Source organism: Apteryx rowi, unplaced genomic scaffold (genome assembly GCF_003343035.1).
Source record: "Apteryx rowi isolate R43461 unplaced genomic scaffold, aptRow1 scaffold_93, whole genome shotgun sequence".
Classification (NCBI taxonomy): domain Eukaryota; kingdom Metazoa; phylum Chordata; class Aves; order Apterygiformes; family Apterygidae; genus Apteryx; species Apteryx rowi.
This window is the reverse complement of record NW_020451238.1, coordinates 772,116-835,119: the sequence shown is the minus strand read 5'-3', so window position 1 is coordinate 835,119 and position 63,004 is coordinate 772,116. Positions and strand designations below refer to the sequence as shown.

At 38.1% G+C, this 63,004-nt stretch overlaps 2 protein-coding genes and 1 long non-coding RNA gene across 7 annotated transcripts in view; 1 reads left to right on the top strand and 2 right to left on the bottom strand.

Annotated features, from left to right (window-relative positions):
• Window positions 1–4,506: 4,506 nt before the first annotated feature.
• Window positions 4,507–29,126, bottom strand: YPEL1 (yippee like 1). Of its 2 annotated transcripts, none has more exons than XM_026091860.1 (5): window positions 28,712–29,126; window positions 24,060–24,342; window positions 12,647–12,690; window positions 11,045–11,153; window positions 4,507–8,966 (listed from the first exon to the last, which is right to left on the bottom strand). In XM_026091860.1, the coding sequence occupies exons 2-5, from the start codon at window positions 24,174–24,176 to the stop codon at window positions 8,877–8,879; spliced, it is 360 nt and encodes a 119-aa protein (XP_025947645.1). In that variant the 5' UTR covers window positions 24,177–24,342; window positions 28,712–29,126; the 3' UTR covers window positions 4,507–8,876. The 2 variants fall into 2 exon arrangements, with proteins under 2 accessions (XP_025947645.1, XP_025947646.1); XM_026091861.1 differs by lacking the exon at window positions 28,712–29,126 and adding an exon at window positions 27,223–27,356.
• Window positions 27,460–38,533, top strand: LOC112978380. Of its 2 annotated transcripts, none has more exons than XR_003257878.1 (4): window positions 27,460–27,604; window positions 28,139–28,264; window positions 33,074–33,175; window positions 37,988–38,533. It is a non-coding gene; the product is annotated as an uncharacterized LOC112978380 (long non-coding RNA). The 2 variants fall into 2 exon arrangements; XR_003257879.1 differs by lacking the exon at window positions 37,988–38,533 and adding an exon at window positions 33,582–34,182.
• Window positions 38,534–51,825: 13,292 nt separating this feature from the next.
• The window catches only part of MAPK1 (mitogen-activated protein kinase 1), a 38,938-nt gene continuing 27,759 nt past the window's right edge, over window positions 51,826–63,004 (bottom strand). Inside the window, exons 6-9 of one of the 3 annotated variants that reach the window (XR_003257877.1) lie at window positions 62,669–62,800; window positions 60,216–60,325; window positions 56,897–58,678; window positions 51,826–55,983 (exon numbers count right to left, since the gene is read on the bottom strand). Coding sequence is in view for 2 of the 3 variants with exons in the window: in XM_026091858.1 (XP_025947643.1) it covers window positions 58,562–58,678; window positions 60,216–60,325; window positions 62,669–62,800 (359 nt within the window). In the remaining variant the exon portion in view is untranslated. The remainder of the gene's footprint in view (window positions 55,984–56,896; window positions 58,679–60,215; window positions 60,326–62,668; window positions 62,801–63,004) is intronic. The other 2 variants (XM_026091858.1, XM_026091859.1) reach the window with 2 other exon arrangements.

The window sequence follows — 63,004 nt, the reverse complement described above, 5'->3', positions numbered from 1 at the left end:
ATACCTTAATTGCTCTGACAAGGAGAAGCGGCGCTGTCGTCTTCAGCGTGCAGTGGATGAAGGTGTCTGCGCAGGTGAGCTCTTGATCCCAGCGACAGAGGTGCTGGGGCGACTTCAAGAGCTCCCGCGCGTGCTCAGGAACGGATGCAGCCAAGCGCGGATATGCTCTCACTTGTAATCAGCACAGCTGTTACTATAATTTTAACAGTCTGCCTTACATAATAAGCTGCAAGGATACCAGCTTTTACATATACATTATACAGACGTGCACAGAACAGAATGGTTAACTAAATAAACAGCAATCTGATTGATGTTAAATTCACCAAAGTTTTGCATAAATAGCACTTGGAACACACGAGCAAGACAATTTTGTCAGAAGTTCGTACAACACCGCTGGACTATTTTGCTCCTAAATGTGGGGAACTCGCTTATCTTTCCTCAGGTGTAAAGCCGATCATTTCTAATCATGTTATAAAGGTGTTCTGAAGGTTAAGTAACATTTGCAAAGCTCCTTGCAGGTAAGCAGTGAGCCAGGCTGTGATGGAGTTTGCCTATGTGTATATGTATGTGTATGTGTATATATATATACACACACACACACACACACACACACACGTGTGTGTGTGTGTGTGTGTGTGTATGTATGTGTGTGTATATGTATGTGTGTGTGTGTATATATGTACACACACACACACACACACACACACACACACAGAGCTGTCAGGATGCAAACTCCATTCTGAATAAAGGGCAGCCCGGCCCTGCCACTGCCTTTTCTTGAGCTAGAAATCTCTGAGGTCTATTTGGGGAAGAAGGGAAGTTAGGATAGTTACTATAAAAAAATCCAGAAATCAGAGCATGCAAAAACTGTGCATTATTTCATTAAAGACTGATAAACCTATATTGCCTATTTTCTATAATGCTCTTTACTAAGTAAAATTTTGGGGTAATCAATCAGGTTTATACACAACACAAGCGAGCCTAAGCTGGTATCACGCCCTTAGAGCACCTCAGACCCGCAGCTCGAATCTGATTCAGCGATCCTGTATAAATGAACAAGCCCAAAGCTCGCTTTAGCTCGGCCTTCACCGCAGAAGAGCCATCGGCTGCACGGCTGAGCAGAGCTGCTCCACGGCCGGGAGCTGCTCTGCCCGGTGCGGCTCACGGGCAGCCGCTGGCCGGGCGGAGAGGTGCTGGTGGCCGCCGCGGTGCTGGTGGCCGCCGCGGTGCTGGTGGCCTCCCTTCGCCTTGGACCTGCCAGGGGGGGACAGCCAAGTGATGGGCAAGAGGGAAGAGATGGAAATGGTGAAGAGCCCTCCTGGACAGAATAACCTGATTGGAGCCCTTTTCGGTGGTTAAAGTACGGAAACTTCAGTTGCGACTGTCTTCCTATTTAGGCTAACTAGAATTTGCAGCGAGACCTACGAAGGTCCAGCTACAGCTTAACCTTACAACGAAGGTGTTTGTGCGTGCGAAGGAAAGAGCCCTCACCCGAGACAAATGTCCGTTTCATTAAATTTAACAAGGGCAAAAACTTCTAGTGGAAGATTCCCGACTTTTAGCTGAGGCATCTGCCTGCCTCTSTCTGTCTAACCATAAGTCAGAGATCTGCCACGTCTTCGCTAATTGACGTGGAACAACACTAGAATTCACATTTCCAAAATTCATCTAGTAATCTAATTGCTGACAGTTGGTGTTTTTACAGTCCCTTTGCTGCATCAAAATTTAATGGGCTGTTACTGTGAACATCTTGAATATGAAAGATACTTCTGTGTTAGTTGAATCTTTATTTCTTTGATGATTTCCTTGTCAAAAATGACTTTTTTATTCAACTAATTTGTCATACATCCCTCCTAAAATGCCATTTTAATCCTTACACTTTTTTTTCTGAAGTGGAAAGATCCTTTTTTCATCTCTTAAGAGAGTAAAGCCAAGAAAAGATTTTAAAAAATAAATAAAAGGAGGCTATTTGACATGACAGCTTATATATGAATAAAAGAAAGGGTATGAGGCTACCTTCCATTTTTCTCAAACTGGAAATATTATTTTTGATCTCATACATAGCACATCCCCAACCCTTTGTGAGATGAGAAATGAGGGATTATTGAAGAGACACCGATTAAACCTGCACGGTATGCCTTCATAGGGAGCAGGAGATGTTACTCAACCTTGGCCATGCAAAGGGACCATATTTGATGCACTAGTGCCAATATTCAGTAATTGCTGAATATTCAAGTAAGTCAAATAAAAAACAGACTCCCCTAAAAAAACCCTGCATCAGTCCTTGCCCCTGATTTCATTTACTTTGAAGTGTTCAAATTCAAACAACTAGTGTTTTGTATCTAAATTCTATGCACCCTACTGATGACTGTGACTTCTTATGCTAAAAAATAATCAGATTATTACAGCTGCACAACATGGTCTGTTTGGGGGCTAAGATTGTCTATGAACATTTCATTTCATTAACACTTTAATTACACTTCAATATTACCTACCATACAACTACATCTTGTACTAGCAAACAACTATCTACCACTGTGAAGCATTTTCTTGAAAAGAGTTAATTTGTTTGACTAGCATCATGTGATTAAGGACAGTCCTACACCCTGTGTTATATAGGAAAGTAAATTAAATCACTGCAATAGTCCCTGGCTACAACATAAAGGATCTTTTAGATATTTTTACTATCAGTAAACAGAGCTTTTAGGGGAATTTTTTTAAACTGAGACATTAGTTTCAATCTATGAAGTCTTTCAAATTAATCAAGTTCCACTTTACCTTTCTTCTTGTAATTACAACCATTAAGATCAGTATGACTATCCTCGGTTTGATTTTCAGGAGAAAACATTGTTTTGCTTGGCTTAAGAATTTAATGAACCATCAATGAGTAGCAGAGCCTGGATTTTCTGAAGGGGGAATGTGGGGTAGGGATAGGCGTGATCTCTGTGACTTACTCCAGGGAGAGGCAGGGGGGAGGAGACTCTCAGAGCACACAGTCCCCTCTTGGGTCCATTTCAAAACACATGAAAGACAGAAAGACAACCAGGAATCATCCCTACCCTTTAAATGAGGGCAGACCATGTCTGACCAACCTGATTGCTTCGGTGAGGAATCAACTGCCTAAAGTGGTTGGTGCGATGTATTTTAGCTTTTGTAAGAGCATCGATACCATCTTCCACAGCATGTTACAGCTGGACGAACAGACCATTAGGTGCACCAAAAATTGGTTAGGCTTTCAGGCTCCATGTCCAGTGGGCAGCTAGTAGGAAGCAGAGTACCTTAATGCTCAATAGTGGGGCTTATATTGTTCAAAAACCTCAATGATACAGATGAGACAGGTGGACCCTCAAAGTTTCAGACAATTCTAAATTAGGAAGGGTGGTTTATGTATAAAAGACTAGAGCTTCAATCCACAGAGCCGTTGAGAAACTTGAGGATTCAGCTAACAGAAACGTCAAAGTTGAGAGAAGTGCAAAATTCTGCACCCAGGGTTGAAAAACCTCAGGTCTTGCATACATGCTCAGATGGCACAGGGACCCAGCCGCACAGCAGCCCTGCTGAAAAGGACCTGCGGGTAACAGTGGGTGCCAGGTTGAACAGGAGCCAGTGTCCTCTCATCATAAATGAGGCAAAGTGCACACTGGAGCTATGTTAGGAGAGAGACCAGCAGATCAACAAAATTGTTCCCCTCTTACTTTATTTTCCCTTCCTGGTCCAGCTGACTATCAGAACTTGCTGTTTTGCATAGGGATTTTCCACTGGAGAATCCAAGAGCCACTATCATGTCATGCAGCTACAGACAGCAGGTGATGTACTGGCTGACTTCTAGGACAAGAAAGTTGGTGTTTGTATGTTGGTGGGGTCCTTCATAATTAGGAATGCAGCACACTTTGTGCCTCTTGCAGCTACACAGATTGAATAAAATTGAGTCAATACTAACTCTGCTATGATCTGAGCTCTTGAATGGAGAAGACTACTTTCCATCAGATCTTTGTTACTGAGTCAGGGTGGGGACTTAATGCCCCTGACATGTGAAAAGACTGTTAATCTGATTAGAGGAACTACAAAAGTTCCTCCCCATGAAAGCAGAAACAGAGTGAGTGCCTGTGCTCAGACTGCTGCTCTGGTCTCAGGATGACCAAAATAATCCAACAGAAAACATGCTCACACTTCCTAAAAATATTTGCTGCAAGTTAGTTTTGGGGTGYGCACAGACTGACCATCTCTTTAAAAGCACTTTATTTGCTGAAGTTTTATCAAATAGCTCAAAATGGCAAAGAGCTTTATAAAGTAGAAACTYGTTTTAACTATATGTATTTTGGAAAGATTAGTAAAAGGACAAACAAATGCTTAAGCAACATTCTTAATCACATGAAGTCAAATTCAGCCCACATACAGAAGTTCTTAAGAGCAGCTAAGAGCACTGGCTTTTCTCTCTGGCCTTATGAGAGAAAAAAAAGCATGAAAATAATTTAAATCAGCATGAAAAGACAGCACAAAGATAAGTAACAACAAAACAATTAAAAGCTTTTATTGTGATACCTCAAATAGATACAATATAGTGAAACAACAAATGATGTACAGTATTGCTAGGACAAAACAGCAACACAGCCATGTCACCTGTAAAAGAAAGCATTGTAAAGAGTTTAAGAAACAATGAGGCACAACTCAATTGCTATTTATGACTCATGCTTAGGCCTTAAACCATTTGTAACAGTCCTTTTAAAAGAAACCTCTGAAACGTCTGTTCCTTTTGCAGTAAGTGTTTATACTGCTGGTTGGCTTACACGAGTGCTAAACGAAGTACAATAAAGTGTCCGAAAAGTTTAACAACAATTTGACAGCTTCTTCCACTCATCTCCATTATCAAAGAATGGAGATGTTAGAAATTTGGTCTGTGACTCTCCAGGTATTCCCGTTTAGGCAGAACTGCTGTTGCAAACTGACTGCTGAGATGAGCATGCAGAAAAACCTTCAAAAGCATTATTTGGAGAGAAGCATGAGTCCAAACATGGTACGTAGTACTAATTAACTCATTAACTTTATATACCAATAAGAAATACAGATGATCATTTGGTTATGGACATCCTGATAACTCTTTGTCAGGACTTGAGACCAAATTTTAATTCAAATCAATTTCATTATTTCCCCTCTCCCACAGACTGCTAAAACTGCAGGCATGCAAGGCACGCCACTCAGATTGACAGTTAAACTAGACCTTGCTATCGGGACCTTAAGACTGAGTTATAACAGACCTCATTAATACAGTTCATCCTTGTATACTTACAAGGAATGAGAAAAATTCATACGCTGGCCATTTTTATTGGCAGATGAAGTTACTGAGGTCAGGTTGATGTGTCAGCAATCAATCCCTCCCTAAATTCTGCAGCTATTTCTCAGTAAGTTTTGCAACTTAACAGGATTTTTATAGATGGCAGCATTGCTCTTCATTAGTTAAAAAGGTGTTTAGAGTGATCAGCCAAAGAAATAATTCTAGTGTTTTGGAGGCACACTCAATTCTGGAACACCTATGTTACAGCCACTATTTTGGACCTAGACAGAGAATATGTCAGAATATGTCAGATTACAAAAGTCACATCAAGTTATGTTCAATTACTTCAGAACAGGCGCGGCTGTAGAGGTTCAGAGGAAAAAACCTTTCAATACAYGTACATTTTTGCTAGCAAATTCCTATGCATCCCAATGAACATTTCTTCTAAGCCAGCTCATAGTCAGTTCATTTGGTCCAAGAAAGAGCCAGCAAGAAACAAAGGTTCACAAAAGCTTTTTGTTACAGTTTGTAAAAAACAAAATACAAAATAAATGTTAAGACCAACAATAAAAATAACCAGTACAAGTAACAAAAGTGCTCAAGTTGGAGGGGAAGTAAACTTGCCCAGAGCAAACACATACAAACTTTAAATATAATCTTTAATATATTACAAAAATTGGTTAGAGGGAAAATGCTTTAGTAAAATTCTTTTTCAAGTAAGTTTATTTTTCTTTCAAATGACTGCTGGAGGGTCCAGTGACCAGACTGACCTCTTCACATCAGCCAGCAGCCATTGCTATCTGGATTCTACTTTCACCAAAACCAATAACAAGAACTCTCTAAATCTTCACAAGGGGAGAAAAATAATCATTGATGCTGCCAAGCAATACAGGAAAAAAATTCACATATTCCCTCAATAGAATGAGCCTAAAGAATTGTTACATGGTAGCATGTAATAGCAATTCTGTATTAGTTCCACTCCTTACTCCTTCTAAGCTTCCACTCTTAGAAGATCAATGAGAATATTGCTTTGTTTGGTTCTCTTAAAAGCCATAAATATCATACATTAACTCCTTATGCCAGTAGTCTGAAGTTCTACGTGCTAAGCACTTGATGAAGTCCCAACCTTTGGCATCAAAGTTAATTAAGGTTTTGGTGAAAATGTCCAGTTTTTAATATAAATAATGCACTGAAAAAAGAGGTTGAATTTCTAAATAAGAATCAGACTGTTACAGGCAGCATTAACTTACTAACAAGATAGCCAAAACCACAGATTTATAGAGAAAAATCTTTAATATTTTACATATTCTAATTAATTTCAACTCTCTATTGAAAAGCAGCTATTACTTTTGTCTTCAGTCCAGTGTACTGCTTCAACAAGTCTGTAGCCAGGAAATATGAAAAGCCCAAAGATGCACAAACTTCATATAAGCCTGTTTAAGTATTAACATTACAACTGGACTTTGAAGCCAACACAAACTTTTTGCTGATAGTACTGTTAGTGCTTTCCTTGTCGGCAACACACATTACCACAGAGGAAAATAAAATCCCAAGGATTCCAGGTCAGAAAAGATTAAGAGACAGGCAACACGAAAGCCCGTCTTGCATCAATGACGTTGTTAAAAAGGAGACTTTGGAGCCTGATCTTATTTGTAAGCAGAAAGTAGTAACATGTCAGCCACAAAGTCTAAACTGAACACAACTGTACCACATCAGGTCTTTGGACTGAAACCCAACAGCTTTAACTACTTCTCTCATTTTCAGATTTTTATTTCCTAGACATAGACGACGACAACAACATCTTGAATGCAGTTCAGCCAGCCTGCACCATAGATGAACGCTGACGCTGGCAGAACTCCCTCCCTCTCTCTCCACAAAGATGCTGGAAAGCTGGTTTTAAAGATCTGTATTGCCCCTACCCATTGGCGTAAGTTTTAATGTATGACAAAATTTCTAAAGTGCAGTAGAGTTCAGAAAGCCTATCAGAGATTCCCATAAGCATAACAGCAGCAGCAACAGCACCAGTGACTAAGCTTCACAGGTGCCATATTAGAATTGTTATTGAAAGAAAATGATTTTGTATTGCAAGGCTTCCACAGTATTCAGTTATAGTACATATGTAGTGTTAAAGGTTTTCCACAAGCATTAAAAGGATTAAAATACAAAACGTCTTCAGAGACTGTTTAATTTGAAAATAAAGTTAGCAAATTTATGCAGAGCATTTCTTTCAAAGGTTTGAGAATGTGCATACACTGCTACTAACAGTTAATATTGTGCATACACTTCCTAGAAGTTTCTCTCCTTAGTCATTCCAGTTAAGAAACAGTGGGAGAACAAAAGAAGGGGGGTTTCATATAATTTTTTTTTTTTTATAAAAATGTACTTGGGGGTGATTTAGCCAGCAAACCAAGAAACCCCTTCCCCCCCCCCCCCGCCCTTGTTTTAAAAACTACCTTGCTTTTCTATTTATGAAAAAAAATGAATCAAACTTCTCTGCTCTCTTATTAACCCTCCTTTTTTCTACAGATACTATATTAATTTTCATCTCAAAGGCTCTGGCCATTTCTCACAAAAATAAACAATTTTGTTCAAATACAGCAAAAGCAGAATACTTCAACAAGTTTTCTTGATATCAACCTCTTTGTCCAGTGCATTGGGGCTATATAGCTACATGGAACCAGCCATAAAACTTTACCGATGCACAAGTCCCTGTTACTGGCAAAGGTACAGTACCAATTTTTTTTTTTTTTTAATACACTGACTAATTTTTTCTCCAAAGTAGAAGATGCATATAGTTTTGTGCCATTTGATCTTGCAAGCTATATTTTTATAGAGTCCTTCCTYATCCAGCAAACTCCTTAGGTAATGTTTTGGTCTTAACTGAACATATTCTACAGCATTATTGATTTAAAATCCATCTAAGATATTTCATTACGATACCAAGCCATTAGCATATCCCTTCCTAAAAAAAACTTAAGATCTGCTAATTTCAGTCAGTGCAATTGCAATGTTTTTAAAGTGAGCACTGTACCTTTAACCAACTCACCTACAAGATGTACACAGGTTGTGGTACACTCAAATTTAAAAAAAGAAATGAATAATTACAATACTGCATCCCTTTCACTGCCAAATACATCAGAAATTGCTACATATAAAAAAGCACCCCATCCCATACATTCTTTAGGACTGCTCAGATATAGAACTTCTACAGGACTGGAGTGTAGGTGTTTAGGCAAGAAGCATGCACAGCAGAAGGTAGCATTAAAGGCATAGGTCAGAGACAGATGCTAACCAGTAAAATCTGTTTTCAATTAGTGAACTGTTTCTCTAGAGTTTGAGAGAGTTTAGAAAAAGGTCATCCAAAATGTTCCAAAACAACCGTTCACACAATAATACACATACAAAAAGAGGGAACTTACACAAGGAGAAAAGGCAAACATGGCCTGAAATAGCCACTTACACTACACTACTCATTTGTGAGGTTTCAGAGTTCAGTGATATTCTCAGGGCCACTTTAGCCAAGACCTTCCTTTACTTTGCGTTAGTCTTTTATAAAGCATGTTCCACAGAATATTGTCCAAACTGAAGGAAAAAAGGTTATGATTCACTCCCAGCCATTGTCTTTTATCATGTGGGCAAGTTCAATGATAAATTTTCCTTCTTTGTATTTCTGACTGCTCTCAAAAGCATGTTCCTGGAAAGAAAAAAAAAAGATACTGAAATAAGTTGGGAAAGCTAAGTATTTTAAATATCAAACTTACATTATAAATAAAAACTAGATACACTGGCATCTACATTTTTTCAAAGCTGTTGGAGTTCTGCGTGTTTTCTTCTCCCTCCTGTGTGAAGTGAGCTTTCTGGATATATGATTTTTGTCTTTTGCATTACGCATAGTCCACAATATCAAATACAAAAATTATATATGCATTATTATATATAATTCACTTAAATATTTTTATAACTACCCCAGGCAGTCTTTAGAGTACCCAACAACATACTTAGGATAATTAAGTGAGAGTCACATTTCTCTGGAAAACAATAATTAACTTGGTACTTTTCTTCTGATTCAAGGTCTATGCATCAGTCTGTTTATAAACTATGAAATACAGATTTACTGAGACAAATCTTCCCTAGAGAAATTCTGACTTTGGCTGTATTTCTCACGCTTCCTTTGTATTTATTTCAACAGATTTTAACTGTACATCTTAAAGCCACAATGTGATGCCAGTTATTAGCAAGTAACAACCAAAATACTGAATATCTTTATCCCTCCTCTTCCATCATTACTAAAAGCATAGATTTCAGAATACAGCCAGATTAAAAACACTAAGACATTCTTGCATGGTATAAATAGGGCTGACAAATCACTGAACCCTCAGAACAACTACACAGTTTCTTCCATTCTGTGACTCAACAGAGAGCACCTATCTCACCACCTGTCCCCGACTAAGCAAATGAGAAGCTTCCTCCTTAGGCTGCTTTACAATTTCTTTCAGAGATCTGTCTAAACAAATACAGTTCCTCTGACATCTTGATAGAGAAATCCATGGTGATCTCGTACCAAACCATACACCACAAGAAATGGGCCAGCAAGTCCCAAAGGGAGAGGTAAGAATAGTAGATCTTTTCTAGCCGTTGGCAGCCTGTTGTACATGAGGTCACAATGATGTCAAAACTACAAGTGCTCTCAGGGCACTAAGCAGAGACGGGACTTTTTTCATGCTGTCTCCTATACTGCACTTAGCAGTAAATTAGGGTTTTGCTAGAGACAAGACAGCCTAGAAAATTTACTGCTTTTTGTATTGAAAATAAAATACTACAGTATACTTATTTAACCTCTTACATAGAAGTAAACAAGCAAAAACCACTTGTAACTTCAATCCTTCACTTTCTTCAAAGCGTTTCACCATTGCACCAATGAAGACTTTTGCTATCAAAACAGGAAACCTTCCAGTTAACATCCTGTATTGGTTATACTGAATCAGGGGTGGGGGAAGGAAAGAGAGGAAGAAGAGGTTTGAGGAGGAAGTAGAAGTAAGTTTCTCATAACCAGAATCAACAGATCTACTGGGTAGCACATCTTGTTTTAGATCTTTCCATGTTCTATCACTTTTTTAATCAAAGGATGGGAAATACAGCATTTAATTTCATTATTCCCAAAAATAAGGAAAATGAGGGAAACCTTCTTGGAAGCTCTCCTCTATATTCAGAGGGAATGCATTAGGTCTCTTTCTTTCTAGAAGATCTGAAACTGTACTGAACCAGTGAAAATCCTGTGCACAACATCCAGAATCTAACACCTCCAAGTGTCAAACTTGCAACACAGTGGTATGGACAACTTCTCAAACCACAGAGCCAAATTCACATTAGTTGTAAGCAGGGAAAAAGTGCTCAATACCATTTATCATAATTTGCATTTTTGGTATATGAACCAACTTGCAAAACCAAGAAAATTAAAACCCATCCGGACAGTTTTGTCCATCCAGTTCAGTGTATGTGGTTGGTAACATTCCAAAAAGGTACTATAGAAGTATTAGATAGCTGTAATAGCACATACAGCTCATGCTAGCTTTACTATCCTCTATGTAAAGTTAGATCTGCTACAGCATTCCAGCAGATTTAATGGAAGCAAAACTATGCCACTACTTACTGTCCAATAGATGGAAAAGCACTAGACCTAACATCAACTGAACTACCAGTAACACCTAGCCTACTTAGATAATTGTGCTTCAACACACGAACACTTATCAAAGAGTTAGGTATATTGCTTACATATTTCCATCCAAGAGTGGTTTTACAGTTTTCACAATAGATATCTGCTACAGCATGTAAACCTGTCAGGAGGACTCTCTCCTCTGCTGGACCACAGCCCACATTTACCCTGCAAAAAAGGAGAAATGATTCAACATTAACCACATGAGAATGCTTTCTTTTTTACTTGTCACCCACCTTTCCTCTGGAGGACAAAAACTAGTTTAAAAAGTGTTTATACACATAAATACATATAAAAATATATAAAAAATTATACATCTACCTATCTTATTCAACACTTTAAAAATAACTTCTATTCTTGTACTGACCTGAAGGACAGGAAGAAAAAGTTTGACTGCTGATTTTCATTTTTCAAGTGATTAGTCTACATTACTCTGTTAGTGAGGCTTACTCTCTCCCATCAAGCCGGAGATGTTAAGTATTTAAACTTTCAGAGAACAGAACACTAAGCAATAATTGGATACCTCTTCAGTTTCAGGCTTCTCTTCAAAAGAAATTTGTGACCTCTAGAATGGAAGTCTGTACCAGTATATCAGCACCAGGAGCTTAATTTAGAACCAACTCCAAAATAGCAGCAAGGAAAAAGCCTCATAAGTATTTCTTTGCTACAGATCAGCAGACAATGCTATGATGAACAAATAGGAAATATAAAAACAAACTATCCCATGAAATATTGTGTCAAAATAATTTTTCCTGACTAAGAGCCTATACAGGGAAGATCAGACAAGACTAAACAAAGTTTGTCATGTAACACTGTCTACAAAGTGTTGCCATTTTTGCTGTTGTATTACCAGATTCTCAGTACTACAACTATACTAGAAGTCCCAAGTGTCTACTGAGCAACTCCATATAAAAGGGATTTCAAGGATTTGCAATCAAATCCTTTACAGTTCTAGTTCCATTATCCTGGTCTATAATAGACCAAGTCACTTAACTGCATTTCTTTTTCCAAATATGGTAACACAATAAACTGGTTAAAAGTAAAGACAAAAATGCAATTCCACATATCAGAAACTTAAAATACATCCATTAGCAAATTCAAAGAAAGAGCCTTGTATGGCACATGCCTAAAACTGCAAATATTAGGCTTGATTAGATCAGAGACCTTTAGCCTCTAGGTTTGCAATAGTTAAGGTCATTTAAAAAGTACTAATTATAACGTAACATTAACCTGTAAATGTAACTATCTCATTGAAAAAATTCTCCTTTAGACTACAGCAAAGTTGTCTAAAGCAGGTTTAGAGTCATGCGACATACTTTGACTTCTAGAATATATCAGAATGGCAATTCCTGCTCAAGACAGTTAGCATTACATACACAAAAGGAATTTTACAGTAACACCTTCCCCCAAACTTTCAGCTGTTAACAGAATTGCTTTAAAAAATAAGACAACCTGTTACACGTGTAGGGTATTTAAAATCAACTCAGAGGCTTTTTAATAACTATTGCTGGTGAGTATAGACATAGCTTAAAAGAACAAGGCAAAGTGCAGCTGCTAATTCCCACTGTTTTCCACTTATGAAGCATACTAAAAAATTATACTATGTAGGTAGCATACATAACTGTAATAACATATTTACATAGAATTAAAGAGGTACTTACACAGAATTAAAGAGGTAGGCTCGTCCCTGGCTTCCCTGAAAGGACTGCATGAAAAAGAGTGTACTTGTTAAGAAAAGTTCCAGAAGGGTATGTTATTAAGCATATAAACTTAACACAAATATAACAAATTTCAGTTCAACTACTGGAAGTTTAAGAGTTTATTTGTATTATTTATAGGAAGGCCTCATTGGCATCAGTTTTCACCATGTTATACTTTAGCAACTGTTTTAAGTTGTTAAATATTCTTGCTCAAAATAACTGACATCCATAAGGCAAACAAAACATTCTCTTTCCCTACTCCTCTCAAAGATATCAGCTCTAATTTTCCTAGGACATCTTTTGTGCTAATTAAAATAATCTGCTCTTAAAAATCAGCTCAAAGGAATTATTTCCAACTTCTTTCCTCTCCCCTTGCACCCCAAAGAATTTATTTCAATTTCATTGCATTATTTGAGGTAAGAGCAGCAACATTCTGGACTGAGCATAAAACCAGAACTCTCTATTCAGGGAACCTTTCTGATCAATTTATAAGCTCAGCTTGATTTTAATAAAATGACTGTTATCATCAAGTGTCTAAGCACAGCCATATGTTTTCAAATCTCTCACATTCTTGCTAGATTACAGACAAAGGAAGACTGTTTGACTTTGTTGGCTGCATCTAAATTAATGTTTTAGTCCAGAGCAGTAGCACAGTTTTGAAGCAAAAGCCCTAATCAACCCCACTTACTGCAGGTTGCTTTGGTTTGCAGAGCAGTTTTAGTGCATGTGAACTACATCTTTGTTGCTTCTGTATCAAACTAAACCAGAAGTTTTTCTGCCCTGCACACTAGAAACTCCAAACGCTAATGAAGTCACAGGGGCCTCAATCTGACTAGTCCTTCAGACAGCTTTGAGTCACAAACGCACTGGCAACGTTTGTGGGCAGACTAGATCCAGGCCTAGGTGAAACACTCAAAAAGCATGCAACACACCACTGCTTTGATCTACTGCTTTGTTCCTTCTGTATCAAGTTACTTGTTAGCTTCGACATGGCCATTATTTGCCATTCAAACCAGATCACATTTAAGTGGACCTTTTCTTCTCTCTCTGCAGTAGTGTACCCACAGAGACCTCTAAACTTCCTTCCTTGTTATTTCAGTTTCCTGAGCTAACCTAGTTTCAAAGAACATTAATCATTTTCTCCATGCTGAAGAGAAAAGTGCAATTGCTTTAAGAATCCCTGAAGTTCTAGTATTGAAGATCAGAGACCAGCTTTTCTGAAATACACATTAGATCAACATGGAATGTTTTTTTGAGGGGGAAAAAAAAAATCTCACCTTGAGTATTTTTGAATGGTTTTAGTAACATTAGGCATGGAACCACAGGGAGAAGTACCCTCCCACAATGGATTCTTTTTCTGACATATATTTGGAGTTATATAATCTAAAGTCACATGGCACCAAAATAGATGTTTTGCCAGTCTAACAATTAGCAACTTAACACCAATATGACTGTCATATCTACTTAATTAGAACACAGTTTGCAAAAAAAGGCTGTCAGAGGGAAACATGGCTATAAATTAACACTTTGTTCAGTACTAACTAGGTGATATACTGCACCAAAGAATGTTAAAAGAAAAACATGACTATAGACTACTGTAAGCACCACCAGTGGCAGAGTAATTGCCTACAGCCTTTAGCTACTCATAAAATCTCACCTTAAGCAGAACTTCTCATCTTAACAGCTTACAGTATTACTATTTTAGTTTCATTCTATCAACCATTTAAAAGAATTAAAGTTATTTTGCTCACAGAATATATTTCCCCATCTACAGCAAAGAGAAAAGGTACAGTCTCCATTATCCAGCATTACAAGTCTTTCTTTTTACATAGCAAGGAAGAGGATAAGCTATGCAGCACAGTGAAAGCTAAGACTCGGGCTACTACTGACCCTGAAAGGAGAGATCCAGTTGAGTACAGTCTTAGCAGCTATGCCAGAATGTAACCCCTATACCTTCCTCAACCTACCTGAAAAAATCTAATTCAGTTCTTGTGAGATACTTAAAAACACATCACAACACTAGCAGAATGGTACAGAAACTACAGTCAGTAGTTTCTATGGAATAAGTGGTGCTTTCTAAATTTGAGTCCTTGTCTCAATACAGAAACAGAGAATATTTAATAAAGATGAAGACAAGAACTGTTTGGATACACTCTCAAACAAACATTAACAAATAAGTTCCCAGTTTGAATCAATTTCAAATGAATTTAGACAACTGCAGTTGCCTAACCGCTCCTCCCACCCCCCCCCCAAAAAAAAAGCACAGAGAAAACACTTTAAAGGTCCTTTTATTCAAGAATGCTAGACTTTAGTGCCATGTATGTGAAATTGAGAAAACCTTCCAAAGCAGTCTATAATAACTATCAGCACTAGTTGCCTAACAGGATTTCACTTGGAGATTTCTCTTGAGAGACGCTTAAACTGAAGGACAACTACACATTTATCAATGAACATTATCTTTAATTAAGTTATTGTAAAAATTCTTACATTAAACAAGTTGCAAACCATGTTTTAAAACCTTGTTTTAAAAGCTTTATTTTGCAAATTACTTTAAGCTGCAACAAGAAATTCACTCTCCTGTTAAATTAAACCACATGCTTCATCTCTTATAACAGTAACTAGTTCCTTTATTTACATGCAATTACACACATCAATGGCATATGTTGATTTTTTTGTCCAGTCCTACACAATCACATTAGAAAAATTGTTCCAATGCAAGTTTTTCTTGAAGATGAAAGTGTACTCAATATTCCATATGAAGTCTCACAAGACTTTGACCATAAGCATTGCCACTTCCCTCTCTATTGGGAATAGATSCTCCGATGATCGCTAGGACTGCATTTGCCTTTTTCCATGGCCATATGAGAGATATTACTTCCATTACTTTAACTCTCTGGATGATATGTGGAGCAGGGAGGGAAGAAAAAGCAACAACCTTCCTCTGTGACAGTGGTTTTAGAGAAAAGTATTTGCAAATACCCCACCCTGAAAAACTCTTCTACTCCTACCTTCTCTAGCTTCCTGGTTGTAGAGTGTAGCTGATTCATTTGGTAGCACATCTCTCACCTATATATATATATATATATTTTATTTTTATATATATATATATATATATGTTTACAGGGTAAATGTTATATTTACATGCCATAGAACAACTATTTCTTTGCCCAGCTGAGAAGAGTGAGCTCCTCCACATTTACATCACTCACAGATAACTTGACAGCAATCCATGACAACTTGTGTTATCGTGCTCTGGAATACAGAACTTGGGTCTGCTCAACTCAGGGAGTTTTCCTTTAAAAATCAGCGTCAAACCACAACATCAATGTACCATTAGAGCATTCAGYGGTCTGCAATCCATCATGCAGAACTTTTGTACGCTGTCTGAAGTGAAAGCCCTGTAAAGATAATCTTTATATTCCTGGGCCTTTTAATTTTTCTTATGAATTTCTTAACCTCTCAGCGCTTGGCTGCCACAGTTTCTTGTTCACATGAATAGCTAGAGATGTCTTTTTCCCCTCAGAAAATTGTATTCAAACAACACAAAAAGATAGACATTGTCACATATGCACATTTTCGACCACAGAACACCAAGTAACAGGTAGACTTCCATCAACCAACAGGTACAAGAAAGATCTATCGTCAGAGCTCTACTTACTGATGCAGCCCATGAGTAGACACGAACAGAAAACAACTCATTTTGGCACTTGAACTGCTTGCTAAGCTTGTAACTCAGTTATAAGCAGAGTATTTTGTATTATTGAATAACAATTTGATACTGAACATTTGTTTTTACAATCACTAGGTTTCTCACACTCTGTATTGTATGATTTGGTTAGGCTGATATGAATTTTAAGAGGCTGACAGGTTAAACTCCTTGTGTGTCAACTCCTCAAAGAGAATGAAAGAGRAAAGAGTATTTTAAATAGCAGGGCCAAGAACTAACAGCCATGACTGTTCAAAACAGTCTCAAGACAAACTGTACTTCCACAGAATAAGCATTACCTATGCAAATGCAAACTTTTAATTAGTAAAATTTATTCAGCACTTCCAAGACTAAGCACTATACATAAGCCGTTATAATTAAAACATAGCATTATATTGTACATATTGTTGTAACTGTGAATCCTCAATACGCATTTAACCCAGCAGAAGCATGAGAAGATAGAGGGAAGGGTGACCAAGGGTCATCAGTTATGACTCACAGTAACCAGGGTTTTCACTTAGAAGGTCAGCAATCTACCAGTTAAACTAATATTCTCAACTGGAATATAAACATCCTTTAAGACTGTTTTTGATGGTCCTCAATAATATTGCATTGGTTTATGAGTAAACTTTTTCCCTAGAAAATCCACATCTTTGACTAACTACCCACTTCTATAGGCAGCAGATCTACAAAGATCCTTAAGTTTTTCTTGTTTCAGCACATTTGAAAGTGTCTAGAATTAGACTGCTTATGTAGGCAAAATTGTTAAGTGTGCTTAGGAACTATACTGAGGTCCACTATAACAGTAGTTTGGTATTACTTGTTCTTTTAAAGTCATCTGACAAAACTAATCATATTTTATAGTAAAGGAACTTTCAAGTTACATGGTCAAGTGAGACATTTAAAGCATAGTTCATATCTAATTCTGCAGGTATATACCAGTGTTTACTTCCTGTAAAACCAGGATTACCTTTTTTAACCAAGGAAAAAAGGAAATGTCAGGTAAGCAGAATATATATTTACTGCCTTAAGACATACATGGGTGGGGGAAGGGAAGATACTAAAAAGCTTATAATGTAATTAGTTATTCCCCACAGATGGGATGCATTAGAGATAGGATGGGTGACTACAGAGCATGAGCCACAGGAAAGGTTTAGAGAAACTGCCAGCTTAGCACATATTAAAGGTATGACAGGCATTATTACGAGTCAGAATGGCATTAACAGTATCATACCTAAGCACAGCTTGCAAGCTATTCATTACAACGAAAAATAATTTTAAAGAACAATGAAAGAAGTCTATGGTTTTTGTTTTCATTTGCTAGTTTCCTTCACAAATTAAAATAGATCAACTTGAATTAGTATTCTGAACAAATATGCAATTCAAAGAAATACGTCTCAGTGATACTTTCAGACAACAGTATGCTTAGGGGCAATATCTTACAGTTAAATCAGAAACACATCCAAGCCCTCTGATGCCTGAAATTATCTTCTGAATAAAATGTGCCAAGAGATCTTTGCTGCCTCTAATGCTTCAAGATCAGCGAAATAAATTCAAAAAACTAAATTTGACATAAGCAACAGCCAATGAAATTTATCAGGAAAAAGTTAAGATTTATCCCATCTGTTGTTATTACACTCAAGATCTTTTGCAAGCCTGCTAGATCCAACTGCTTTAYACAGGAAAGAACTAGAGATAGTGTTGCTCAGCTGCTTGTTAAGCAAGTTCTAGATGATTCCAAGACAAATCAATATCAGAAAAAATTTTTGAAAATACATTTTCATTCATTTTTCTACTGATTTGAATAAGAAGAGTCATAACATTCAATATATAGAGAGCAGCCCTAAAAAAACCTAAAAACTGCATGTCTGCAGGTTTGGCAAGTGATATTTCTACAAGTGAAGACTTTGTCAGGCAGAACAAGTTATCTTGGAGTTATACAGCATCTTGAATGCATTTCAGAAATAATTATGTCAAAACACCCAAAGAACAGAACTTGCACTTTCCAGCTCCTTGAGGCTCTCAAATCTCTTAATGGATACTTTCCAAAGATTACTTCTCTTCCAAAAACTAGAATCTTCCCCTGACAGAAAAGAGAAAAAGAAAACAACAAAAACACACAACCCAAAAACTAGGAGCTTAAGAACAGAAAGTCACCAGAACATTTATGAAATTAGACACATTTTCAAGTTTTCCAGTAGGGGGACAAAAATGGCCTTCAAGCACACAATAGGCCCAATTATCTTTCCAAGTATTCTTTATACCATAAAACAAAAGCTAGATGACCAAACTAGATCAAGTTAAGAACAGCACATTCACTTAAAGACAATAAACCCATGAGTTAAACAACAGCAGACAACAAAAACAGAGTTGCTAAATAAGGCTAAAATTGGGCATCTGCTTAAGCCAAAGACTTTTTCTTCACATCAAGAATAAGAGCAAGTGTACTAAATGCCTTGGGGAATTAAACTTAATCACCAAGATTGCTGTTTTATCCACAAGGTGCAAGGGTTTCCCAGCAAAGTCAATGACAGTTACACAAACCCTGCAGCAGAACTTGCTCCTGAAATTATTTACACACCTAGTCTTGTCTGTGGCTTGCATACACTTTTTCCTCTGGTCAGATTGTCTTCTGTATCATTCATTGCAAAGCCTGTATTTACACAGATGTCTATATACATAATCCAGATTTTCTTCCATCCCTAGCATTAAGGCACACTGTAAGATGATTCAATAGTCTTTCAAGCAGATCCACCTTCAGTAACAGAGTATTATCTATTGCAATATATCCATTAGCTTCTATGGTTTCTATTAGGTTTTTGTAATTTATTGGCTCTTGCCTGAATTTCTGCACAATTATTGGAAATCAGCATTCTTTTGCTTCTCCTTAAGATTTCTAATGGGTTCAAAAAGAATGAAAGATTCTAATATTCCAAGAATTAAATGAACCAGTTCAGAAAAACTAGCTTGAGCTTTCACATCCATTACCAGTTAATTCAGTATAGTACATTAAACAGCAGATTAATTTAATCTACTACTGAAATTAATGAGACAGATCAGGACTACAGCTAGATGGAAAGTCAAAGACACCCAGTTAGCTGTGTGACTGCTCACTCAGGAGTGGATTAGAACCTATGCTCTTAAAGCAACACTTTGCTAGCTATCATTGCACATTCTCTACCATTTACAATCAAGTCAGAAGAAACCTTTTTTAATTATGCTTTTCAAAAAACTTGTTTTAGAATTGCTTTAAAAGCCACATACATGCACCATTTTGCACAGGCCACATAAGTGGCAACCTCCCCCAAACTTCAAGTAGTCTTGGAGAAGTATATATAGTCATAGTAAGATATGATTCTAGAAAAATCCATTTGCTTCTTTGAAAGAGAAAGCTGCAGGTTCTTCCCCACTCTTCAGAATCCCCCAAGTACTAGAGACTACTGTATTCCTTGCAATACTCTTGCAAGGAAAGAACTCAATGTTTAACATTCACTGTAAAGTCTTTGCTAAAGACGCAAATGATCCAGCACTTAGGTCTGCTAACACCACAAGTCACTAGTGTTTAATGGGTATTTAAACATCACCTCAACATTCCACTTATTTCAATTAAACAGTCATCTACATTGCTATTCTTTATTATTATACATAATCCTTCAAATCAGTGTTTTCCCAAGAAGGCACAAGTTACTTACTGGTGACAACTGTTCATACATGCGTGCATATGTTTAACTGCATGGACTGTTCATGTACATCTTTGCTCTTGACCACCTCCTGGTTCAGGACTCCTACTCCCTTTCCCAAGTGCCCCCAGACACAGAAAACATCCAAWGTTATAGAGGAAAAAATATCTAGTTAACATACCCTCTACCAATCATTAGCATCCAAGTGGGTTTCAACACTAAGCAGCAAAATTACAAATGAAAAATGATTTCACTTGTGCTGGCACCACATTTTATAATGCCTTAGTAGCCTGCATTCTTTTTTCGAAGCCACTTCTAAGATTCTTGGTTGCCATTTTATTATCAGCACGACAAAGTTTACAGGTAGAGGAAAAGAAAGAGCTTCATGATTAATTCTAAGGCAAGAAAGATACTATGCTGTTCACACAGAACAGAAACAAAATGAAAAGGTGAATCATGTGCACTGCCTTCCTTGCCAGACAATTGGCATCAATGGTTCTCAAAAGCAAGAGAGTTACAGTTTATATTGAATTCTAGTAGACTGAAGTCTAGTAGATTAAAGACCAGAATCAGAGGGGAGATTGACAAGAGAATGTAGCACTCTTTGCCTTCCTATGACAGACCAACATTTAAGAGAAACACCACCCATTTCATTGCATAACTTATCTTTTCATTTTGAAGTTGGACACATTAGTGTCAAATATAACAAATGCTTATGCCTGAAAGTACATTAGAAAGCTATTTGTAGCTGCTTTAATTTGAGGATCTACAATGTATTCAAGCTCTTTCCAGCCAGGCAGAAAAAGAAAGCCATGCATCTGGGAAACCTCAAGAAAACCCCAACCAAAACACAACATACAAATGCAGCATTTATAGCTAAGTATCAAATACTATTTGCCTTGTTTCTGCTGAAAAATTTGTAGAGCTAGGGGTTCTGGAGTGGGATTCTGGAGTAGGTAGTTGAAAACAAAAAAGACTTTGTAGCCAAAAATTATACTTTGTAAGTATCTGCCAGAGCTTCAGTTTTAAACTAAGCCCTAACCATGGAGGCAGGGAGGGGAGATTAGACTGAGCAGTCTGATTCTCTGCTTTATCAATAAATCCAAGACAGCACAGGAACTATGCAGCACAACATAGAAAACAGAGCATGACACTTGACATACCCCAACAATATAAAGATAAACTAGATAGGGGGATTTAAAAATCATTGTTTTTGAAGATTTTAGATCATATACAGTCAACTTGCTACATTTCAAACAGTTTCAAGTATTTTTGCTGCAGCTGGGTAGTTAAATATGGTAACTCCATTTCAGAGCTAGTKCATATAGAGTATCTACATCACTAACTTACCTTCACTGCTACCTTAAAGTGATGTGCATCAATAAAGCACTTAGTGGACTACGTACTCCAAAAGGGTATTTAGAGACTTCGGGGAAAAAGGTTCACATGAAGAGACAATTCTGACCTATGTTCATCTGTTAGTAGTCTTGGAACTCTAACAGTGATTTCTATACATACAGGCTGTCTAGGATACTATATAAGCTTTCAATTTCTAGATTAAGAAGTATTTTTATTTTAAATAGAGGAACACTTGTTTTCTCCCACCTTTCCCTCACTAGGAAAAGCAGTGTGCTGTTAATCTTATGATCCAGCTTTACTTAACTTTATTGATTTGCAGTTGCTTCCATTAAAAGAACTTTTCCAATGTAGGAATACACGAAGTTTAAAGGGTGTTTTTTTTTTTTAAACCTATATTCCAAAACCAAGTACAACAGATAAGCAGTTTTTTTAATTTTACAAACATCCAAAAAGATACACCTCACATTTAAGTGCATTTCTCAATCTYACACGCAGATTTAGACAATAAAGGCAAAAAATCTTAAGTTCATAGAACACTGACCAGCTGTCAAATGAGCATATGGTCAACCTGCAAACAAACACTATCTTGCTTTATAGTAAGTCCTCACTGGAAATTATGGGAGCCAGAATTAAAGCAGAAACATACCCAAAGCCTTTCCCAGTAGCATTACAAATCACTTACAAATAAATATTGACGTTTGCTAGACATTTAAGGAATTCTCCATGCGTTCTGTAGCCTTTCAACTGAAAAAAAAAATCTGTTTTTTGAATCCATTTGAAGTTATTTTTATTTTTAAAGCTGTAATATGAACATGTAATTCACTTTAAAGACATATTCAAAAGATTCTTCTGATCAAGACTGCTGAGACCTTTGAGCATGCTGGCCCATGCAGGAACTGTAGCAGTTTAGTTGTACAGCATGYGAAGTTAATTGAAAGAAGAGTTGCATACTAAGTACGTGTGCATGAATTGTATCTTCTTGATAAATTTATACAACTTTTAATAAACACCACTAGCAAAACTTTTTGCATTCTTTCTGTATGCAGKATCAATTTCTACAACCTGAAGTTCAGGAAAAATGCAACTCCTCCCACTAGTTTTAAGCCCAAACCACGTAGTGAATAATGAAGTTGTGTTTCCTTGTAATTTAAAATCAAATGTTGCCAGAAAGGTCATCCCTAATATTGAGATTTTTAAATTAAGATGAAAACAAATGAAATTCAAATGCATTCACATTACTATCTGAAAGTTTCTCTCATTTTTGATTAAATTAATATGAACAGTCACTATAAAGAAAGCAACAAGCATTTTTTATTTTAATACAAATAAAGTCTTCCCTCTTAATGTCTTCACATCATTTTATATATGTARCCAGTTAAGTGTTTTGCATTTAATGAGTTAGTTTCCAATTCCATGCCGTAAGAGTACCTCATACATATGCTAAATTGAGGGAAAGAATTGTTTGGGGGAAGGGAGCAAAGGAAGAACAGAAGAAAGAGTAAGCAAGCTATAAGATGATACCTACAAGTAATACAGCCACAAACTGACTGAAACAGCAAAACTGGTGACAAAAAGGTATCTGAAGATCTAAATAAAGATCAGAAAGGTTAGTAACAAGAAAAACTGGGGGGGGAAGCACATTGTTTCCTGATAACCCTCTGGAGGACAAATGAGCAGGTATGCTTTCTCCTTGCCCAAGGAAAACCTGAACTCAGAAGCAGCAGCTTCCTCACTCTCTTCAGCATTCAAGAAACGCATTACCTCAGTACTGCTGCTGAAGACACAAGCAAGCAGAAGCAACAGCCAGCAATGAAGGCAGTTATAGAAAGGGTTTAGCACTAGCATTTTTATTCAGCAAAATAAGTTTACAGAAAACATTTTCAGAGACAAGAAAAGAGTTTGAGAAATGGTTGAAGTATTTTCTCCGGGTCACCATTAAGAGCAAATCCATCAGGAGCTTATTTTGAAGCAAAGAATGAACCAGTCTGTCAAGTATTTATCCCAAGCTTCAAGTTTTCCTACATATTTCATACATCACAAATCTTGGTTTCTTCCAACAACAGGTAAGAAGGACAGGCCTAGCCTGTTTCAAGGATCCACACTTCCTCTAAGTTTAGACAGTTCAACTATTCTGAATCTCTCTCACACTAATCATTATTTACTTTTGCTGTAAAATGGTTCTCCAAGAATGCATTGACAGACTTCACAATATCAGCAGGGCATTCTGGAAACAGTTTTGTGACCTTTCATCAAATAAAGTCAAGAGTAATCTTTACCTGGAAAAACCATTACCAGAATGATTTCCCCACCTTAAGCTCCAAATTTTCTTCAGATAGTTTTCCTTAGCAGACTTCCAAGATATGACATCTCTCACATATTACCTAGCCGGCAATAGATGGAGGTTGTGAATATGGGGAATATATTAAATCAGCCTTTATATGGCACATTCAGGAGTTCCCAGAAGATACCCATTCCTCAGTGCACAATACCTATGACCCAAGAATGAACCCAGAGAAGATGCTTTGCAAAGTATGCATCAGATTTGCAACCCTTATCTATTGGGAGCACTGATACAATGACAACCATTTTGTTTAAAAAAATAATTCATGAGGTCTCTAAAACCACTTGCCTTAGAGATCAATTCATCATGATTGGCTAGATGGGCTCTGCAGTGGATACAGCTGTAGGTTCGATGACAGTTCGGCAGGTAAGCCTGGAACGTTTTTGACTTTGTCATTTTTACCATCTCTGCTGCTGGCTCCTCACTCAGCTCAGGGCTGGCACTTGAAGAATTACAACTTTGCTGAACACGCTGACAAAAGAAACACTGGAAAATGCAAGCAAAAGCCGTCGTTGTTCTGGAGTGTGTGTGGCACTTTCCACACAGACGACAGAAGAGAAACAGTCACAACCTGTAGGTGAACAGAGCAGAACAGTTAGCAGCTTTACAGCAAAGCCAGGATTAACTTGTTATTCAACTGTTTTAGATGCAAAATGAAGTGTTTAGAGCACAGCGGTCTGCCTATACTATGGTCATCTTGCTTCTGTGAAGCTGCTTGGTTCAAGTTCTGTTTCCCAAAGAAACAAGCAGTTCTGTTCTATTAGCAGATTCAAGTCAATCACATTTCTAATGAAGGAGATTCAAACAATTCCCTATGAAACAAGCACATTAAGGAGTATTCCTTAAGACACCTATACACAAAGTACTACACTGAAGAGAACTGCTTAACAGCTACAGCAGAAAGGCAGGGCATTAGAGAGTGTTAATTGTCTTTGAAATTCCACTGGTCAGTTCCAATATGGCAAGTGACAAGGCATCTTGGGAAACAYTTTCTGACCAACAATAACCAAACATCAATATTTACACCTCAGTTTTCAGCAAAAGATCTTGCTATATCACATTTGTCTTTAAGTCAAATAAGCGGCAAGATGCTGCTACCCAATTCAAATATCAGGATATCCTCCTCCCCCTCTTTCAAGCTCAGCTGAATTACACCTTTAAGTGAAGACCTTTTAACTAGTGTCCTGATCAGAGCTAATTAGATACTTCTTCACTCTACCAAAATARTCTTAATGGTTGCTACTGAAATCACAGTCAGGCAGTAAAAGCTAAATCCTATACAGAGAATACACAACTGCATTCTTAATCCTCAAAGAGCCTTTAAGAGACACTACATGCATAAACAAAACCAGCCACATCTTCCAGCTATGTTGGAAAACCAACCCTGTAAAGTTCACCTGCCTGAAAATTATAGATTCTCAGTATTTATACTAAATATCTACTGATCTGTTAAAGGCCACCAGTTACCATGCTACATGCATCAAACTAATGAGCAATCCAAACATGAAGACTGCACAGTCATTTATGTCATCAGCTATCAGGTGACTGAGAGTAGGTCAATAGCACAAGCACTGAAATGAGAGCCAATATAAAGAATTTACAGTGTCCTGATCCAGCTATTAAAGTGAGCAGGCAAAACACTTATCACAGTTGTTAACTGTATACAGTGCAGCAGTAAACTCTTTTCTAGCAATTGGATACAAGTAATACAGAGAACAGATAATGAAAGCCGCATAATTTAAAAATTAGTTGTTTCTAGGAAAAAGTCATTGTGCTTCAAAAGAAGGCTTGAGAAAGTTGTCTGTATGGCATGCCTAATGCAAGGGACAAATGCACCAAATTTCAAAATGGGTTTTTGAATCTTCAGCTTACAGGGGGAATAGCAGGGGGAAAAGACTCAGATTAAGAATTTCTTAAAGAGAATTGTAAAGGCAGTGATGAGCCACACAAGACATGTGGCAGAATATATGCAATCCAAAAGTAAAGCAGCAAGGGGAATAAGTCAAAAGTGACTGGGCTTTTTGCAAGTCAGTGAAAAGGAAAACACAGATCTGATAACATTAATATGTTTGAAATATTAACCCAATTAACATGGACAGCAGAACTCAATGATTAATATAGTCACATAAACACGTTACATTATTATAATTCTGTTATTGCCTCAAGATAAAGTACTATAAGTGCAAAGGGAATAGCGATTCCAGTGTTTGGGAAAGCAACTTACTTTTGTAGAACAGCTAGATATTAAGCTACATTTATTAAGGGGGGGCAGAAGACAAAGATGACATGAAAAAGCCCAATCTTGGAAGTTAAACATGAGATTCCCCTTTAAATCCCCTGCTTGAACACTTGTTAGAAATAAATACAGATCCTGTTTAGGTTTGAAAGCTCTGGGTCCAGTACAAACCTCACTGTCCAGACTTCAGCTAGATTTAGAAACATCACAAGTTAAAAGAAATCAGGGTTTCAAAATGAAAAACACCATGACTTTGGATCAGACCCTTTATAACTGTAACTGAAACAGGAGAGCAGTTTGTGCAAGTCTGGCAAGTTAAATGTAAGAGGAAAAAATTCTTCAAGGCATTCTGAGATGTCCCTTTTAATGCATATATTTTTGAGTCAAACTGGTCTTTTACAGACTTGATATATTGACTCGTTCAGCTACAGGAGTTAGAGCAAAACCTTCCACAGCTCTTGACAAAACTATTTGCTTTTCCTTTGTTCAAGGAGAGGGTGATTCTAAGTGTTTGTTATACATTGTAATGAAGAAAATACACACAACTTGTTTCTTTATGATGTTAAAAGTCAAGCTTCAAAACACAAAGCACTTTAAACTTGCAATCAGAGCTCTAGTAAAGCTGAGCAAGTCCAATTTCACTTCTGTCTGACAGTTACAAGCAGTAGCTGTTTCTGTAGGTCCTGTTCAGGATTYTGTGGAAAGCAGGGTATCTGGCAAGATCTGAGGCAGCTGCTTATTTATACTCAGACAATAACATAGTTTATGCTTTAGTCATGGAAGTCACAGCTAGTTTTCCTGAAGATCTAAGGAATTCTAAAGAGACTGCATAATTAAGTGTAAGAACAAGTGTACAAGCTGCTGTCTAACCATTTCTAAATTAGTGTCCAGATACCGTTTTGGATACTTAGATTTGTACCTATTAGTCTAGAAGAAACACAAACTTTTGGGAAGTACTAATAACTGTATTCACTGTAAACCTGCAAAGCCACAAGAAGACCTGAACAAATCATTTCAGCTTTCTCATAATGGTTTTAAAACCACGTCATAAGCACTACATACTATGTGGGTCCCCCCCCTCCCCCACCGCAGCCATAAAACAGATCAACTTCAAAATAACCCATTTGTTTTTAAAACACCTTCTGTAGAAGTATTCTCATTTCCAATCAGGGAGCTATCGAACTGAGGAGAAAAAAATAAAATAAAACCACACACACTTCAGGATCAGCAAGAAACTCTCGTAGACCTTCGGAGAACGCGTTTCCTAACATATTAGGAGGGACAAATCAGAAGCCGAAGGTCCTTTTTCAGCAGATAACAGCGACGGGTTCCAGCCGGGTGCTCGCAGCCCGCTCCAACGCGCGAGGGCCTCCCGGCCTCGCCGGGGCCTCCCCGCGGCATGACGTCACGGGGCGGCGCAGCCAATGGCGCGGCAGGGGCCGGCCCGCGCGGCTCCCGGATGTGTAAACAAACAGCGCGGGGAGCGTGGCGGGGAGGTGCGGGCGGTCCGCGCCCGCGCAGCCCGCGCCGCCGCTGCGACCCGCGAGTTTTCCCGGCCCTTAAGAAACACACAGGCAAATCAGAACTGTTAGTGAAGGTAAGCAAGCTTGCATAATTCAGTCCGTTGAATGAATCAGGTACCGAGCACCTGCCAAAAAAGCAACTCCCTGGTCTGCAAGGGGGTTTTCACACCGCTGCTCGTAGATCGCCGTACGAATCACACCAGCTGATAGAGGGAAAACAAAAACAAACAAACCACCAAAACCACATCCTCCCTCATGCTCCCTGGCTCAAAAAAAATAGATCACACAAGCAAGAGTCTTCGTCTAGCTCCAGAAAGCTAGACAAAGCCTATATACACACTCGCAATAAGCTATGATTTGATTACTTTAGGAAAATCCTAACAAAGTTAGTCTAATTGTGAGACGAGCATACTGGAGCATCATTTTCGCTTTAGATAGTAGAAGTACAAGTAACAGCAACAAAACGCAAAGAGAAAGCTACCGGCAAAGGCCGATCTTAGTCTCCCCACTGAAAGGGGCACGCTGTTCAGCACACGTTTAAGCACTCTTCCCGTGMGCCAGGGCACAAAGGCGGTGACGCCGTGCCTTTCCTCTCCCACTTGCAACAGTATCTGCAGGACAACGGCTTGCTTTCACCAAAACGCCGGGAAGCAGCTGGGAAAAGCGCCGTGCGCGGCCGCCCAAATACAGACTAACTCTTCCAGCTCCCTCACTCCGTCCCCGGCAAAATCCAGGTAGGGATCCGCCACAGCACTCGCCGGGCCCTCACACAGGCGCCCCGGGGGAAGGGGGCCCCGGCCGCAAGAGGGAGGGAGAAGGGGGAACCCATCGATCTCCGTCAAGCTGAGCTCAGCCTCGGCCCCCCCCCAATTATGTAAACCATCACAGTCCGCCCTGTAATAAGGAGGCTACAAGCAAGCAGGCAGCGCTGCCGTCATTTCCAGGCGCTATAAATAGAGCCCAAGCCCTCCTCCCGCCAGCAAAGTTGCCTTCGCGGCCCCCCGCCCTATGCACGCAGGAAACCGCGGCACCCCGCCGACCAGGGGGTGCGACACGGGGCTCCCCCCGGAGCAGCACTCCTCCCTGCTTCTCCCATCACCTCTGTTCCCCCCCCCAAAAAAAAAAAACCCACACACAACAGCGGGAGAGGGGCCGGCTCCCTACGTGCACCGGGTACTCACCGCTGCGCCGGCTCCGCTCCGCAGCCCGGACTCCGTGCAGTGGCGCACCTCCAGACCCCTCTCCCTCAGGGGGCAAGGGCGGAGGGGGGGGGCAAAAAAAAAAAGTCCTCACACGGCCGCCAGCGCAAGAGGGACGGTGCTCGGGGAGGGCGCTAGCAGCACCAGCCGCTCATCCTCAGGCCGGGACCGGCCCCGGGTGCATTCAACGAGGGAACAGCGAAAAAAATAAAGGGGGGGGGCTTTCTTCGCTTCGAAAATGCCTTCTTAGCGGCGGCAGCCAGAAGCCACGGGTCATAAGCGGAGCCGGGGGCTGGGCGCGTATCTCCTCCCCTCAGGGCCGAGAGGCGGCCGAGGCATCCTGCCGCGCCGCTGCGCGCCCGCCGCCGCCTTTGTTTTGTTTTCCTCGGGCTCGCTGGCTGCGGCGGCCGTTAAACCTGCTCCGAGCGTCGGCGGCAGCCAATCACCGCGCGCGCGCGCGCCCTGGCGCCCGCCCCGCCTCCCCGGCCCCGCCCCCAGGGGCGGGGGAAGGAGCGACGGCCGTTGCCGAGGGCGSGCGGCGTTCCGTTCCTCCCCCCCCCCAACACGCCTTTGTGAAGGAGGAGCGCGGGGGCGGAGCGCGCGCGCGCCGCGGCTTTGTTCCCCCCCCCGCCAACCGCTCTCCGCGGACCGTTGCGCGGGGAGCGGGCGCGCGGTCTCAGGCGCGTGCAGCCCCTCCCCTTCCCTCCCCCCCCCCTCCCGGGCGCGCGGCGCCTCTGCCTTCAGAGCGGCGAGGCGGGAAGCGGCGCCCGCCCGCGCCTTCCCCGCGCCGCCTCCGTTGAGGCGAGGCACGGCACGGCGCGGCCGCCCGCTGGGAGGGCAGGGGGAGCGGGCGGCGAGGCCTACCTCCGGGGGCACCAGGAAGCCCGGCCACAGCCGACTCTCAGGGAAGAAAAGCCGCACAAAGGGGGGAAATAAAACGTTCGCGAGGTAAACTCTGCGGCCACAGCAGCCGGCGGCGTTTAGACACCCTTCTCAGTTACAGGTTTCAGCCCTGGGTATTTTCAGAGTGGTTTTAAAGTGAAAGTGGTGTAATACGCAGTATAAGATTGCACAGGCTTTCGTCTGACGCCAAAACGTATTAATCTTTCTTATTTCTTTGCTGAGAGTAAGTAAAAATGACACAGGTCTGTTAAAAGTTCAGTGCTGTTGAAAAATCATTAAGAAATAATGCCCTGTTGGAGATTGAAGATAAGTAAAAATGGGTCACTGAGAGCACTTTTGCATCTTGAAAGGGAGTTTCGGGAAGAGCCTCTTGCTTATGAAGAAAAAACATGGAAGTTTTAAGGTATAAAAATGTAATATTGAAGACTTAGGACACTGGAACATGAAAGTAGACTCATACATATTCTGAAGCATCCATGGTCTTTAAGCACTGATCTTGTTTTCCTTTGAAAAATAAATAAAAGCTTGCCCCTAATATATTTTGGCTTTACTCCCCTATTTCCACAGGCAAAGAACATAGAGATAGGAACTGTGAGCAGAAGACTGAGAAAGTGCTCATTTGTACCTTGGAGAAGGGCTCTTTTGTTGTGCTACATAGTACAGCATCAATAAAAATATTTCTTCACTTCTTTCTTGTCAGTACTGACGTATATCTTTTTCAAATCCTTATAATCTTTTTTTTTTTTTTTGACCCAAGGGGCTTTGGTTCTTTGCAGAATCAATCTTATTAGAGAAATAGAATCCATTACAATTCAGCTAGTGGCTGTAATCAGTAAAGCATGTGCTAGATTTTATTCTGCATATCAAATTTTTAATATACATATAATTCATGTAGCTGTGCATTCTTTTTGTTATAAGCTTCCACCTTCTTAATGGTAAATTAATGGCTATTTTTGAGTAATAGTAAAAAAAAAAAGTCACATTTGCACAAGGAAACCAACATCTGTGAGAGTATTTCCAGTAGGGTTTTTACCCTACTGAATTTTCCCATCATTTCTCTGTCTCCATTGTTGGTAACTGTAGTGTTGTAGAAAGGACAAAGGTGGAATCCATCTGACTTCAGAGTGCACCAAATCAAGCTTCCTAATCTAGTTGCCACAGGTGAGTTAGACAAAACGGAATGGAGAAAGAGGCAGGGATGCAGCGTAATTTAGCAAAGAAATTACATTGTATCTGATAAAGTCCAGAAAGTACATAAATCCTGTGTTTCTTTTTAAATAAATTTCATCTAGTTAAAAATTATCCCATGAACGGCTTTTACAGATTTTTAACAAGCTATTTCTTATACTTCATTTTGAAGGGCCTATTACTAATCTCTGTTGACAAGATAGATTTCTTAGTCCATTCTTGTTTCTCTAGCGAAAGGATACCTGACTAGATGGACAGCTGTTGTCATCTAGTATGGCTGATCCTATACATTACTCCTTCAGCCAGGTGCCAAAGAAGTTTTGGTACAGTTGTCTAAAGAATACTCCTGCATGTATTGTTCAGAAGCAACTTCCTAAGCCTTTTAATAACAGTTAGCATTTACATTGTATTTTATGGGTTTTAAGGACTGTACCACAGTATGTTTACCATAGTTCCAACTTTTGCCCTCTTCTTGCAGCTTGGGAAAGAGGCATATTGAGCACTTAGCAGAAAGTCGCACAATAAGAACAGTATTGATCTCTGAAGGTGGTCCTCTCCAACCCTCATTCGCTGCAAGCCAGTGGGTGAACTGGAAGGTGTTGAGAGCGTGGTTTAAGTGCTTCTGTCATCCATAGGTTGAGACGCTTTGCCATTAAAAAGGCTTATTGCGATGAATGGCTTTTACTGGGGCGGGGAGGTCTTCTCGCTCATTCTCACACCTAATTATAAGGACTAGAAGGGGAGTAGTCAGTCCACATAAGCCATGACTGACACCTCATTGGTTTACTGAAACCARTGGCAAAGCTCCCATCACAATACACAGCCCCTGAGCTTCAAAGGCAATGATCTCACATGTGAACAGTCCCCTCCAGTGACCATAACTTCAAAGGGTCCTGATTTTGAAATGAGACAAGTACCTCTCCCACTCTCAAAGTCTTGCTGACGCTCTGGTTCAACAGTGATTCAAAGGAAGGCGTGCAAATATTGAATCACTAGCACTGTTGTATGTGCTTTTCTACAGATGTGAATGCAAGTATCTGGTTTCTCTCTCCTATTTACCTCAAGACATGCTGTGATCCTGGTTTAGGTGTTAGGAACTGAGCAGATTACACAGAAACAGGAATCACATGAGGAATAAAAAATAGCAGCAGTCCAGTCCTGAATATAGAAGTAGCTCTCCTTTTGAGTGATGACATGATGGACAAGGAGGAGAAGAAAGTGTCAGTCATTCAGTGGGGACAGCAAAGGATCCTGAAAGCAGAACAATGTTTCCATTATTTTAACACAAGCTCTGCTTCTCCACTGAAAGATCCAAATGACAAGGACACTAAGGGTTTCTGTCTCTTTGCTATTTGTTTCCCTAGTAACAAATACACAAGCTGCACTGTTAGAATACCATCCTTTTCTCTTTCTTTTTTTTTAAGATAAAGACATGTCTAAGGATGCATTCAGTGCTTTCAGTAGCAGGTTAAGGTTGCTTTTACAAATGAACCTCTGATACAGCATCATGTACTTGAAAGTGCTGTTTGTAGTCCGCTGAGATACTGAAATAAAACAAAAAGTGTGGGTGTGGGGGAAGAGATGACATGCTTGAATCTAAATTTCTATCCTGTTTGGCTTACAGGGTAGAGTCTGCCTCTTGCAGTGGCACTCTGATCTTGATTAGCAAAGCAGGTGTCATACTATTACTACTAAATCATGTGTAGTGTCCTAACTGTACCACAACCATATCATCATTAGTAATATAATGTGCGTCATTTTAATGATACATACTGATTTTAACAGTCCAACAACTCTTGCCTATGTTTTTGTTGCGGGCTCTGCATCATTAAACTTCTGTTTAAATATAATTTTATTGTAGGAAAGGATTTTATTGTTTCTTACTAGGATTCTAATCAGCAAAGAAGGATATAGTCTGTAGTTCTGGAATTCATTGGGTTACAGTAGTTGGAGAGATGGCATACAATCATTACGTGTCTTTGTGGTTTAGCACTTCAGAAATAGAACTAGTAGGTGAATTGTATCCAAAAACTTAAAAAAAATTCTGAAAACAGGACTGAAACTAAAAACCTGACAGGTAGAGGCAGAAAGGAACATTAAAGGCAACTAACCTGAAAAAGGCAGAATATCAAGATTTTTCCCTCCTTTGCTTTCTTAGCATATATTAAGTCTCAAAGGTTTGGAGACTTGAACCAATTTTTTTAAAAAAGCAATTAATATTAGAATTATCCAGCTCTGTGTTCTTTGTTTTAGTTGAAAGAAGACTGCTGAAAGAGGGAGAAAGATATTTGAATTGCTATTGCTGCTGGAGAAAATGAATGAAAAAGAAGTCTTCAGTGGATCAGGGAATATCAGGTGATGTGATCATCCATCCTGAAATACTTTGAAGTCTCAAGCTATTCTCGAATGGAGAATAGGCAGAGGAATTTGTTTGAGGGCTATGAATCAAACAAAACTGTATAATGATTTTTATATAGGAACAGATGTGGACATTGCTCATATACATATAAACATATACATATACATGGATGTGAGGTGGGGAAAAGTCCATATCACCCAACCTTAGATAGCTAATTTGGGACTGTATGTATTTTCTTTAGTCAGTGGGCTGAAACACACTTCTAAGAGGTGATGTGTTGTGCACAAACTGTTCTTTTTTCCCAGCCGTCTTTTTTTCCCCACCATTAAGTGCTACTTTTATCTCTTGTGTGATTAGCAAAATACGAAAAGCAGATGTTAACTAAACTTTTCTTATATTTAGACTTACAGTTATACCAGTATCTTACCAAAAGCAGAGAAGTTCACCGGGGAATTAGCCAGCTTACAAGCCTTGCAAGCTTCAGCACATCTTTGTAGTTAGCTGAAATTTACTTTATCATTTTTTTTTCCAGAATTTGGTTTTATAACCAAATTTGGTTTTATATTTATAAATATCTACTTTCAAYAGGAAAATCTAGACCTTTCATTGCATGGTAACAGTAGTAAGAGCTTATAAGAATTCATTTTTTGTTACATACTCCTTTTGGTCTTTAAACAAAAATATAAAACCAGCAAAAAGAATCTTCTGTTTTTTTGATACAAGCACAGTAATGAAGTTGTGTTCAGAGGAATAGGTGGCAGCCGTATTTTTTCCTGAAAACTGATTCTTGTACTAACCAAGCTTTGGAGAGAAAGAGATACTCGATCCATGAAGTTCTGACTGTCCTCAAAAGCAAAGGCAGCCTCAGGGACTGCGAGCAGCTACTTGTGGAGTTCATTGAGTGGGGAAACCCTGCAACTGGTTATCTCTGCTTTTCCTGCTAGCTTGTATTGGATATGCAGAAAGTCTTTCAAGAGGCTTTAGAATAAAACAGACAATTGCAGTGTGTGCATACGCGTGCATGTGTCTGTATCTATATACAATTATCAACTACTGTTTTTCTAATGGAAGAATTTAAAGCAATGATCCTTTTGTGTATATATCCACACAGTCTTATATGAATTACAACCTCTGGAACTGTAGGATTCACAGACCAGAATCCAAAGGTTAGATACAATAGAAATGAAGTCCTAAAATTGGGGACACAAGTGTTTTGACTCATTCTAGTATGCTTTGTAGTGCTACAAAATAAGACTGTGGGCCAAAAGAACAGTGCTTATATGTATAAATTGGAAGGTCTTTCTATTTTAATTAACAGTGTAGATTTGGCCAGTTGTTGAGGCTGAGCATTATAACTCTCAGTCCTGACTTTGAAATTCTGAATCTTACTGCCTATGCTCAGTTTGCCTCAGGTTTCTCTTTCCGTGAAACAAGGATAAGCATTTTATCTATCAAATACAGACTTGTTTTGATAATTAATGTTGTCAAAGCATACTAGAGATGGAAAGCAGTACGAAAATGGTAGGCATTCTTAATATTTCTAAGGCATTCTTAACATTTCTTTATAGCCTGTTTCAGAATTTAGTATTTGGATTTAATTTCTTACTATGAAAGCACATTTGTATAAATGACTGGACTGGACAAAACTGGTCAGTGAACTAGACCCTATGCTCAGCAGTTGTCTGATTTTCTCCTCATCTCTGAAAGAGTAGCAATTACTTTAGCCTATCCCAAGCTGCTCTGGGGGTCTAGATCATATCTAAAGGCTGAAAAGACAGAGCTATTCCAAACCTCTGATAGCGCCTGGGTAATTCTGAATGTGGAAGAGGCTGGGCTGTACCTCCAGTGACATACCCTAAAAACAGACAAGAAGCAGACCGCTCTTCACCATCRTGAGACTGGAAATGGCATAATCAGTTTTGCAGCTACTCACTCACATTTGGATCTCAATGAAGCATGCAAACAGGAGGGGCAGTACAATAAACCAGTACCCCAACATACGCAAACTAATTGCACTTTATCAGGACCATAGCATTTTAAAGCACAAAAGCAGATGCTGGCATGTATTGTCTGTATTAAACAATGAAGAAAGCAGAAGTCATATCTCTGTAATGCAAAAGGAAAAAGTAGTAGAAAAAAAGAACTACACAAGTTATTCCATGTAGGCATACATACTATAAGATCCACCTTTAGGTAGGACTGTCATCTCTCCTTCCTGCAGCTACTGCCTCCTTGGTTTATGTTGGCCAACTATTGCTTATCTGAGAAGTTAAACCTGTGCTTTGTGAGCTGTGGAAAAGCAAAGATTCATTTTCTGTTGATACATGTTTTGTATAAACACACTCTGCATATGCTTGCCTACATATGCAAACAGTTGGCTAAAGGCAGGGATTCAAGCTTTTTCTGTTTTTGGTTTGTTTATCAGAGAGATGTGTTTCTCATCTTAAAACCTAGCCTTGTATTTCCATCTTCACCTAATCCTGTCCAGGTTAGGGAATCTCAGTACAAGCATATTCTATAATTTCACAGGTAAATAGGGTCAGAAGGATCACTGTAAGCATGTGGCACCATTTCCTGTATGATAGAAGCCATGTGACTGTCCATATGACTTGTCATTTAAACCAGAGAATCCCTTAGAAAAACATCTAAAACACCCTGTCTCAGTTTACAAATTGTTAATTCCTTGTAGGATGTTTCAGTGGTTAATTACCCTCATTGTTAAAGATGTACATCTTATTTCTCCTTTGAATGTCTTTAGTTTTATCTTTCAGCTGTTATAGCTGTTTCTTCCTTCATCTGTAAGGCTGAAGAGACAACAGACACATGAGCAAGTCACTGACTTGGTTAATAGCCTTTTATAAAGTACATTTTTCAATTTCTAAATTGTTTCTACAACTCTTCTCAGATCCTTCTCCAAGTTATGAAATGATTTATTGAATTGCGGATTCTAGTAGTGATTTTATCTCTGCCATACCATTCCTATTCCTGTTTAGACAATTTGAGGATCATGTTAATCTGTTTGGCTAATTGTCAAGTGTTCAACTGATTCGTTGCTATAATCTCCAGTGGCATTTCAGTATTGCTTTTCCCACTTCAAGAACATGATTACTTTCCTATTCCTACCTTCCTTTCTAAGCAACCAGATTTGCAAAGTTTAAAGCCCAGAGAGGGCTTATAGAGAGGGAAATGCAATCTTGAAGAGTCTGTTACCCTCCCTGAATTACAAATAGCATTTCAGACACATCAGAGATGCCAAGTTGATTTTTTTTTTAAGTTGTAACACCATCTTTACTAATTTACTACATACATATACCAAAATATGTCTAATAGCTTAAATGGGAATTAGATTTGAAAAACACCAGTGTTTACATGAATATAAACAAAATGGACTTTTGGGAAGAGATAATATGCTAACCAGTCTAATGAAAATGTTAGGCCATCCCACAGACCCTGTCTTATATATGTCTTTAGACAATGATAGCTTATACAATGCTAAGAAAAGTTATTTCTATTACCATTACCCAACAGCCCCACTGCAGCTGTTTTAATATAGTTAGCTGTTTGAAGAAGCAATGTTAGAAAGATAAAATGAGTGCTACAGGAGATGTTTAACTTCTGTCTTTTCTATAAACAGTATCATTATGCAGATTATGTGTTATATAAACACATCCATTCTTAGGTTGAAAAAAACGGAGGTGTGACTGGCCTGTTCGTACGTGCACTGAAACTTTAATGAAGACTTCTGCTACTGAGAATTTTGTTATATGGGGAAAGCAAAACAAAAGTTATCTAACTTACTGGAAAAACATTTTTTGCTTGTTTTCTCTTGCACTTATCCAGACATACTGTACAAGTCTAAACCTTGGCTATATTCAAGAGGTGTCTCTTGTCAATAATGACCAACAGTTGATCTGGATTTCTTTAGAATTTAATCAGAATATATGTTTCCTTAGTGAAGCTAAAGGCTATACACTAGAAAAACATAGGAGGGTTGACATCCTAGGCTTGCTAGCCCACTGTTGACAGGGCAAAATGAAACAGGGCAGGGCAACACTTTAAGGCATCACATTATTTTCTAGAGTTAGAAGGAAGGCATATTTTATTAAAGAGCTTGGTCTTTTTCCTAGTGTAGAGATGACTATACAAAGTGAAAAGCAATGTTGGCCAAGGAAATGTTCTTATTTGGAGAAAGACAAAAATAAAAGCTTTTATTGTAATTAATATGAGTCCAGCATAACTTTGAAGCTGAAACTGGTGAAGGGAAAAGCAGTAACAAGAAGAAAACAAATGCGCTGGAACTGTCAGAACACAGAATTGTACATTATAACTTGATATTGCAGGCAGACCTGACTGACAAATTCTTCTTAATAACCTTTTGTCTAAAAAGTGTCTAAAAAGATTGACAGAGGGAGAATTCACACAGCAACCTTTCTCTTCCTGCTCACTGGGATTTTTACTCTATTAAATTCACTGTGGTAGCTGCTAGAGCTGCCTCTGCTGTTTGTCACTTATATTGACCCACCTGATTCTGTCAGATTAATCCAAATGCCTTATTTGCCACCCTGTTCTTTTTTCTCTCCCCTCTATCTTTCCTTCTCCTTTTCCTCAACTCACTTAATTTTATAAACCCYTGGAGAATACAACTGAGTCCAAAAACTATCTTAATTTACAGATTCAGGAAAGAAGCATCACTGATTTTTAGTTTTCTTGATCAAAGCTGCAGGTGTTTAATTTGTGGGACAGAATGATTTATATATGAATTATATATCCTAACTTCCAAATATTTTTCTGTCTTTTGCTTTTGCCAGTGCCATATCAGTAACTGTAAATGAGAAGCGAATACTCCTCTCAAAGCTGCTGATACTGCAGAAAGATCCAGCGAGACAAAGTAGCATGTAATATTTTCTTTAACTGGCAGGTTGGGCCTGGTATTGTACTGGCTCCATCTTGTGGCTGAACCTGTAAAGAATTTTTGGTAATCTTAACTTGTTAAAATGATCCTTACAGAAATATTGATAAATAAATGTGTAAACTTCCTTTATAACTTTTAAAACAAATGAGTTGACCATTTCTGGTACTAGGCAATAGTGAGACCAGTTAAAGACAAGATTAGTGCAAGCAAGCGTTACCTATTTCCCTGTATAGCACTACCAGTGATAGTATTTGATTACATCTGTCTTTGTTCCTGTTAGAGGAGCCTCAGCTAGGCATAGCGAGAACAAGTATCTGTCAACACTTTTGAACTCCAGCCTGCAATAATGTTGCTGTTCAAGACTGAACTTGATGTGCCTACTAAAGTAACCTGCTGCTTAACTTAACTCTGAATCTATGCTTATGTTTTGGTAGGAAGTTTAGGCAAAATTCTTTATTTTAGCCATTTTTTTTTGCTTCTCTAGAACTCATTTTTTTCAGGTGGCTGTCACTGAATAAAATGTTAGTATTTGAATAGAAAAAAAAGTAAGCAGATACCTTTCAACCAGCTTCTTGGTTGTAAAGCTCTTTCTGCCATCCCTGCACTCTAAGAAGTATATTCAGTAACTGCCCCAGTTGAAATGCTTGACCRCCCAAGCCAGGAGATCAGCACAGGAAAGGACAAAAGGTGCTGCGGAAATTACAGAAGCTCGCCAGTATCTGGAGTCATTGAGCAYGGAGCTTGGCAAGCCCCTGTTCATATCCCAGTTATGGAAGTTCATATTTAGGAGTATAGCACAACCATGTATTTTCTTCAGACTGCAAAAAAGTAAGTAGTTCGCTCTTAGCTCCTTTCAGTGTTGGCAGCAGGAAGGCAGGGAGCTGACATGGTATGCCAGATTTGCTCTTCTGTTGCATATCAGCATGTATATTATTGGCCAGAGCTTCTAAGGTCACATTAGAAATTGCATTCACCTGTCTTTAAAAATCTTATCAGAGATACAGGATTGCAGAGATCAAGAGAATACAGTTCGTGTTTCCAGAAACCGGTACGGAGTTGGTTGCTGGGTACATAACAGGACTAGACTAGCTGTCACATGTATTTTGGYAGTCCTAATATCAAAGACCTATCCCTGATCCATATGACATGGAAACAAAGTGCCTGTTTCCAAGAAGCAGCAAGATCCCGGCAAAATATGCCTGGCCATAATAGTCTTTCCTAATCGTCATGTACAGTATTCACAATATCCAAAAGCAAGCAACAAAGCAGTCTTACCTTGTAATGTTATTGCCAAGCTGGAGCATATTCTGTATCTAGAATTCTGTTTTATATCCCCTGCAGATATGCTCAAAAATCTCTGAAAATACATCCAAGTTTGCAATGATTGGCACATAATGAGTTAATAGTACTGAAGTCTCATTCCTTCTGCTGTACATCATATGCATTGCATAAATCAAATTTGCTCATTGCTGCACTGCAGTTTTATGGAGAATTCCTTGCAAGATTTTGTACCAAGAAAAAATATTTACATTAATTAAATATGTTGCTTGGTCAGAAGGCACTATGCACAGAGCACACACTGAACTGTGTACTTTGCAGTACATCTACTGAACACTTATTTTGTTCTGCTCTGGTGGTTACATGTTTGTCAACATGTTTTCCGAGTCTGGCACAGTCACCAGTTGAGCACAGTGAGGCAGCCCAGGGAAGGACAGGAGAGAAATGGGGTGACCTGGCTCTCGCAGAGGGGGCGCTATCTTTCTTCTCAACCACAGCATGGTTAACGTTTCAAACAACTGGAACAAGGATGAGAGGAAGCTATAAAACTGTAAAAGGCTATCTATCTCATATGTGCTCAAGATAGCAGCATTCAGCACTAAGCATAAAAATTACTAGGCATATGTCRTGGATGCAATAGCAATTACTTAAAATAAAAGCAGAGGTAATGCTGCTTCATATTCCACAGTGCCCCTGGGTAGAAGGTTGACTGATAATACAGGGAAGAAATGCAAATATTGCAATGCTATCTCAGTCAGTCTCCTGAGTTTTGGAGAGGTTGGTGCTCAGGTGTCTTTTAGCCACACAGTCTGTGGGTCACAATCATCATCTTTTTCTGCATCAGTGTATTCGAAAAAAAGTATGTGTCAATGTTGGCATACCATACAAAATCACTGTCTGCATGCTCTTTGCTGTCTTGAAATCCATTTTCCATCTACTGCACTCCCAGGTACCCTAGCCACATCTCTATTCAGACATCCTTTTCTGAAAGCCTTAAAGAATACCCAAATTCCAGTGCCTCATCTCTGGGGCATCTCAAATCTTTAGCCTCTTTAAAATGTAAAACCACCAAGGACATCTTTATGGCTCAGTGAGACACGGGACAGGACTGGACCAAACTGGCTGCTCTGGCTGGAGCAYAGAAATGCAAGTCATTTAACTCAAATTTAATCAGGAAGGTGGCATCTGCTCTTTTGTCAGCCCAAAGAATTATACAGTAAATGGAATAGCTTTGCACACTGCTCAGAGCATAAAGCAGTGCATAAAAACCATTCAAAGCTGCCAGAATAACTGCCAGAACCAACAACATCGCAGAACATTAGTATCCAGAAACTTCCTACAAGAGACATTTTCTGCTGCTACAAACAAGACTTTGCAATCCCTTGGATATCATTACAAGCGACAAATCAAGTCACATATACACAGGGATTTGAAAAACACTGCAACAGTTTAGTAAATTTAATCTTTTTCTATAATCAAACCACTGTTCTGTTTTCTCTCAATTTTTTCCCCAAACCCCTGCTTTATCTTGAACTTGTTCTTTAGATACTTAATGTCAGTATGTATGAAGAGGGGGAATGGGTATAGCGATATGAAGAATAGATTGTGCAAAATTTGACAACCATAACTAGAATAATAATATCCATTAATATTTATATTAAGGAAGTACCCAGGGCTTCACCTTGCCTCTGTTCCTCATTCCCCAACATAGTGTTGTGCTTTATTTATAGGTGGTTGGATTTGTTTAGACCCACATCAAAAACTGCAAAAAGGGAGAATGATCAAATCAATCTCCACCCAACAAAAGTTTCTTTTGACTTCATCATTTTTATTGCTTTGACCGGTCCTACTGCATACATACTGAGTGCACTCAGGCTGCTTCTAAAAAAAACACAACATAAATCTTTCCCCAACAGTTTCAGTGCCATGTTCCTGCCCTAAACCGTTGCCAGGCTAGCACCTGATAACCATTGGAAGGATAATTCTAGCGAATTTACATTTTTTTGCAGAAAACTGGGTATTATTTTAAATTTTGCTCTTTAATCTCCATATTCAATGGTCATGCACCAAGGTTTTTATTTATATAAATGATAGTCATGGCAACTTTCCACCAGCAGATGGCATGACTACAGGGTCATAATCTAAATAGTTCTAGATTTACTGAAATATTCAGGAGAACTGTTAAGCACACAGGTCTAAGCTATAGTTGTTTTCCCTTTAACAGCTATTATTTGGATTTTTATAGAGGCAAAGATTCTAGTGAGATGTCAATAAAAAGTATCATTACATACTTACTTGGGCCAATTTTATCTGTTCTTTTTGTTCTTTGAAGACTATGTGACCCCGTTGCTGAAAAAATTTGACCTGATGGCAAAATTAATAGTGAATGTCACACAAAATAGCTTTCTGTTTCTAGAYTATACATTGTCCATCTGTGTGAAATCTAGTTCTGGAAAAGCAGAAGAATGAAAGCTTCGCCCACAAGCAAGAACGGCACAAGCTACGGCAGCGTGCTTTTCTCTACTGTGCTCTACCCAGGTACCTTTGTGATGATGCCAGCAAGGGCAGCCTGCGCAGCACGGAGGGGGCTTTACTGTTTGCATGCCTGCGGTAGCTAAAAGCTTCATACAGATGTAAATGACATTCTCATTCAACATCTTCCAATCAAAACAGAAAAAAGGATGTTATGAGGGGTAATATCCTGTATAGCATAAAGGCCAATGTGAATGATGTACAGGTGAATACAGAAGTGAAGGGTAAAATCCATTCCTAAATCTATGACCTTATCAGTTACTTTGTTTCTGGAGACCTGCAAAAATCAGCAGTGTGAAGCATAAGCAAGTGAGAACTAAAGATTTTCATYCTCCTCCTTCTCCTTGAGTAGGTCTTCTGCAGTCCTGTGGGAGTCCGGGTCACTGTATTTCTACTGCTGTCAGCTGGTTGGACCCAGTGACCTTCAGAGGTTCCTTCCAACCTGAACTAATCTATGGTTACCTGTGTTGGCTGGACTAGCATTTGACAAAAGTTAGAATAGAATTGCAAAGAACTGCAAAAAGATCTCATGATACTTAGTGGCTAGGCCATAAAAAGGCAAATAAAAGTCTAAGCAGACCTATTCATTAGACCTATTCAATATGAAAATATCACCTCTGAGCCACCAAACTATACAGATCCAAGAAATATTCTGGAGAAGCATAACTATGCTTGCCTTATTCTTCCTGGGCATCCATGGCCAGCCACTGTCCCTATTGGATTGCCCATTCTCTATTTAAGGCCAGGCATTAATCCGACCCTAGGATAACCTTTAGGCCCTTCCAATGTAAGGGACTACAGGAAATTAACTGATTACAGAGGACAACAAATGAAAAAAGGGAAAATTAGGGAAAGGGAATACCAGGTAGAGCACCTCTGACAGTGCCATTGCTCCTGAAGGAGAGAGGGTATTGGGTTAAGTGAACCCAAGGTTGACTTTGTTGTAGCAGGGTCGACCTAATAAACCACGTGCCACTGGAAAACCCCATCTCCCTCGGTAGCATCCTCACTGCTGCTAACTACTGAGCCCTGCAAGCTGAGAGCCCCTGGTTTAGTTGTAAGATGCAGGAAGTGTGTTTACAGGAAGGCTCAAGTTGGGTTTACATATCTGTTTTCCTCAGGCTTTCTAAATATTAGCTAGCTATTCACTGTATAAGTAGGTGCAAAGAGTATACAGATATATTTATTATCCCTGACAGGCCATACAGAGCGTTTGTCATTTTTACTAGTTTATTTGAAAGACTGTTTTGTTCTAAAGACATTCCAGGGCATGGAAGGGTGCACTGAGAAAGAAAAGCAAATAATTTACTTCCCCTCCTCCAAATACAAGTACAGTTAGCAGGCAAGAGCAAAGCAGGTTCACTGAAATGCACTTACACTTCTTTTCACAGTGAAAATTACTAGGTGTTCAAGTGATTCATACCTTTAAGTAAAAACAAAATATATATATGCAGAATTTCAATGCTTTAACAGAAAAATGTCATCATGAAGCCATTCCCAGTGTAAATGAATGCCAAGGCAATACTTGAATATTATGAATAAGCACATTTAGAGCTGAAATGGACTCTCCTGGTTAATTAATTGCTATCTTTGTTCAAGGAGGTGTGTGGCAGTTTGCAGATAGGAGTATTTATACAAGAAATGCCACAATCCTCACTGTTGCTGCCCACCTCTCTACCCACAAAAACTGCCTGGGTTATAATCAGCACCTTCAGACAATCTCTTTTCCACACAAGGATTTTATTCATTCAAGGGCATTACTTTTATTTGCTTTTGAGACATGTTTTGTTTTCTAGTACCTGTTTGTTCATTTTCTTTGTCAGGCATTCCATTCAATAGCAAGCATGAGCATGACAGCATTTTTTGCTGAAAAAGGTTGTGGTTGTTTTGAGTGTATTTATTTTTTTAACTAAATGTTTAGCTTAATATGCTTACTGTAAATAAACTCAATTACCCCTTCTTAAGGTAAAAGGCTACAAGCTACTGTGTCACAGCTCCTGCTTTGCGAAACAGTTTGATACATTTTATGTGGAACTGCTTCCAGAGAAATGTTTCCACAGAGTAAATATCTGCCTCTTAATTCACTTAAATACCTTAAAAACCAATCAGGCTCCCTATGACTATATATAACAGTTGCAGGGAAACAAACTCAAAGGGAAGAATAAGGCGAGGAATTGCAGGAATAGTTGAAAGCTGAGGAGCAGAAATGCTGTCATACCCAGTTTGAACATCATGAGCCACACTGAGGTCAGTTCTTCCTCCCTGACTTTAAAGGATTGATTTGAATGGAAAACAATTTTCTTAATTATTTAAGAATAGCATGAAGGGAAGTTGTAGTCAGAAACAATCCCATGCCTTAAAACAGCCATTTTCAACAAACTACGTATGACTGGCAGCATCTGGAGTGGGGTAAGGAAAGAGTCTGGCCCAGCTGTTGGTTGTCCGTATCTTGAAGGCAAAGGGCAAATTATTTGTTCTTCGCTCATTTATTTTGCATTACATAAACTCTAAATGTAGCTAACATTATTAGACAGCATCACATAGTGCAAATTTTTGGCTCGCCACTTAATTTTAARAGAGTTCTGGCATTTCTTATCTGCTTTTCCCTTCCTGGGCAGTTTTGAGACAACTCCAAACTAGATGTTGGGTAACTGCTGCCTATCACTGGACCTCTGCAGCCCTTCCTGAACTCCCTCCCCTCAAATAACCATGCTTGCACTGCAGATCGTTAGGACAATTATTTTGAAAAGTGAATGCATCAAATGTTTGTTAAACCTGAACAACTTTCTAAAAACAAGTTCTTTCAAATTCGTCCTGACAGGAGAACAAAAGTAATTTTTCTCAACAGTCACCACACTACACACAAGGAAGGCAAAAAAACCCTATTCTGATTTATACCTCCATCAACCCTATTGTCCAAAACAGAGCAAGCATAACCAAACAGGACTGTTAAAGGTTTTTTTGTAATTATTATTATCTCACAAGGGTGTCATTTGCCTAGTATAAAACTCAACTCTGCAATAACGGTTTCTTTAAAAAAAAAAACAAACAGAAGCAAAGTAGGTGTGAAATTTGCTTCCAGGTGAACTTAGAGTGGAGGTGGGAGGAAAAATCTAATCAGTCAGGGGCAAGGCATCAACAAGAATAAGCATTCAGTGTGCACTGACAGGAAAAACCACGGGATGGAGTCACACAGACAGGAAAGAAAAAACAGCAGGTTTGAGGCTGAATCCGTAGCGTTACCCCAACAGGAGGAACAGCTCTAAGGACCGTGCATTGCGAGCAGTTATCCCCCATCCTCCCCTACGCAGGAATCCATTTCAAAAAGAGGCCGTTTCCACAGTCTGGATTAGAATGTATTTTTACCCGCATACATAAAAGACAGCTCACTGCAGACTCAGGTAGTTGTGCATGACAAGTCACTTATCTCTGTAACACTGCAAAAAATTCAGCCATTTTATTAAAGGATTCCATAGGATTGACTAAAACATTCTTCCCCCAAGGAACAGCTTGAAAGCCCTTTAATATTAAATAATATCTACTGCTATACCAACCCAGGATAGTCCCTCCATAACACATGCATACAGGAAGGCAAATTGTTCTGCAGAGCTTAACATCTGACTGCTAATTAGATCTCCTCAGCGCTATTTTCTAGAAGAGAAAGGTGGTATTGTTCATAAACACGTCTCCGTCATCTCCTGACAGTGCCTGCCATACTTTTTCTCCTGCCTACACATCTCTGGAGCCAAACGCACAATATTTGTTGCTTTGTTTCTGACTGCATGCCAACYGTGAAGAGAATGCAAGAAAGCAGTGTATCCGTGGCTTTTTTTTTTTCCTTTTACTAAAATATGGCACTTTGTGTTCTTTACACAGGTCAAAGCTCTTCCACTCTCTTCCACCATTCTCTCAGTTGGATAGGAAACAGACAGTCCTTTGCTAGAGCTGACAGGCTCCAAGGACAAAATGCTACCACAACAACACTTTCCTAATCAGCTTCCAACCATAAATGAATTTTAAGTACATTCTCTACTTGCTACACAGAATGCTAGAGGTATTTACATAAAATTATATTATTGCTCTACTGACAATCAGTTTGACATAAGTGTTGATTTGCTGTCATCTAGCAAATTATGTTACAGAGTTACTACTTAGAAATAATTGCTGTCATATAGTTGCCTGGAATTGTTACCAGAGCCAGATTGCTGTGCAGGCTAGCCACAGAAAGGCTTCTTGTCAAAGGCACAGACACAGGCTTTATAATCACTGAGTGCAAATTCTAGGTCCCCCAGGAAAGCGCAGCAAGATTTACAGCAAAGGTAATGTCACGCATTTACAGAGCAGCACCACAAATAACTTGACCATGTGTTCACAGTAGTTTTATTTACAAGTTACCATAAGACACCTGTAGTACTACAGTCTTTAAAACACCATTAGCAGTAAAATAAGTCACATCTAAGACAACTAGGAGGCAGCAGAGAAAAACGTGCATGAAGAATGCAGAAAAGCTATTCAGTTATAAGTTATTTTTCCACAGCTTGTTTGAAAGCAGGGAGGGATACATGCTGAGAGGAGCAAATTCTTCACTCTTGTTATTTTTAGAGCAATAAAATTTTTGTACAGTGACTCTTTACTGTGGTGAATACTACACACTAGCAGTCAAACGCAAGTGGTGGGGAGATAACTATCTTAAACCACGTCCTTTTGAGCAYCGGGAAAGGAAAAACAAAGGTTCCCTCTTTTAAAGGAAAGTTATCCAGGGCTGATTTGCTTACAGAGCCAGTAGTGCAAAACTGCTGCAGGGGCCAGGAGGTACAGACCTTAAGGACTAGAGAGAGTTCGCATGCATTGCATATTGCCTGTGCGTTCTTATCTAGTCTCGAGATAGAGAGTCGGTGAGGAAAATCAGCTGCAGCGTTCCACCATTCTTTTTAGAGTGCCGGGATCTAATAAGGTAGAGCGTAGTTTAGCGGGAGCCCAAAACCAAGCAGGGAAAATAGCCCTTCTGCTCTCTTATAATCCTTGGCTCTAACGATGCTGGTGTTGAGCCTGGGTCTTTTTCAAAAGCAAAAAGATGGAGGAGCGAGTCCGGAGAAACTCTAGATCTGGATGTATTCTGATGACACACTTGGAAGAAAATAAGCTTAATGCAGCATCAGATGCAACCCATCTCCGCTTTCAAAGTACAGCAGCTTCCAGAAAGTAAACAAATATTATTTAGGACCTTTTTTACCCTCAACAGCTTGAATAGCCTGGGGCAGCTGTCAATGCTCACAATCTGCACTACTGACAACCAATGGAAAGACAACAAAAATAAAAGCTGCACAGTAATAATTATTTCCACTACTAACTACACACAGGATATATTGCTTTTGGTACATTGCTGTTTATTGTCACAAGGAGAAAACCAGTGATTAAGTTGAGCAGACTTGAATTATGCAACCTTTGCCATGCTGCAATAATGGCATATTATCCTTAGAGAAAAATCATCAAGTCAGCTGTAAAACAGCTTAACACATTCTCCCAAAATACCAAACTCTACTCTCAAAGCAGAACTTAAAAAATTAAGTTTATCTACAAAAGGATGCTTATGCAATGACTATAGTTTTTCCTAAACCCCACTTTTGGCTAGACTGCTCTGTATATGCTGCATGCTAGAGCAAACACTGAGTTAGAACATGTAGCTATAGTGACATCAGCAAAATGCACTGAAATAGTTTTGAGTAATTCAGTCTGAAAAAGGTTGTGTGTTCCCCCCACATCCATTTCTCAGTAGCATACCTACTTAGAAAGCCTGCAAATTGAATACATATGTACAAAAACTAACAAAGTTTTTTAAAAACATTGGAACACCTAAAAAAATCTGAAGTTTGAACTCTTAGGATATTTCAATTACAAATAAGGATATTTGCAAATTTTAACACTTCCAGGAATACAGAGAAGGACTTAGGCTTTTTAGTCAAAATTTCCTCTCTCATAACTGCTAGCTGCTGAAATTAAAGCTAAGGCAGGCAGGCTAGGGGAAATGTTTGACTAAAAAACCTTACCCTGAATTGTTCAGCCCACTTGTGACATAATCATTTCAGTGAATGTCAAACCAAAATTCTGAAAACTCAGCACTTTTGCATTTGCAGTTTTAAGGCAGAAAAACATCTTCCAAACAAGCCATTTAGTCTTGGATATAACAACAAAACTAAAGATGCATCTCAAATATTTTAGTAATAACAAATTTTTAAAATTAATTTATTTGGCATTTTCTTACAATTGGATGGGGGGGAGAGAGGAGGTTGCTAGAGAAGCCTGAATTTTGAAAATAGTTTTCAGAAGTCCTGCAGCATGCATTGTGACTAGATGGACTAAAATTTTCCATTGTTATTTCTGGGTTGTGTATTCAAGTGCAGCATTAAGACTGTAAGGTGAAGTTAACAGATCACAGCTCTGTGCAATGCCTTAGTTAGCGCTATCCCAGGTATTGGAATGACTGAGTGCAGCAGTAGAGCTGTTCTGTGCTGCGCAAGCTTTCTCCCAAGAGCCGGCAGCTGTAGCACAACCAGCAGCCCAGGATTCAGCAGTCTTTAACTCAGGACCCAGCTTTGTGAAGCACAGCTGTGTCCTTGGCTCAGTTTTACAGAAGAAAAAAAAATAGCAAAAAAATGTTGAGCTGTGAGTATGCAGGTAAGCTATAGCCATGCAAGATAAAGAAAAGTGAAAACAAAGAAGTGAAGTCATTGAGTCAGTCAAAGTAGTCAAATGATACAGGAGAAAAATAGCAACATGAAAAAGTATAAAACCCTGAGGAAGAGAAGCATTGCTGGAAGATGGCAACTCAGCAATATCAGTGATGACCCCAACACGAACAGCGATGGAAGGCATTTCCCCACCTGACAGATGACCACATGCCCAGCAGAGACTCATCAGGTCTCTGCATCAGGGATGGTGGAGACCTGGAGAAGTAATATTTTAGTAGACAAACTGATACAGTGAAAAGAGACACACAAACACATCTTTAGATCAGACTCACAAATCAGTTTAAGTATGTTTTTAACTCTGTATCTTTAGATGAAAAAATGCTGGAAGTCCAACAGACTACCAAGGCGTTTCTTGCTCTTTTCCAGGAAATCAGAAATTGAAAATATTTTCAAAGTCCTTTTTTTTTTTTTTTTTTTTTTTTTTTTAAGTCTTCATGCACACACATAAGCTACTTCTGTACTGGGTGAAATAAGGAGCTAGAAGGATCACACACATTTGTCTGCCACACCAAATAATTCAATGGAAAGGGAAGGAGCTTAAGGAGGAATTTTTTTGTTTTGTTTTTAAACATATTGAGAAGAAGATGAAAGGGAATTCTAGGGAAGTAGCAGGAAGTTTCTATTATTCACAAGGTATTGAAAGAGTTAGAGTCAGAAARAGAAACATTTGAACCAGGGACTATTGGACTGCAGGCTGAAGCTCCCGACAGCAAAGAAACCCAGTGGAACTGATGGATCGGTGGATCTAATTAATCCAAAGGCTGTTCAGAACTACAGTGGCAGAAGAGTACGTGGTAGAACGTGACAAGCTGTCTTCTGGTTTCAACTGCAGTTGTATACTCAGGTGACACGTTCTATCTAAAGGTTAGAGAAACTGTACCATCACCACAGCAAAGCAGTGGAAAAAAATCCCCTACTTTTCATGGTTATGTTCCATCTTGCTTTCTCAAACAATTCAAAAAATTTTAGTTTCATGCTTCATTTTAGCTAAATTCATCCTTCCTTTCTGTTCCTTGTATTTGTTTTTATATTGCCTTCCCGGAAATCAAGGTACAGTTATCAGACAGCATGTTATGCTTCCGACAACAAGAGTTGGAGCAYAGCTCCCAGTTTTCCTGCTTACCTCTTCAGTGGATTTACATCAGTTTCACTAATGGGATCAGTGAGCCATCATTTATTGTCAGAAATTTCATGATAAAGATTTTTGGAACCACTGGAACTTTAGGCTCGCTTTGAATAGGAAGAAAAAGAGAAGGATAATTTGTCGATGGCAAGATATACTGAAAGAACTGGCAGAGTTCTGGAAAACACCTGGAAGGAAAGTCTTAAGCATGAGTCATTTATAAAGGGGAAAGATACAGGATACAGCATTTACAGGACAATCCTCACATAGAACTGCGACGATTAGCCTTCACATGAACACAGCACAAGTGGGACCACATTTCGGATGGGGATTTAACACTGGCTACCTCATGCACCTGGCAGAGTGCTGGGACCTTGTTCCAAGGACTAACCAAAACCTTCCTACAGGCCAGAATTCCCACTCTGGAACTCCTCTTAAGCTAAGGGAGGAACTTTGCCAATGGTCAAAAGGCACATCAGAGCAAGATAACTATCCACAAACCTGGCATGTATTGATGTAGTCAAGTTTGTAAGTCTACTCTCTTCAAATGTTTTTCTTATAACTTTCTCGTCCAGCGTTACATATATACAATTTAGTAAAAAGAATAACTGGAAGTGAAGTGTGCAAACAGTTAGAAGCTACCATCTGTGGTCTGCAGAGAGTACTGCAATCAGAGCTCTACAAAGCTTGATTCCATCAAATCTACACTAATATCTACTCAAATGTGTTATATTCAAAAACAGTTCCTCACAAGCCTTCATAAGTGGGAGTGTACATCTGAGTGTACCTCTTCCCCCCACTCTGGGGGCTCAGCTTCCAGAGTGTCCAGCGGGCTCTAAATGAAACAGCACAGTCCAGACAAACCATAAGCCCATGCCCGGACTCAAGTACCCATCTCCAGAGTTTCTGACTCCAAGAGTTTAAGATTGCCCATTACACGTCAGGCTTACAGATAGAAAGCATCAGTGTCCGATTCTGGTGGAATGCAGGAAAGATACATGATATCTCAACTAAACCTACTTAAATGAGCATTGCGAGAGTGTCAAGTCAATCATCAGCTTGTCAAAACCTCAGTGGAGACAAGTTGCAGTTCAGCTATACCTTAAAGTAACTCACTGAAGTGCAATTTATTGTAGACACAGGGTTCTAGATGGAACAAAGAAAATGAGAGGAAGCTACCATCAGTGACAGAAAGAGCATGTATAAACCTATCTATGGCAACGTGAAATTCTATAATATTCTGGAAGGTGGGGGGAAAACACTCTGGTGTGAAAGCCAGAGAGAATATGGAGTGAAGAACTTTAAAAAGCCACTTTTCAGAGAGCTGTTACACATCTGTCAGTTACTGCTAAACTTTCCTTAGTTTCAGGTCACATCTTCTATGTTTTCACATCAATTAGAGATGTTTCAAGCTGCTATTATCCAAGTAAACTTTTTAGAGCTCAGTTCTTCGGCACAGTCTGACTTTAGGCTAACAAATCATTAAAAAAAAAAAAAAAAAAGTGATTTAAGCATACTTGCATTGCTCCCAGAAATGCTTCAAACCTTGGCCCAATGTGAACCTTTTTGTGGAAAATGAAAACATTTGGTCTTTAAGGATCGCTCAAGTAATTTTTTAAAAGATTTTCTGGGAACAGGGCTACAGCTGTATGAATGTCAATATAAAGAATGTCAAGAGAGTCTGTGAATCATCAGATACACTGAAAACCATCTGCATTACTCTGTGTGCTCACCAGTTCAAAATGCTGATGACTTCTTAACTTTCTTGCCATGAAGATATAATACTTTTGCCTGTCTATAAAGAAACTTTTCCTATAATTTTTGGATGGCTTCCCCCATTCTAATTTCCAGCTGGCATCTCAGATACTGGAATAAACATACTGGTGTATTTAAGAATATTAATGTAGGCTACTCACTACTGCAGGGTTCAAGTGGTAGTCATTTTTTAGATCAATTAATGTAATACACATCAGCGTATTTATGGTTTTTAGAACAGCAGTTCATTTTAAAGCAAAATTCCAGTCATTCTATATATGCACAGTACTATGCTGATTTGGTAATACAGGGACACAATTTAATGATTTTCTTTGCATTTGTTTTTACAAGATTCAGATGCCAAAAACAAAACAGAACATTAAGTTACCTGATTTAAAAAAGAAAATCACATACGTTTACAACATCAAAAGAATAAGACGAAATATAAACCTTTGCTACTTACAATTGTTCTATACAGATTAACCAAATCACAAATCTGTCACGATATAAACGTTTAATTGTTACAATGAATAAGAACATACAGAAAATGTTTTTGTTTTGTTTTTCTGTTTTTGTCTTTTTTTTTTTAATAAAATCTTCCTTTGCTTTCTTATTTTAAACTTACCATTAACTAAATTAGCTATGCAAGACTTTTGGGGTACATGACTAAGAAGGCACCAACAGTACAAAGCAAAGACAGAGCAGTTTGAGTATTTTAAGAGTGCTCTACACTGATACAACACAAGAAAAGGCAACAATAGTAAGTAAACCAGCTGCAACCTTTAGAAATTTGTTCTAGATTTACAAAGGTAGTCCAACTTTTACATTTCTTCCAATGCTTCACTTAGTTTGATCACAGCACATGCTACAAAAATCATTGTAAGCTTCACTTTACTAATGTGCACTTTTCACTAATTTAGTGTCTTGATTTCAATCGTCAACTAAACCATTTTAAAGCACAAATGTATTTAAAACTTAGTAAAAGGATTGTTTGGACTTTTTTTTTGTTTAAACCACTGCATTTACAAAAATATTTCCCCTAAAATCTGGGATTGCTTGAAGACATTGCTGTACAAATATAAAAGTACTATGCAAGGGACCAAATTCATGTGTATATTGTGAGTATGTATAGACCTATATTTATACCATATCACTGTGCTGTAACAACACAATAAATTTATCAATAACCAAGGACCATATAAACTATGCTAACATAAGCAAATATATATTAATAAAGTTTAAATCTATAGTACAGTTGCTCAGCAAACCACCTCGACATGGTATAAATATATCATAGCATATTACAGTGGGCAGCAACAACAGGTTTTTCTTTTTTCTGTTCTGTAAGGAAAACCATGCTAAACTCCTTGGGTTTCATTTGGCCACTGCTCAGTTGTGTAATCACCTGCTACTCCTGAAAGCTCATAATGTACCACACCACTCAGCCCATGCAGTGTTGTACACTTCAAATTTTTCATGTGTGATATTGATGAGGAAGATTCTGGTGACAGTCAAGATAGCAGAATAAGATAATTTGCCAAAGCATCCATGAGAATTTTATATGTTTGCATATTTTTCTTCAACTATAAAGTTGGAATGTTTTTGACAGTCAACTGTTTACATTCCTTATTCCCAAAACATCTTTACCATGAAATATGCATGTCACTTCATTTGAGTTTCAGTTCTCTGCTCTACAAATATAGACTAGATAAAGAAAAAAATGTAAAATTATGAAATAATTGACATAACACAGTGTTATTATAGGCACCTTCTTTTAAATTATTTTCCAAATCTGACAAAAAAAGATCATGCTTCTGCATTTAATGCCACAACAAATTTAACTCAACAATGCTTGTTGACTTCAGTAAAAGACTGATGAATGCAATTACTGATGCTGATGGATGCCAATTTGATTCAGCAATAATGGCTAAGGAAGAAAGCCCCAAAGCACCAGATGTTAGGTAAAGCAAACCCTTGGCTCCTCATTCCAAGGGACAGAATTTAAGGGTAAGTCTATACCTCCCCAAAAATCCACAATTAAAGAAAGTATTAAAAATGAATGGGGAAAGCGAAAGATGAATTAAGCTGCCAAAGTTCTTCCTTAATAAATTAAAATTGAGGTGTCACAAGCTAATTTTTCAGTAACAGTCATCTTTCCAACCATGCCAAATTTATTCCTGTAGTCACGATGATCGTACAAGTAGCAGAGATTCTAGAAATAGTTCAACTTTTCAAAACTGAATGAGAAAAGCATTTTGGTAAAGATGTGTAGAAATGTCAAGAGAAACTTCTACACTAGTATCAACAGTCAAGTGCATATTTCTATAGAAATGTTTTTAGCATAGGTTCCATACCACAATTCAATGATCATTGTGCAGTGTCCTGACAATGCTCCTAATATGTTCTACACAACAGAGATTTATGTACCACAGGAACTTCCTAATAGAAAATGCCCTTTAAAGATGAACCCTTGCTTATTAAAAATTAATTTTGGCAGACTAACACTTAACCTATAAGAAAAGGAAAGTTTTGAAATGGAATCTTGTAAGCACCCTTATCTATTGAAATCTAAGTTAATGGCTTTCTAGATTTCTTGGAAAAGCAGACTAAGTGGTATGAGGAAGCCTGGAGTTATTAACCAGCAAGCATCCTTGTATACTACAGTAGCAATTGAACCTGATTTCCATTCAAACACATTACCCAAGAGGAAACCAAAAACTAATTCTTAATGTTAATGTGAAGATAAAAGATTTAAATTTATTTCCAGGAATTACAAGTGCATTTTGTTCATATTAGCAAGCAGTCTTTATACAATCCATTCTTCACTGCTGCCAAAATAAAATGAGAAAAAGACAGCAGAGATATGAAAAGCTAAAAATAGAACTATTTTCCTAAGTTATTTGTTGAATAGCATTTCAGTTGAACACAACTCAGAGGTAACAATAGATTTTTTTTTTTTCTCAATCATAGGCATGTGGCACTTAGACAATCATCTTTGCACAGAAAGCTTTAACAGTCATGCGAGGGCACAGTAATTATTTTAAACAAGGCAAATTTTTCACCACAGAGAGCAGTGGGGAAAGAAAAGGAGGCACTGCACTGGAACATAACACCTAGTAAACTCCACATTATACAATTTCAGTAACAAATACTTGAAAAGATCATTAAAAGGTATACAATTTTAAACATTATTTAGTGCTAGCTTTGTTTGGTTGTCCTAACTCAGCATTATCAGAAAAGTTTGATAGTACTTGACAACAGAACAGTACTTCATGTCACGAGCTCATGGAGGCTGGATTACAAATCACCATAGTGTAGGTTGCAAGAAATGAACTTGAGATGCTGACATGCTGTAGGAGCAAAAGTAAATTCAAACTTTCTCATTTAAAGATGCAGTGTTCCTCTCTGCAAGTACTCTGAATGTCAGTGATTAGATTCAAATGTAAAAACTATCATCCTCATTTGAAGCATTTCATTGGTATGCAGTATGTAGACTGAGTTTATTAACATCATATTTTGGTTTCTCGCTTACCACCACATATGGATGCCTTCCACAGAGAAAAGCATTCACCATTAGGTCATCATGCCATTATGTCTTTGTTAATCTTCCACCACACAGTGAATAAATATAAGTTGGCGAGCTGCCACTCATTCTCTTTGCACAAGTCTTATAAACACTACTACATGGTATGAACTTTGGAAGTACTACACCTCCAACATGGTTAAACTTTAAATGATCTCTTTTAGAAAAGGCAGGGAGAAAAGGTACAAATTTTGTGTATACATGGAATAACGTTTCTTAGATGAATTCAATTAAGCTGGGTTCCTATGTGGCTATTTCACTGTATAGAATACCTGTTTATACAGCACAGGACACCCAAACAAGTGCATAAGCAAGATTAACATGAACACAACTTATGCTGTAATCCATAGCATAATGGTATAAATTCCACTGGATGCTAACCATTTCTATTTAAAAAGGAAGTGCAAAAAAATCTGGGATGTCACTGACTTAAAGTGCCCTGAATAGTAGCTTTTCTAAGAAAAATGCCAGCGACTTCAGTAAAGTCAGAAAAAAAACATAGTTCACGGTGTAAACTTCTTACAGGTTAATGAATTTTCTTCTTGGTTATTGATCCAGGAGTGAAAGGAACCACTGCATCTTTCAAACCAGAAAGCAAGCAGTTAAAATACGGCCAGCAGTAGGTGCACTTACAGTACAGTACTGCAACAGGTCAACAATGGGCATTACGCATAGGAGTGTCAATTACAATTCTTCAGGCTTAAAAGATTCATTGAAAGCATGAAAAGCCAAAACTACTAGAAACTGCCCTCCTGAATGGCTCAAAGGAGTTAGTGGATAAGCTGAGAGAGGCCACAAGACATGACCAACAATAAAGAACTGGGAAGAGGAACAGCAACGTTTGAGCATGCCCAGTCCTTTAAGTCCTTGTCCTACAAAAAAGAGCAGAGACATGTTTCAGTGAAGGAAATTTTAACACTGCCTTTGAAAACAAACACTCTTCCCTACCTCTATGCTTTATATACACTATGTTTACCATAAGTTACAGAGAGCAGTACTAATACATTTGTTATCCTAAACAAAAAAACAAAAAACAAAACAACACTGAGAAGCTCCTTAGCCTAGAAAGTAGCCACCAGAGCACCAAATCTTCAGAAATGTCAACTTCGTTATCCACGTGGGATATACCCCACAGGACACAGGCCATTCCTTGTATAAACCCTCTTAAAGTCTTCAATGACAAAAAACCAAAAATAGTTATAAACATGGCTACTAAACAGGAAGAAGTTTCTACCTTCCTCCAAATAAATTAAGTACCTTATTTGGTGGTCTGAAGAATCAGTTATTTTCACACAGCTTTTCATCTCCAAAAACTACAGTCAGATGATGTCAAATTTTGAATCTCAAGAAATAACCAACTAGAAAAGCTAGCTGATAAAGTATGGGGGAAGGGGTGGAAATAGAAACCCGCAGGAAGAGAATGTTATTGTGCATTTTAAGCCAACTGCTGGTGACTGGCCTTCACTGTAATGTTAACTACTTATGTTTAAACTGTTGTGAAGTGGAACAGCTAATAACTCTAACCACAAATGACTTGTACAAATCACCAGCATATCATTATTAAGCTAAGTAAAAATAGCTAAATTTCAGTATCATGTCAGCCAAATCAACTCTTCATAGAGGCATTTAAAGGTAACATTTTTAGCAGATCAGAAATTTCCCTTAGCACTGGGTCATTGATATCTTTATCCCTAATCCCTTAATCCCTAATACAACCTAGTAAGTATGGATTGGGCAAAGAAGCAGGTAGGAGAGATCGTAACCTGGGATTTACCACAACGTTACCTGTTTGCTCTCCTTCCTGGATGCTATGGCCTACTGACAACAGGCTTCATCTTCCTCCTAAAAGTTACATCATTTTCTTCCAAGAGCATATGTACTGCCAGTGCTTCTTAAGCAGAATTAACATTAGAAAGCATGGAAGGGAAATAAGCACCATCCATCTTACTGTGTCCCAGGTCTAATTCGATTGGCAAAGGCCAACTAATAAGAACAGCCAGACGTGCTAACCTCAGACTCACCTAAAATTTAATTATTAAAATAGTTTCAAGTGTTAGCCTGTAAGTTTAATAAACCAAATACAGTATTTCTAAAAATCAAAATAACTTCAGCTGTAAATTTCTATACATCTGAATACTGACGCTAGTGACAACAGATGTTACCTATTTAAGTATAAACTCTATTTCCAAAAATTTCCCTCAACTTTTTTTTTTTTTCTCCCCCTCAACATCAATTGAAAGGAACCGGGGGTAAAAGCAATCTAGAAACTCAAATCCCATTTTCAGTGCAGAAAAAATACCAGCTGTAGCAAAGCAACAAAGCTTCCATAATTGCTGCCTCAGCCACGGATCTCCTGCAGTGAGGAAGTTGACAGGCTCAAAATTTAGCCTTTCTGCTGAAACTGCCAACAAGAGATGGTACTTGTAGAACGCTGCTGTTGACTGAGAATAGCACAGAAACTATTTTTAAGACCATAACCTAGGCAACCTAGATTAGGCTGTCTTCTTTAGTTAGTTTTTCTTTTCCAGTCGCAAAACTTAAAGATACTTTAAAATATTGGTATCATAGAAGTTTCACAAGTATCACAAAAATTATTCGTATCAATATTTGACTAAATTTGTACAAAACTACTGAGACTTGCAAGTCTTGCAGTATATGAAGACCAGTTAAGTTTATCTGTCATATATATTCTATTGATAAATGTAAGCTATAAAGATGTACTTAAATATTTTTTCCTTATTCTTTGAGTTAGATATTTAATTGATTTTAAAAAGAATTGCCAACAGAGACACTGAAAATCAGTCAGTACGTTTTAAATTAAGGGAGTTTAAATCTTCAGAAGCTTAGCAAACTTAATCAAAACTTATGAATACTTAGATGACTATCATTACATGCTTATACAACTATTTCAGAAGTACTCAAAACTGAAGTTTTAGGTCATACTGTGTTTTTTTTTTCCTTTTTCTATTTAAATAAATTCCTAAGAGATTTCCCTTCTGTACATTACATTTAAGAAAGTATTTTTAAAACAAGCATTTGAAGCCATACAACAAAATATTCTATAATATTTTACATGAATATATTTGTCTCCTTAAAAAGTCTTTTGAATAATATTTGCATTTCAAAGTGTTTCATAGCTTTTATTCTGAGAGATACTATTTAAATGTAGCTGTCATTACTTAAATGTAATCTAAAATCTAGGCAAACATCTCAAAGAATTGCCCGGACTCCCTATAGACACTTTAATATTGCAGAGAAAATTAAACCCATTTCTTCAATAACAGAATAGGACAGGTCAAATTAATAAGCATAACCAGCTACAAAAGGACTGCTTTACTATATCAAGAAAAATGGTAAGTTATATATTTCACTAGTGGCAACTATGAAGTTGCAAAATTCTTCCCCCCACCCAAATGGTTTCTTATTCTTGTGACTTTACCTATGCACAATTTAAGATCGATATCCTGGCTGGAATCTAGCAGTTTCCTCAAAAATCAGTTCTTTCAGCTTTTCCTTCGGCAAGTCATCCAACTCCATGTCAAACTTGAAGGGTGCTTCAGCTACAGGCTTAATAATATAAAAACACATTAGTACTTTTCCTAATATTACTGTACTCTGGAAATTTCATGTAGTGTGTGTGAAAAAAATCTGAAAAAGAACGTACACCACAAATAATTACTGTACAGTCTTCAGGAAACAGCCCATTCTGTTAATCCCTTTTGTGCTTTGTATATTAGTTTACTAAATTTTAAATCAATCTGTAGTAAATAGATACTCAAACCTAAAAAAACAAGTTAAAATATTTGCTTAAACAGAGGCTCATAACTTAATAACTACCTGAAGAAAAATATCTGAAACGTTTTAATTCCTCATAATAATTTTTTTGTCCCAGAAGTCAAGCTTATTTCCTCCTCCTCTACTTTTGTGCTAAAGTAATCTGAAATCTCGTCAGCATTATACTAAACTACAGCAAGTCCAGTTTTTTTAGTTTTCTGTTTTAATKGATAATCTGATGTCAAGCTCAATTATTTTCCTCCTTTATCTCAGCCATTATAAAACAAAATCACAGTGCATTAAGAAGTCTGATTTTCAAGAGAGTATTCCTTAGCATCTACTCATTTTGTATTATGCCTCCAAAATGCAGTACTATAACAAGAAATACAGAATAAAAACAGAACATCAATTTCAAGTTGGGAGTAAAGTCAAACCGATTTTGTGGTTTGATTATTTAAAATAATGTGTATTTAAACTACCATTAGATATCTCTATATACAAGCAAGCCTTTCTAATGTGGAAGAAAACTAAGAATGCAAAAACAGACATTATCAAGTAAAATCTAGCAATTAACCTATTCACTGTTAGAGAACAAAACAAAACAAGAAAACCCACACGTTTGGAATCCCATTGCTTTTATAATTTCGTAGTCTGAACAGGGAACAGGTACAGATGTTCCCTTAAAAGGGTAGTAATACAGTTAACTCGCAAGCACTTGACTAAATGATGACACCTTAAAGTGTATTTTTCCTAAATCTAGGCTATAAAACCTGCTGAATACAAATCATGGTTTAGAAGGAACTTTGTAACAAATCTGTGGCTACCTTCTTGGTAGTGTATTAATCTGTGTACTCATTGGCATAAATCTATTTAAAAGATATGTAGCAAAGTTTAAAGTTTCCTATGAAAAATTAACACTATAAAATTTCTTGAAAGATACCTAAAATGAAACAGCACAAATTTCAAATATATAGAGCACCTGCAGTTCTTCTTTAACTTCTTATTCTCAAGTTGGAACACTATTACACATAATTTTTACACATAATAATGTATTATTTTGAAATTTATCAAGAGCCAAATTAGTGTTCTCAATTTCCATAGGGAACCAGAAAACAAATACTGTCCCATATAGTTATGGTGATTACACACAAACACATGCTATGTGAACACATTTCTAAAAATTTTGGTAAGTTGGTTTTTATACTTCATTCTTAATACATTTTTTAAGTCCATTACAACAGCAAAAAAATTGCCCTTACACTAACGAGGAAAATAACCTTTCTGTTACATCATTTAACCAATAACATATACATTCTAATGATGTCTTTACCTCATCACTTGGATCATAATACTGCTCCAGATATGGATGGGCTAAAGCTTGCTCCACTTCAATTCGCTTATGAGGATTAAAGGTCAACATTTTATCCAACAAATCAAGTGCTAAGAGGAAAAAAGTAAACAAGATTTCAATATATGCTCCAAATTGCAATGTGCAAAAGAAGTTATAATCACTGATATTACATAGAAAAGACACGCTCATAGAAAAGACACACTACCCTAATTTTGTGCTAATTTCAATTTAAGACTTCCTTAAGTCTTCGCAGTTCCTCAGCTGTAGTAGCAGTAATAGAAGCAGCAGAATGCTTCCTGTAACTTGGGCAGAGTATCTTCCTCTGCCCATCTTATCAGCATTCCTTGGTTAGTTTCCTTTAGCAAAATTTAGTATGTTTTAAGAACATGTCTAAAAAAAGTATACCCTTTCAAAGGGTCTTCAGTGTCACAATGAACACCAAGGGAAAAGACGCACAGAACCTTATCTGTAGCTAAATCAGACTGCACCAAAACAGAAACTGGACAGACTGGGTTTCTTTATGCAAACAGGTGCTCTGGATTTTTGGCAAAAAAAATCCAAAACAAGACAGATCTTTTCTAAAGTGAAGAAGTTATCAAGAACATACTCCTCTTCCAGAAGTACAAGAAGGTGGATTAATAAAGCTGATGGCAGCTCCGACTACCTGCTTTAATGTTTAATGAGGAAAACCTCATCCAGAACTCATTACAGTTCTAGATCCTCACAGTGAACTATTATAGCACAACTAGCACTGCAGAAGATACTCTCCAGCTAAGATGCAATCATGTTCATATGAAAGAGATATGAAAGGCAAAATCTGTTGAAGACAACTAATAAAGACTCCACAGAGAACTTTAAGATCCAGTAAGACAGAGAGTGAGGTTTGATCTGGAGAAATACTACAGGTTAAAGTCACTGCAACTCTTCAGCTGCTCTGATTGCGACAGATTTTCATTTCCAGGAAAAGAAAACAAGAAAAAAAAAGAAAAGATTTTAGCAGTAAGAAACCCAAACATATTTGCAGTATCACGCGTTCTACTCCATTTCTTCTCCTCACCACATGATTTACAATACAGAACTTAAATACAGGTTCTCATTGCACCAAAGTAGTTGTAGTTTGCATCAGGATAAGATGCCTGGATGGATACAAAGCATTTCAGAAGTTAAAAGACAAAAATGTACGATTGCATTTAAAGGCAGTTTTAAAAAGCCCCAAACTTACACTACACAACAATTAACATTAAATATCTTTTAATCTGTTGAATACAGTTTTCTCAACTCTGAAAACTTGCATGTTGACACCATGCTAAAGCACGTTGTGCACAGTGTTYTTCATTGAAATGTTGGCAAATAGTTTATTGAAATACTACTCTGTCAAAGCTACTCTGAAGACTTAGATGAAAAGGTGTTACAGAAGTCAGGCAAACTGTATGTTCCCCTAGCAGCTAAGCACATCAGCATTGCTACAAATTTGAGCTGTCAAAAGCCCACAGTAGAAAATTCTCAGTGAGGAGCACTGTTATAAAAGCTGAATAAACCACTGCTGTCTGAAGAAGTAAGATCTCTCAATGATAAGATTAATCAGCTCTACATAATTCCTTGTGCAGAAATCAGCTTTAGTGTGGTAGTTCAGTACCTGATCATATTCACTGAGAGTAAATTATCATATCAGTTCAAAAACTTTGTGTGACTTATGAATTGTGTCAGAGCAGGTAGAAGAGCCCTGTACTGTGAATACAGCAACTCTTAAACCGTATGAAGTAGAATTTAAAAGGCAAGTTAATAGTTACATAGCAAAACAAAATATATCAAACCTTTAACAAGGCATTGGAAAGAAAGATAATTCTTACACTCCTTGCTTTTACAACTTTAGCTCCAATTATCATAACTGGAATCTTTTTAAGACATTAAAATTTAGCATTTTGTACAGCTTAAGTGCCCACATTTTGAAGGACATTATCATATCTGATATAGAGCCAACACACAGACTGCACAAGCTATACAAAGTGAGYTTGGAATTAAGAAGCTATCTTACTTCTGTTTCCAGAAATTAGGTTCAGAATTTGTTTGATGTCTGCGTCAAAATCCAGTCCCAACATTCAGCACTTGAGTAATGTATCATTCTTTCGAAGACGATAGCAAAAGTTAGGATTTCCATGTTTTACATGGAAGATAAAGCTCAAAATACCACAACATGAAATTCTAGGTTGTTATTAAAATTTGTTTAAAAAGAGATGAGCTGGTAAAACAGCTTCATGCTGATTCACGTTTTCATATTGGATTTATACAGCTGTTTTAAGGGACCTGGATGTTTTATTTCCACCATAGGTAATGGTAAATGCTTAAGGTGGTTTTAAAAATCCCATCCTATTACTTTTAGTGCTCACTTCCATTTTTAAAGATCTGATACAACGTAATAGAACATAAAATACCTTTGGGGTCAGCATTTGGAAACAGCCTGTTCCATGGTACCTTATTTTTGTGTGGTAGGGAAAGTAAGTAGTTTCTGGCCTTTAAATTTATTATACAATTCAAATCTTCTTGGGAAGGGGATCCAAGTATACCTTAAAAAAAAATTACAAACAGTGCTGCATTCCTATGAAAAGTACATTAAAATAGTCACATCACATTTTATAAGACTCAATATTAAAACTACCCCGAAGATTTCATCCTAAATGTTTTAGGATTACAGAATATCTTAGGAATTTTTAGAAACATTTACTAAAAATGGTCAAGTTAATTTTTCTGGTAAGCAAACAAATGTATTT

Excerpts from the sequence above, each read along its gene's own strand:
- YPEL1 (XM_026091860.1), bottom strand. The coding sequence starts at position 24,176 with ATGGTAAAAATGACAAAGTCAAAAACGTTCCAGGCTTACCTGCCGAAC. Across the intron at positions 11,154-12,646 it reads GCCTACCTCTTTAATTCTGT|GGTAAATGTGGGCTGTGGTC; the intron begins GTAAGTACCTCT and ends CCTTTTTTGCAG. Across the intron at positions 8,967-11,044 it reads CCACTCTTGGATGGAAATAT|GAACATGCTTTTGAGAGCAG; the intron begins GTAAGCAATATA and ends TTTTCTTTCCAG.